The sequence below is a fragment of the Procambarus clarkii genome, chromosome 24 (assembly GCF_040958095.1).
Source record: "Procambarus clarkii isolate CNS0578487 chromosome 24, FALCON_Pclarkii_2.0, whole genome shotgun sequence".
In the NCBI taxonomy this organism is placed as follows: Eukaryota; Metazoa; Arthropoda; class Malacostraca; order Decapoda; family Cambaridae; genus Procambarus; species Procambarus clarkii.
In genome coordinates, this window is record NC_091173.1 from 30,750,154 (window position 1) to 30,822,242 (window position 72,089).

Genomic DNA, 72,089 nt, shown 5'->3' on the forward strand with positions numbered 1-72,089 from the left:
TGTCATTACTCTCTAGGTGTTCAACCCATTTGGCTTTTAACTATTTTTTCTAGGGTTTTGACTACCATGCTTGTTAGAAATGCGGGTCTATTATTTAGAGGTTCCTCTCGACTACCACTTTTACAAATTCGTACTATGGCTTTTTCCATATATTTGTTAAGATTCCTGTGCACAAGGATGTGTGGAATATTAATTGGAGTGGTATGCTGAGCTCAGTTGCACATTCTCGCAGCACCAAAGGTGAAACTCCATCAGGTCCAACTGCTTTATTTCTTCCTAGCCCCCTAGAGTAAGTTTTCCACTTCGTCTTGAGATACTTCTGTGTGTTCTATGGTTTGCTCTAGAATTGGTATTGGGTTCGGTTCTCTGAAATTCTTATTTTATACAAACACACTTTGGAACTGTTCATTTAACACATTTCTTTTTCATTCTCAGTAGTCTTGTACCCCTTTCTCAATTTCTGGATTTTATCCTTTACATTCAGCTTGCTTTTAATGAATTTATAGAATAGACCTGGATCTGTTTTACATTTGTCCGCTATACCTTTCTCAAAGTTCCTTTCAGACCCTCTCCTCATCACTGTGTAACTGTTGCTGGCTTGTAGTGCGGGCCAATTACAATTATCAGATTAACAAATCCACAAGGGCCGTGACGAGGATTCGAACCTGCGTCCGGGAGCATCCCAGACACTGCCTTAATCGACTGAGCTACGACAGGGTACTATTGACATAGCTCGGGTGCAGGGGGGAGTTGTGTAAAACCCTGGTTTGTGTCTCGAAGAGGCTGCGGGATCCAGTAAGTTCAGTAGAACTTCGGTTTCAACTCTCTTAACCCTGTCGTAGCTCAGTCGATTAAGGCAGTGTCTGGGATGCTCCCGGACGCATGTTCGAATCCTCGTCACGACCCTTGTGGATTTGTTCATTTGATGCATCACGTTAGTGTGATCTCTGTGTGTGTACAATTATCAGATTATCATCCTGATTCCAGACCTACAATGCCATAGTATATATAACTCAACCAATCGATGGTTTTCGATTATTAACTCTTACCTTCAGGTGTTCTTTCACCAGCACAGACACTCCTTTTTACCCTTTCTAGTTTTCCTGTCACTTCTCCAAACTGAGTAGCCATTAGGAATATGACCTCATATAAAATATTTTCAAGTATCATCTGTTAGTGCAACTATATCTGGGACCTTAAGCTGAATTATATCTTTTAGTTCCAGTATTTCTTTTTATCTCACTCCATCTATGTTGGTATATACAATTTTCAGGAACCTGTTCCTGTGTAATTATCCACATAGGAAAACGAAATGAAATTAAATTAATCAGTACTTTTGCGATTAATGCTTATTCAAGACTGTGTTAATCACGAAAGCGCTCAAATTAATCTAGTTTCCATTTTCCTATGCAAAAAGATACATACACATAACTTAAACCAATTCACATTTTCATGACTATTCTTGCATACATGTATATATAATACAAGTATATATATAATGTACTGTATTTGCAGAAAAACTACATTTGAAGAATTAGAGAATGCTGAACGCATTTTCGGCTCAATGCAAGATAGAGATTTGACTATCTTGCTCTGATGAAGGCAAATTTAGCCGAAAACGTGTTTATCATTCTCCAATTCTTCAAATGTGCCTTTTCCACATACTTGGGATCAGTGTTTTGGTGATCATTGTAGAATGTATATAATACATACATTATACATAAATACAATTATTAATGCATATAAAGTGATCCAGTTAGTTATCAGAGCTTCAACAATTCACGACGTAATTCATTAGCAACTACAATACTTGGAGTACAACACAAAACAAAAAACAATTACCGTCTACAAACAAGGAAAACTGACTCCTAACACCACTATAAATTATCAAGGAGAATTAAGACTCATCAGTACAATGATATTTACTTAAGAAAACCACGGCCCATTGCTACAATGTGACCCACTTACTGTATGCAAAATACTCAGTGGAAATGTCTGTTGCAAAAGGTTGAGAAACTTAACGCTGCTGCTGTTATTGGCATCATTCACAACAATCCCCATTGTTTTTTAAATATATATATATATCATTTATACTATATATATATATATAGTAGTCTGAAGTGGTAGTCTATGTGTAATATATATATATATTACACACACACACACTATACATTATATATATAAATGATTTTTAAGTGTAAAAAATAAGGTAATATTAATAAAATTATAGTAAAATCTATTTTACTAAAGCATGTACACACACGCCCCTGTCAGTCAGTCGTGGACCCTTCAGGATATTCAGGAGTATTATTGTGTCTTGAATGAATCTACACGTGGACTTTTCAGCTCCACTTTCTGAATTACAAAGCCATAAATATGTACACAATTTGTATTTGATGCAATCTCATCATTGCAAATGCGAGTCTACCTAAACGCTCGGCAGTTTTTTTTTTTATTATTTTCCTTTGCAAATAACATTCAAGACACAAAGTATTCATCAATAATCCCTAATATTCAAAATTTCTCAAATAGGATCTTTACCATTTAAAAAATATATTGTTTTCCTCAAAATAATCTTTAATAGCAACTATTGTAAAAGCATAATTTACACAATTTTTTTTGTCTTTTTTCTTCTTTTTTTTTTTTTGCAGAGGTTTAACAAACACATTCACAGAAAATTTATAAAATAAGTTTTCCAAAATGTTAAATACATCCAGAAAAAAAATCCCTTGGCTTACAGTGCAAGAAATCCCTATAGAACAAAACCATTTAAAAGATGTAAGAATTCAAGTATACAAATAAGGGAATTTTCTGGTTGATTGTTACATTCACGTGAACTTCTGTGAAAAGCAAAGATTGCTCCGCAAGTTCCAGAAGTATGGAAATAGTTCAAAACAAATTACCGTTGTGTTGGTAAAACTTTTACAAATTAAAGATATTCTGCAAATGGCTCTCATAACTGCAGCCCCGACACACGCACGCACGTACACACACACACACGGCACGCAACTGGTAAACTCTTCTAATAAAGAGCTCTTCAGAGCGTTCTCTCATGCCTCGAGGAAGTCCAAGCAGGTAGGTTGACTGGGGAAAAAAAAAATCGTATCTTTTTAGCCCAAATTTGCAATGTTGCTCTTTAGATTCCCAATAAAAACGGAGCCATCAGCATCATCTCGACTCCTCGTTAAAATAATATATAAAATGAAGTAAAAAAAAATACCATCATGCTTGTACTTACTCCACTAGCAGTCAGCATAGTCTATGTCCTTATTAAGTTTGCACTAGAAGGGGTGTACACGGAAACTTTACAAATACCCTAAAGTCCTCAAGATTTGTATAAAAGTGACTGAACATGTTATAAAAGCAACACTCTAAATAGTACTGTTGCTATTTTTTTTTTTAAATAGTGTATCAAAGAACAAAAAATGTTGTTTCCATTTACATCTACTGTTGGCAATGCTTACATACCAATGGAAAACACAAATGAGCTCGTACATGTTGCAGTTCATCAGTGATTGTGGCCCAGCACACTTTTTAAACTATTCAGGTCAAATATGTTACATTGCTCATTATATATATATTTTTTTTAACTTTTGTTTCTTTTAACTAAGATCAACATACCTCCCACATTACCCCCCCCCCGTCCACTGGCAAGCACCGGTCAAGTCACATTACGAGGACTGATTGCCGTCCTTGTCCTTGTACACACCCAACCAATGCCTAAAAACCAGGCTTATAAGATAAAATAGGGCTTGGTTTTCCCCACAACACAGCACTCACTCTCAGCACATCCCCCTCCAAAGCCCAGATATGCTTCACAGAACTATATTCTTAAACACAACTTGAATGTAAGCAGGATTTGTAATGCTATTGATCTATCACCTCACGATCAAAGATTTAGTTGCACAAACAGAAAATGCACCTCACTGGACCGTAAAAATTATCTTCACAATGATAACATGTGAACACGACGGTGAACGTGACGGCATGCGTCACGTTCACCTATTGGGGGAATAGCAGGATGGACTTCTTAATGTTACAGTCATCACTCAAGTGGTAGTCTAAGAATGATAGCCCAAAATAGTCTGTAACATAAAACAGCATTGGTAAGTCACACACCTACAATCAAGACATTACATCAATGTTACAGGTCATTTATTACTTATGTACAGCCTACATGGCCTCACCCTCTACACCACTTGAGTATGCAATTAGATAATGCTCGCAAGACGAGTCCGTGAGCGTCGTCTTGATCCTTCACGTCTTCCTCATTTCGAGTAGAGGGCCGAGGCATAACTATGCTACTGTTCGGTATGTGTCCTTAAACCAATTTCTCAATACTGTAGTGCATGAAGTAATTGTGCATTAACAGTAGCAAAATATTGCATTTCCACTTCAAAGAAAGTTAGTTTTTTTTCAATTTAAACAAAGAATAATAATAGAATAATTGCAAAACCAATCAGTTTATATATTCAGTAAGAAAATATACAAACTCAAACTCCGTAAATCATCTAATTGACAAAAAAATCATGAAGTGCTTCTTGCTGGTACAGCTGCATAAACCTTATGATACATATGCCTCACTTAAAAAAAAAAGAAAACTTCCGTCTGCTTCATACTTCACGTCTAACAAACTACCTAATGCTTCACTCACAATGGATGGAGGCGGTCAGAACATTCAATTTACGTTGAGCAGTTTATTTTAGTCTCTGCAAACACGTCAATAAGGACCAAAGGCTCCCCTAGATTGGAGGTTTGCCTCGATGCAAGGCCGTCCGCAACTCTCGGCATCTCAAACCCGAGGACTTCCTCAGGAGACTTCCTCAAACTCACAACTTCTTCAGGAGACAAGACAAAAAGTGGGCGGGAGAGGGGGGGGGGGGTGAGGGGAAGGGAATGGGGGAGAGGGGGGGGGTGAGGGGAAGGGAATGGGGGAGAGGGGGGGGGGGCTAGGACTGGCACTCTTGTAATGATAATAAAATGCCATTCTTGTAATGATATAAAAAGTTTGAGTTGTACATTGAGAACTATTATACATATACAATAGATTAAACATTAATATGTACTCTGAACATAACCTATCCTCTAGTTAATTTAAACTGGTTACAATTACCCTCATAGTTTTGTACACTCACATTTGCACAATTATCCAAGAGCCTCACACATACAATCTCAGGAGACTCGTGCATACAATCTCGTTAAAACTGGCACAGGCACAATCACACAAGAAACGATTCATCATGCATCCAATATTGAACAACCTTCCTTATAAAAAAAAAAAAAAAAAAAAAAAGTGGGGTGGAGGAGGGGAGAGAATAGAGGACAGAGGACGAGGGGCCAGGGAACGAGACTATGTTTACAAACAATAACAATTACACAATGATGCTAAGGGTAGGAGGTGGGGAGGGGAGGGTGAAAGGGGGGGGGAGGAGGAGGGCAAGGTTAGACGGCTCATATACAAAATGCCTTTTTCTGCCTCCATTATCAGTATATGCACTAAGGCTTGCCCGCTACAGCTTTGTGAATTCTGTCAATTCAAAAAAAGCCCGATTACTTCCTTAATTCAATAATTGGACGAGTACCTATTTTGCTAACAGCATTAGCCTTATGCATGTGGTCAGGTCATTTGGTGCACTCATTCCCCGTGGTTTCGGATGTTTATCGACAACGCCCTGGGTCTCCCCATCGTTGTCCTCGGGCTATTTGCGTGTTGTCCGTCGTCCCAATTTTGGGGTGGTTTTTGGAGGAACAACAGCCTTGGGTGTGGCCTTTGGGATGCTCTTCGGTGAAGTTTTCGCCACTAAAGTCTTGCCTGCGGCTTTGGGTGTGCTTTTGGGTGTTCCTTTCGGTGTGCCTTTGGGTGCTGCACCTTTGCGTGCCGACTTCGGAGTAGAAACGCGAGAACTCTTCACCTTGGCTACGGCTGCTAAGAAAAAAAAAACGAAAGAAAAGAAAAAAGAAAAAATTGACAAGTAAGAACATGTTCTGGATATCATTCATGGATTTTTACTCTCTTAATAATAGTGATAATAATAAATGATAAAATGCCAGCAATAAAATTTATATAAAATAGTAAAGAGCCTACTTTACTATTTATACATTATATAAAACACGTACAGCACATAACGAAAACAAGACTAATATCATAAAATACAATACTTTCAGTCTTCAATGCATGAGAAATACAACAACAAATATTAATACACAACACTACAAAGTATAAGCACAACATAACAATATTCTCTTATTTATGAAATCTGCTCGGGACTTAACACGCTTAAGTTCATATACAAGACTAATAATTAAAGTACGACAGTGAGTGAGCGAGTGAGTATGGAGACTATAAGAAGAAAGTGCCAATCCATTACAACTCTATAGCACCTCGAAGGGATCAGCCCAACCACTTGGGCTGGACGGTAGAGCGACGGTCTCGCTTCATGCAGGTCAGCGTTCAATCCCCGACCGTCCAAGTGGTTGGGGCACCATTCCTTTCCACCCGTCCCATTCCAAATCCTTATCCTGACCCCTTCCCAGTGCTATACAGTCGTAAGGGCTTGGCGCTTTCCCCCCTGATAATTCCCTCGCTCGAAGGGATCAGCATAAGGATTTGGGACGGGACACAGACAATGCAATGAAAGTGCACTGCCCATTTTTAGTCTGTCCTGGACCCTTAGCAAGTACCAATCATAACTCTGCATTAAATGGCAAATGTTGCCACACAACACGATACCAAATGAACTACATCAGAGTCCATCACTAGTGCTTTAACCAAAAGACAGCCTACACGGAACTGTCGGCGACACCTATCCTAAGAACTTGTGAAGCATTCCGAAAGCGACGAGTTTTTTTACGTATAGCGCATGTTGGACTCACAATACTGAGTTATGGTGTATGCAAGAAGATAATTAGCATTATTAAGACAATGAGGAAGCCACGGACACCGATATTAATGATGCTTCAGCAAAGCCATCTGGTGCACGGCATTCAAGATTATGTACTAAACTGAACTATTGATGAAATTGTTTTCGCTTCGATACAAAAATAGCTTAACAAAGGTAACTGTTTGCTTTTACAGCCGTGTTTAAGTGAGCATCATTTGTAGTGAAGATTTGTCTTGAGTGAATATCATGTGTAGTGAAGATTGTTTAGTTACCATGTAAATTGATTAGTGAACATCATGTGTAGTGAAGATTGTTTAGTTACCATGTAAATTGATTAGTGAACATCATGTGTAGTGAAGATTGTTTAGTTACCATGTAAATTGATTAGTGAACATCATGTGTAGTGAAGATTGTTTAGTTACCATGTAAATTGATTAGTGAATATCATGTGTTGTGAAGATTGTTTAGTTACCGTGTAATTATTATTAGTTACCGTGTAATTACTATTAGTTACCGTGTAATTACTATTAGTTACCGTGTAATTATTATTAGTTACCGTGTAATTACTATTAGTTACCGTGTAATTACTATTAGTTACCGTGTAATTACTATTAGTTACCGTGTAATTACTATTAGTTACCGTGTAATTACTATTAGTTACCGTGTAATTACTATTAGTTACCGTGTAATTACTATTAGTTACCGTGTAATTACTATTAGTTACCGTGTAATTACTATTAGTTACCGTGTAATTACTATTAGTTACCGTGTAATTACTATTAGTTACCGTGTAATTACTATTAGTTACCGTGTAATTACTATTAGTTACCGTGTAATTATTATTAGTTACCGTGTAATTACTATTAGTTACCGTGTAATTATTATTAGTTACCGTGTAATTACTATTAGTTACCGTGTAATTACTATTAGTTACCGTGTAATTACTATTAGTTACCGTGTAATTACTATTAGTTACCGTGTAATTTACTATTAGTTACCGTGTAATTACTATTAGTTACCGTGTAATTACTATTAGTTACCGTGTAATTATTATTAGTTACCGTGTAATTACTATTAGTTACCGTGTAATTATTATTAGTTACCGTGTAATTACTATTAGTTACCGTGTAATTACTATTAGTTACCGTGTAATTATTATTAGTTACCGTGTAATTACTATTAGTTACCGTGTAATTACTATTAGTTACCGTGTAATTTACTATTAGTTACCGTGTAATTACTATTAGTTACCGTGTAATTACTATTAGTTACCGTGTAATTACTATTAGTTACCGTGTAATTACTATTAGTTACCGTGTAATTTACTATTAGTTACCGTGTAATTACTATTAGTTACCGTGTAATTACTATTAGTTACCGTTTAATTACTATTAGTTACCGTGTAATTACTATTAGTTACCGTTTAATTACTATTAGTTACCGTGTAATTACTAAGTGCAGTTACAGGATGAGAACTGTGTTTGGTGTTCCGTCTTCAGAGCACTTTTCGTCATGTGGCACTTTGTCTACCACTGTTTGCAAAAAAGAGAACTTTCAATTTTTTTTCTTTGCTGCTTCCTTATTCTTGAGTACGACCTCTTGTTTCTGAAGTTTTAATTTTAAAAAATTCCTGTTACTATTTTGTATGTAGTGATCAAATCTCTTCCCTTCTCTTTTTTCTGCATTTTTGCAAATTTAACACTTCTAGCCTCTCCTAATAGCGCTTATTTTTCGATTCACCTAGGCTCTTTGGGTCTCCAACTGTAGGCCCTACTGGTGTGAGGTCGTGAGGCCATTTTTCATCTCTGGAAGCCATTTAGTACCATGTCTTTCCACCTTTACCAGTTTATTGATGTCCTCCTTGAGATATGGACACCATACAACCTCTGCATATTCCAGTTTGGTCTCTCAAAATCATGAACACTTTCTTTTATCATTTCACTCTCCATATATATAAATGCAATTCTGAAATTGGCAAGGGCAGGTCTCTTTCTTTGTCCGAGTTCTGTAATGCCTTTCCATATACTGTACTGTAATTTGGAGGTTGTGGGTGGCCAATTTTCTCCTATTCCACATAATTCTTTACGGTGAAATCCATCTGCCAAGCGTTACTCCACACACTTATTTTATCCAGATCATATTGAAGGGCATAACACTCATCTGAAGTTTATCATCTTCCGGTCGGCCGAGCGGACAGCACGCTGGACTTGTGATCCTGTGGTCCCGGGTTCGATCCCGGGCGCAGGCGAGAAACAATGGGCAGAGTTTCTTTCACCCTATGCCCCTGTTACCTAGCAGTAAAATAGGTACTTGGGTGTTAGTCAGCTGTCACGGGCTGCTTCCTGGGGGTGGAGGCCTGGTCGAGGACCGGGCCGCGGGGACACTAAAGCCCCGAAATCACCTCAAGATAGCCACACTTCTCCGTGCAACCCCCCCCCCACCCCCCACCCATTCCCAAACATGCTGTACTACTGGAATGAATGCCAAGACAAACAGATGTAATCACAACATAAAACACTATAACTGGCCCACTTGACCTTGATTACCTACTGTGCAAAATCATCAAAACATCACTCACAGAACGTAAACAATTCCTCTACTCATCAAAACATCACTCACAGAACGTAAACAATTCCTCTACTCATCAAAACATTACTCACAGAACGTAAACAATTCCTCTACTCATCAAAACATCACTCACAGAACGTAAACAATTCCTCTACTCATCAAAACATCACTCACAGAATGTAAACAATTCCTCTACTTATCAAAACCAGACCAACTTTTCATAACCGAATAGTAATCAACTCCCCAAAATAGTCCCATTTTCACAAACATTCACATGCTGAGACAGGGCAGAACTAACCTCACGGGCAGAGGCATTTTTCCTTTTAACAAAGGAAAATGCCAGAGCCAGACATAGATGAACTTCGCATCCACTACCATGTTCCAGAGAGAATGGAACATACCTCCTTCTATCTTTCAGACTTCATAGTGCTAGAAGTAATCTTAAACAAGTATTTATCACTCTTGAAGTGCCTTTTAAAATTGAGCACATATTATGGGGAGGAGATCTGTCACTACAGAACAAGTAAAATATCGCCAAAGCACTGGCTAAATTATCTCCAGTCAACCAAAAAATTTGGTGACATCTGACCTGTTCATACAACTCAAATCACCAGGACAATCAACCATACATAGAAAACGTAGCCCTAGCTACATAGAACAGCAACGGTCCATTGACATCAACACAACATCCAGCCCTTACCTCCATGCATGAAATCAAACTTCTAAAACGGCCTAATCCATCATCACCCTTGCATCAATAACATTACTCAATCATCAACACACTAAGGGGACACAGGTGGAAACTTAGTACCCAGATGAGCCACAGAAACGTTAGAAAGAATTTTTTCAGTGTCAGAGTAGTTAATAAATGGAATGCACTAGGAAGTGATGTGGTGGAGGCTGACTCCATACACAGTTTCAAATGTAGATATGATAGAGCCCAGTAGGCTCAGGAATCTGTACACCAGTTGACTGACAGTTGAGAGGCGGGACCAAAGAGCCAGAGCTCAACCCCCGCAAGCACAATTAGGTGAGTATAGACATGCCACTGTGATGGGTCTCCCAACATAACCACGCGTGCATTCACTATCTTGAGGTTATCTTGAGATGATTTCGGGGCTTTTTAGTGTCCCCGCGGCCCGGTCCTCGACCAGGCCTCCACCCCCAGGAAGCAGCCCGTGACAGCTGACTAACTCCCAGGTACCTATTTACTGCCACTAGGAGGAAACCTTCACACAAACTGCACATACCATAAAGCAGAAGAGGTTACAACTCTCGTAACATTTACCTCTTTAGTGCTAGGTGAGCAGAGGCATTAGGTGAAAGGAATCATACCCAACCATTTCTGTCCCACTCGGGAATCGAACCCGGGATGCCCAATTGTGAGACGAGAGCAAAGCCAACTTTGTTTCCTTAGCCTGAAACAACGAGCTCTTGTTCTTGAAGTTGCAGGTTTAAAGATTTCTTCTTTGTCAACTATGTTGATTCCTGTTACTATTTTGTATGTAATGATCATATCACTTCTTTTACTTCTATCTCCTAGCCTCGGCATGTTTAATGCCTTAAGCTTTTCCACATACAGTAGCTCATGTGCTTAGGTTCTGGAAGACATTTCGTAGAATATATTTGCCCCCTTTTTTAATTTGTTCACGGGCTTCTTGTGATATGGGCAGCAAACCCCTGCTGCATATACACATTTCCATCTCATAAACTGCGTGAAAAGTTTCTTGAATAGTTCTTGGTCCACATATTTAAATACAGTTTTCAAATTTGCTAGGGTAACGTAGGCTCCTCTCATAATGCCATTCATGGGTTCCTCTGATGATTGCTTACTATCCAACCTCCTGTGTATGGCCTGTGCTCTCCAATGGTGCATTCCATAACATGACATTTATTTATGTTGAATTCCATCTGCCACGTGTTGCGTCACTCATTTACTTGGTGTAGGTTATTTTGGAGGACAATACAGACATCTAAGTCCCTGACTGTAAACAATCATGTAACACTGTATTTCCTCTGGCAGATCATTTATATATACCTTTAAATGTTTGAAATGTTGCCATTTTGTGTATTTTTGGTTCCCCCCCCTTCCACCGCCTCATTTCATTTTGCGATACAATGCCGAAACTTGAGCCGGAGGTTCATCTTATAATGCGATTTTGGGCCCCTCAAGCTCCTACGCTCCACCGTGACACGCCTACCCATTTTCTATGGGTACGCAAAATGCTATGCTATGGCAAAATTTCAAATGGCACCCTTCCATGCATGTCCCCTCATACTTTCACCCCCTCATACAAGTCACTATGTAACTTACGAATCAGTACTTAAGCTCGCTTCACAAGTTGGCCCAGCACACTTGTAGCGTATCTACACAAGACACAAATCCTTTTGGTGGCGGCCACTTCGACGTTTTAATAATTGCCGATACACTAAAATATGAAAACTACCAAGAGTCTAAACAGCTTTAACATTTAAATATCTGGAGAAAATATTGAAGCCGAACGGGTTCGATACCGTCGTACGGCTTCAATAGTTTCTCGGATATATTACGCTCCTGCGACCTCATTGTGCACTTAAGTTTCTAAACAACATGGAATATAAATACTGCACAGCAAATGGTGTGTGTGGCTGAAGATGATTCACGTGACCACTGGCGGGCCTCTCCTTACCTTGTTATATTCGTCTTGCCCGGGAAGTTACCGCGCTGATCAGCAGGAAATGACACAAAAGAATTACCTCTTTTATTACCCCGTTATTGGTTTGGTGATGTGAACCAACCTCATTACTCTTGGTTCTCAATCAACTTAATACCTATCTCAGTGCCACTAGCTAATTCCTGCAGCAACATCAACAACGTAGTCGTCGTTGATGTGTGTATCAACAACGACTACCATAGTGTATAACCAGAGGGGGGCCAGAGTAAAGTTTATTTTGCACCCTACACTTTCACAAATTAAAAAATAAATAAATAAATAAAATAAATTTGCCAATTTCAATTGCCAAAAACAGTTTTGTAAAAAAAAAAAAAATTAAAATTAAGACCCCCCAGAGGTCAATACTATGTATTGACATAGGTAATCCCTTTGACGTCTGCGCCCTGGTTGGCCTAATGGTAGCACCGGCCCTATGTACAACCTACCTCTTCCAACCACAGTAAACCACCGCATGTTGGCAAATCAAAAAATTGGCAGATTGGCTGCCTCTTAACATCTCTGGAAATATTAGGCATTAAAAAGTCAATAAGGAGAAGCAGGCGAGGAGTCACAATAACGTGGCTAAAGTATGTTGACCAGACCACACACTAGAAGGTGAAGGGACGACGACGTTTCGGTCCGTCCTGGACCATTCTCAAGTCGATTGTGACTTGTGACAATCGACTTGAGAATGGTCCAGGACGGACCAAAACGTTGTCATCCCTTCACCTTCTAGTGTGTGTGGTCTGGTCATCAATAAGAACAAATTAACAAATAATTACAGCTCTTGTCAACCAGTTATAGACGAGAGGGCCATTATCCCACGTCAGAAATTATATTGTTTATACTGTACTAAATCAATTTAATGTTTTAATATTGTTATAACTTACCCAAACGATTTTAATCAACACTGGGGTTTCTTGTTTTTTGTTTTATTTTATTTAGCTCTATGACTAACTCAGATAATTTAAGATAATTACTTTTATTTCTAGAGGTGTCCAAGACTAACACCTAGATTACTGTGCTGGATTGCCCGACACACGAATAATAGTGCGCAACGAAATCACAACAACGTGATGGTGCACGTGCCTGAGGGGTTGAGAAACGTGGGCTCGATCCCATCGTACGACTTCAATATTTTCTTGTGAGCAACATTTAAAGTTAATATACATACTATCGTTATAACTTTTGCACATTTCAGGTGTAACAATACACATTCTTGGCCAACTAATTCATTTTTACTCTATTGTAAATGCAAGTTTTTTTTGTTGTATTTCTACACTCTCAATGAATTATAATTGCAACATTCAACAGTGATATTACCGTGCAATATTGACACTGTACCACCCAGGAGGCCTGGTCAGAGACCGGGCCCCAGGGATGCTGATACTTGGAAGCACCACAAGTTAAAATAAGGTACACAATTATTGGAATAAAAGACTCCAGCCAGAGCAGCCTCTACACAACCCCAAAAGATGTTGTCCCAAACATCCTAAACTCATAACTGTTTAGCAACTATGATCATGACTGACCGCCCGCTCTCTCGACGAATAGCAAGACAAGTAAGACAAGAATAGTAAGTAATAGTAAGACAAGTAAGACAAGAATAGTAAGAATAGTAAGACATTAAACACAAAGCGCACTTGAATACACGGCTTGTGAAAATTCCAATACGAGACTACAAGAGTGGTATAAAATCCACATATCTTGAAGAACAAAAGGTACGTTAAAAAGTGCCCTAACAATAAGGGCAAAGCAACAAAGACAGGTAACCGAAACTCCATCCAACAACTCTAGGACGAGTGGATATGGGCACCATGTAAGTACAAAATACTGAGGGGCGAGAATAGAGACAGATACAGCCTGTTTTCCCGAGAGAAAATATAAAAGTTGGAAAAAACAAATGAGCCAGAGGGATGCAAGTCAATACTCCTGCTCAGGGTGAATGTGGTCAATATGTATACAAGAAAGGGAAAGAATTTGGTGTCAATATTTAAGATGCACCAAGTACAAACCCAATAGAAACTAAATGGTAAGTATCACTAGCCAAAAAAACACAGCATCCCATACGACATGTACCCAGTATATTCAAGCACTCCTATACTGGGTTCCACGATGCTCACCAAGTATTTAAACCCTCATCATACACATCTTATCACCAACATAAATATTCTCAAACGTCTCACAAGGTCTGTAAAGGAAACGACCACCAACATGCAAGGGGTTTACTGTGTTATACATTCGATTATATTTTGATCATGTTTCTGGCTTCTAATGTCTGAAGGATGCTTAAAACTCCATTTGGTTCTTGTGTTGCCAACATACTGTACCCACGAAGTAACACCCTGGACTCGAGGTTGGACGGAAAGTTTGACGACTCGTTCTAACTACTATTTCTATGGAGGTCAAAGAAGGAAATTTCCTATGTAAACAAGTAAAGCAATTCATGCATATTTTGTCCCTAGTCAACACAGAAGGTTAAATGAGACTTACTTTTGCCTTTTGCTGGAGCAGGGCTGGAAACTTTGCCTTTCGCGGCAGCTGGAGTAGAAATTTTTGCTTTTGCTGGAGCTGGTGTGGAAGTTTTGCCTTTGGCTGGAGTCTTGCTGCCGGCTCTAGGGTTACGTCTGGCGGGAGTTCGTGCAATTTTCTTGGGGCTCTCTTCACCTGAGGATAAAGAGACTGCTTAAGTTGTACAGCATTACTCGCAAGGAACCATTATTTATGGAACCAAGTAAATTTATGCTATCTTTTACAGGTTGTTCTCAAGGTAAAGTGGTTCTAATGACCGGCCAGCTGCCCTAAACACCTGGATATTTATCTAGATATCCATGATAGCCTGTAAGCATATTACGGTTCCATTAACAGTCTACAGTGACACCTTGGTTTTTTAACCTTAACTTAAGTCTAACCATAGATAGGGAGTATATAATATCACTTAATTACATTAGTGCTTTAGAAGCGATTACCTCCAGGGTACCTCCTCCTCCGAGGACAGGTTGATCCTTCAGTAATAATACTCTTATAATGTAACTTCTATTAACCATTTGCAGAGTTTATTTTCAAAACTTGGTCCTGACCAAAACTCTCTCAACACTGCAAAAGTGTTGTACAAAGTATAATACAAACAGTTGTATAATACAATGAGATATTGTTGAGATGAAGAGATACAAACCCAAAGACGCTCGATGAGAACCAAAAACCAGTGTTCAGAGCCATAACAGAAATCAAGAGGGTCTTTCCATCCTTTTGCTTCGTTCCAATGAAGCCATTAGAAAGGAGCCACTACAAAGAGCCATTAGAATGTAGACCGAGCCAAGCTCAACAGGAAGATATAAGATTAACACTACACTACGCTACACACGGAACTCACAATAGCGTGATGCATCCAATGAACAAATCCACAAGGGCCGTGACAAGGATTCGAACCTGCGTCCGAGATCATCCCAGACGCTGCCTTTATCGACTGTGCTACGACATGGTCAAAAGAGTTGAAACCTCGTCACGGCCCTTGTGAATTTGTTCATATAAGATTAAGCCCAAAGTCATTGTTTCCTGAAGTTGAAGGTAACCTCAAGAAGATTGCAGGTTGGAGATCAAGCACCAGCCACCCACACAACATTGGATAGAAGCTTCAGGCAGTAGCCCAAAGGCCTCCTATGAACTGACACCTGAAAGCCTCCTACTATGGAGTATCTAGTCAACCATTTCTCCATTTACACAATTTCCGTCTCTCTCCACCACCACAACTTTTGTCCACATTCACTTTCAATTCTTCACATGTAAGTACTATACACAAATTACGTAGTTTTAAACTAAACTCGAAAGGCACACCCCCTCCCCCCTTGAATATTCTTGCTATATTCTCTCATATGAGGTTCCCAAGCACTACTGGACCGACAGCATGTTCTCTTGATTTGTTACCCTGTAAAAAATGAAAATGTTTTGCCTAACCAAAAACATATGAAACCAAGCAACCTGCCAAACCTACCCTTCAAACCTATGCCAAAAACATATTAGCAAAGAAGGCAGTAAGAAAGCCTGGTCACGGTAGTAGGCACCAAGGAAATGGACACGACACGAAGAACAACAGCTTGACAACTACCTTGACGGGGAGCCAGTCGGCCGAGCGGACAGCACGCTGGACTTGTGATCCTGTGGTTCTGGGTTCGATCCCAGGAGCCGGCAAGAAACATTGGGCAGAGTTTTTTTCACCCTATACCCCCTGTTACCTAGCAGTAAAATAGGTACCTGGGTGTTAGTCAGCTGTCACGGGCTGCTTCCTGGGGGTGGAGGCCTGGTCCTCGACTAGGCCTCCACCCCCAGGAAGCAGCCCGTGACAGCTGACTAACACCCAGGTACCTATTTTACTGCTAGGTAACAGGGGCACAGGATGAAAGAAACTTTGCCCATTGTTTCTTGCCGGCGCCTGGGATCGAACCCGGGACCACAGGATCACAAGCCCAGTGTGTTGTCCGCTCGGCCAACCGGCTCCCAGAGGCCTGGCCCGTTAAAGTAAGGCTCGTTGGCACCAGAAAAGAACTCGGGGGGGAACTACCGAGGAATCCCTCCCAGAAATTTAGCCAATAACCTCAAGACAATTTCAACAACCTACAAATTGTTTACACAGTCCAAAACAATCCCAATAAATATATTGGACAAAATGAATTCAAGTTTGCCATTTACCTTCACTATTATCAGATTCTTCTTCAGATTCCACACCGCTCTCTCCCGAGGACTCTTCTTTCTTCTTCCTCTTTCCTGATGAGTTTCTCTTCCTCCTCTTTTTAAGCTGATCTTCATTTGTGTACAGTGAAAGATCCACTAAAAAGTTAAAAAAATATACATATATATAAATATTATATATATACTGTATATACATATAAACTGAATATAAATACATACACACACACATACATACATACATATGTATGAGTACCCAAATGAGCCACAGGGACGTTAGAAAGAACTTTTTCAGTGTGGGAGTAGTTAACAGATGGAATGCATTAGGCAGTGATGTGGTGGAGGCTGACTCCATACACAGTTTCAAGTGTAGATATGACAGAGCCCGATAGGCTCAGGAACCCGTACACCAGTTGATTGACAGTTGAGAGGCGGGACCAAAGAGCCAGAGCTTAACACCCGCAAGCACAACGAGGTGAATACATACATAATATACATGATACATAGATACACACACTACCACCATCATCGTGACACAGTTTAAGAACTCTAGGATCTTTGCGTCATATCAGAATGATAGTGCTGGGGAGGCTATGCAAATGGTGTTCCCGATACCATCAATATACCAAGATCATCAATAAAAGGTGGACAGTGGCGAGTGTTGCGAAAAATATATATAAATCTGGAAAAAATATTTATCCCAGGGTCTCTGAACCAGATAACCGACGAAACCAAAATAAAGACAGCGGATGGGGCAGGCCTGGATGGGTCAAGATCGCCAGTAGAGACAGCAAAAAGAGATAGACTTCAAAGGTTTTACTCAGAAACAAATACAGGACGGTGGTTTTCTAGGTAGGTTAGAGATAACTGAGGATATGCTAAGCAGAAAAAAGTACTTAAATTAGAAGAAAATGGAACTCTCAGGAGTGAGTTTCACACTTTAAAAGGAAGTTTTCTATAGCAAGGTAAGAAAATTACTGCATTAACAGACCAGATCAAGATTCAGGAGGAACAAATCAAGGAACTAGTGAAAGATAATGAAGTATGGAAAATGAAGAGTGATGAATTTGAAGAAATAAACAAGAAAATACTCGTATGGATAGGAAAATAGGATAAAGACAAGATAGGATAGGAAAATACGATAAAGACAAGAACCGGCCCATAACCACTGTGCTGCGCCAACTCCAAGAAACTCTAAGGGCTAACATGGAGTTAGGCAAGAATATACAAACAGAAACTTCATTGACAACTCACATAAAGGAGGTTAATAAAGAACTAGAAAAGTATAAAGAAAAAATAAAGAGAGACGTCTGCGCAAGTTGTAAAAGAGAAAGAGATGATCAAGGAAGTGTTTGGAAGTCAAAACCAGAAATGACAAACAAGAAGCAGAAATCAGGCAAGCAATTAGGAAAGAACTGGTAACCAACAGTACACTAGTACAAAACACTGCAGATAGAAGTACTCTAAGTCCATAATAATCTTCGGGTATTTAAAAGAGGAAAGTTCATCTCGGGTAGACAGAGCAGCAGAAGAGATGAAAATCATAGAAAAATAGTAGGTTTAGGAGAAGGCCTAAATTCAAAAGGACAATGTCAGTGATTTTAGGAGGATAGGAAAATACGATAAAGACAAGAACCGGCCCATAACCACTGTGCTGCGCCAACCGAGAAAACTCGGTCGGTGGGAAATTTCGTCAACTGAAAAAACACCTTTCGAATATTTCTACCCATTCAAAAAGCCTGCGAGGTAGGTTGAGAATGGCATGTATGGTGCCCAAATTTCAAGAAGCACATAATGAAACTGGAAAAGGTACAGTAGCATGCTGCAAAATGGCTTCAGGAACTGAAAAACAAGAGCTATGAGGAGAGACTACAGACATTATTAAACATACCAAAACTAGAAGATACTGTAGAAGGAAAGGAGGTGATATGATCAATACATATAAAATTCTAACAGAAATCAACTAAATTAACAAGGAAGAATTCGTGAAACCAGCAACATCACGAACAAGAGGACACAGATTCTAAGGAAACAAAGGTGTCAGAAAAACATTATAAAGTTTCCTTTTGCGAACAGTGGTAGATGATTGGAATAAACTAAGTGAGAAGGTGATAGAGGCCAAAACCGTCGGTGGTTTCAAAGTGTTATACGACAAAGAGTACTGGGAAGATGGGACACCACAAGTGTAGCTCTCGTCCTGTAACTACACTTAGGTAATTACACACCAGTACATATACCGTACTATAAACTACACACAAATTGATCACAGCCAATCAAAGAGATACCAGTACCCCATAAGCCGGTACACCTTAGGATACAAACCACAGAATATTCAGTACAGGAGTATTCAGGACAACATTCACAAAGCAACCTTTCTGTCCTAGACATTTGCCTTTGGGCTATTAGGTTGTAGTTACATTACTGTGACTTTAGTTCTCGGCAACCTATACAAATTTTGAAGTAATTTAGAGACTGCAGGCGATGAGTCACAATAACGTGGCTAAAGTTTGTTGACCAGACCACACACTAGAAAGTGAAGGGACGACGACGTTTCGGTCCGTGCTAGACCATTCTCAAGTCGATAGACATTGACTCAATCGACTTGAGAATGGCCCCAGGACGGACCGAAACGTCGTCGTCCCTTCACTTTCTAGTGTGCGGTCTGGTCATCATCAATTTAGAGACTACCTTGAGGCTACCTTGAGGTGCTTCCGGGGCTCAGTGTCCCCGCGGCCCGGTCGTCGACCAGGCCTCCTGGTTGCTGGACTGGTTGCTGGACTATGGGCCAAATGCAGAGACTTTTTCCATTTACAGCAATTATGAATGATGTGCAACTTGAAACCTATTGGGGGGTTACACACGAACATTTTCACCTCTCTGGTATGATTCTATGATAAAACATATTTCAAGTACTGTATAAAATCAAGAGCTTTAACCCCATTAAAAACAAAAATGCACCTATTGTATTTCTGTGCCCGCGCACAGAAATACAGTAGGCATAAACTTTTTCATTTTTGAGCTTAAACTGTTTAAATTGTCTCAAAATAATACAGTAACTTCCATTCTTGCCCCACAATAACAAACCCTGAAAGTTTCAAAGTGATCAATGAGAATGTTATCCAGATACCTTATGATCACCATTCAAGGGAAATCAACAAAGGCATCAGAAGGAATATTACAAGTCCCGAGTGTGTTATGAGTATAAACTGGTGTAATGAGCTAAATCAATGTCAAGTGTATTACGGAGGTAGAAGGGCATCGTTCTACCAACCAGTCAAGTATACAGCTCTCGGATGAAAACCACATTAACACAACCACTACCTAATGAATATAAACAACTAGTAACTTTATATATATATATATATATATATATATATATATATATATATATATATATATATATATATATATATATATATATATATATATATATATATATATATATATATATATATATATATATATATATATATATATATATATATATATATATATATATATATATATATATATATATATATATATATATATATATATATATATATATATATATATATATATATATATATATATATATATATATATATATATATATATATATATATATATATATATATATATATATATATATATATATATATATATATATATATATATATATATATATATATATATATATATATATATATATATATATATATATATATATATATATATATATATATATATATATATATATATATATATATATATATATATATATATATATATATATATATATATATATATATATAATAATGAGTGTCAGACCACGGAGGAAAATTTAAACAGGAATTTCCTTAAGTACTTTCGTATATTAATACATCTTCAGAAGGAGTATTAATATACGAAAGTACTTAAGGAAATTTCTGTTTCAATTTTCCTCCGTGGTCTGACACTGTCACATTTTTAATCACGTGTTTATTTTCGTGATATACACACGTATAAAATTATCATATTACTTATATATACAAGTTACCATATCGGTCTGGAGAGGCCACTCCAGATCCAACAACCAGAGCACAACTCCATAGTCTCCTGAGACTAGTGGATAATGCCTACTACTACTACTACTACTACTACTACCACCACCACCACTAGCAACTTACATCCATCAGGGTGATTGGCATCAACATCTGGCTTATCAATTAGCACCCCCTTCTCAAGGTCCATTGCACGACTTAAAATGTTGTTAATTCGAGTCTCTTCTTCGGGTTTCAACTGCAGCGTTTTGCGGTCTATCCGTTCCAAATTGACCGTCGTTAAAATACAATCAAAATCTGAAAAAAAAAAGAACAAGTAGTTTTGGTCTGTTGCCAAAACAATTTGAAAGGATAGAAATTTTATACCAAATTCTTGTAGCAGAATTTTAATGTGCATAATAGTAACTCACAATTTTTCTAATTGGGACTAGACCTACAAATGTGCAATAAACAAACTATTAACAATGCCAGTTGGCAATGAACCGCATTTTGCACATTTATTAATCGGTCTTTTTTCAAAGCTCAAACTCAAGATGTGCTTCATTCACTGTACGCTCTCTCAAAATTAGTGTAATCAAAACATTGAATTAACCTTTTCTAGGCCTGACCATTCACAGACCCCCAATGCATAATAAAATAATGTTAAAGAGATAATATTACAGCACGGATAGAATTAAACCATTAAACCATAAATTAAACCATTAAACCATAAATTAAACCATTAAACCATAAATTAAACCATTAAACTACAATGAAAAAGTTTCAACCTGTCAGTTGATAGTAAGATTAATAGTCAAATACTTACCTATCAAAAGGTGGCGATAGTCAATATATGTACTATTGCCTACCTTGAGATGATTTCGGAGCTTAGCGTCCCTGCGGCCCGGTCGTCGACCAGGACTCCAGGTGGAGGATGGATTTCTTTTATCCAAGGTTGTGAGGTTTGAGTTCACTTAATTAGTAACTACTCATAGCTGAGGCCTCTCAATTCTGTAACTAATCTAGTTGCACACTTCTGATCTTTCTCAATTTTTTGTCATGCTGGAGCTGCATACTCAAGTAATGGTCTTAAATAGACATTATGTATGGACTTGAAAGCCTCCTTATTTAAATTCTTAAATAATCTTCTCGTGTGTACTGACTTCCCATACGCTGGAGATGCTATCTTGCCTACTCACTGGTCTTCATTTGATGCATCACGTTATTGTGATTTCTGTGTGTAATGATGCAAGGGCGAAGAGGGAGAACGGCCTATTGACATAGCTCGAGTGCATGGGGGAGTTGTGTAAAACCCTGGTTTGTGTCTCGGAGAGGCTGCAGGATCCAGTAAGTTCAGTAGAACTTCGGTTTTAACTCTTTTAACCATGTCGTAGCTCAGTCGATTAAGGCAGCGTCTGGGATGCTCCCGGACGCAGGTTCGAATCCTCGTCACGGCCCTTGTGGATTTGTTCATTTGGTCTTTTCCTTTTAATGGTTCTTGTAATTGTCTTCCCCCTTATGGTGTACTTAAATACAGGTCTCCAGTCTCCCTTTACCCATTGACATTATTCTGCACTTATTTGGAATGAACTCCAGCAGACATTTATCTGCCCACTCCTGAAGTTTGTGATGTTTGCAGCACCCTACTTGTGTTGACCAGGGTTCAGCACTCGTACGTACTGGTCCCAGGGATATCTTGAGGTTATCTTGAGACGATTTCGGAGCGTAGCGTCCCCGCGGCCAGGTCCTTGACAAGGCCTCCTTGCAGGCCTTGAACAACCGTGGACTTCTGATGTTTATATAGTGTTCTCTGGTAGAATATGCATCAAAATGTGATGCTCTTGACCAGACCACACACTAGAAGGTAAACGGACGACGACGTTTCGATCCGTCTCGGACCATTCTCAAGTCGATTGTGACTTGAGGCAATTCTGAAGACAAGCAACTTGCGAATGGTCCAGGACGGACCGAAACATCGTCGTCCCTTCACCTTCTAGTGTGTGGTCTGGTCAGCATACTTTAGCCACGTTATTGTGACTCATCGCCTGCATGTGATGCTCTATTAGCAGGACTGGTTGAATCAACACCTCCAAATTCCCTAAGACATCATTCAGAAGCCGAATGTGGAGTAACATCAACACATAACGAACAAGCGCCCTGAAAAAATTGTTATTACTGTATTGTATCTTCAGATTTAACATGGATAATATGGAAGAATGAGAGGGGGTCAGTCACACCCGTATTCAAACTTAATCCACCGTTCGGTTTCTTTTGATCCTGAAGTGGTTGAACTACGGCATGTTCAACGGCATGATTACCTGGAGAGTACCTTACAACCCAATTGGTTCAGCACCTCCTGCAGGAACTTGTTTAATAGTAAAATAATACAAGCAACAGAGTAGAGAAATCAGAGCTTAACTACCTGTAACATCATAATAATCAGGCTTGTACGTGTTGCAGTTCTTGTTGTCGGAATCCTCGGGAGAAAGCCATCGGATCTTAATCTTGCGTGTATTTTTAAAAACATTCTGGGCAACTTGGCACAAGTAGAACGTTCCTTCCGAATTTCTCACGGCCACATGTTCATTTCTGGAAAGAAAATGGTTCTTATTAGACGACAGGCTACAAGACAAACTTGATGGTTATCTTGAGGTTATCTTGAGATGATTTCGGGGCTTTAGTGTCCCCGGGGCCCGGTCCTCGACCAGGCCTCCACCCCCAGGAAGCAGCCCGTGACAGCTGACTTACACCCAGGTACCTATTTTACTGCTAGGTAACAGGGGTATAGGGTGAAAAAAATTCTGCCCATTGTTTCTCGCCGGCGCCAGGGATCGAACCCGAGACCACAGGATCACAAGTCCAGTGTGATGTCCGCTCGGCCGACCAGCTCCCCCCCCCATGATGCAAGACGCCAAGCAATTATTTGACAATGAAACAAATAATACTGGCAAAGCTTGTTGCACCTCGTCCTGTAAAGAATTCCATATTAAACGTACTTAAAAGCTGGCTTTTGAATTAAGATACTTTTTTTTTTAAGAATATGCATTAGAACATACGAGGGTTGATTGGCCCCATACGAAGCAGCTCCTATTTATATCCACCCACACATAATAAATACTAAAAACTTTCCACAGTTGAGATCGAGTTAATCCTTTGGCCATGATGTGCACGTCGTAATAAAAATGTCTACATCCTACATCACAATAGGTACTACCTAAACAGGAGGATGGGTTGGAAAATACTAACCAATCAGGGAAGAGTGATTAACACTTTAGTGCGCGCGGCACTCCTTGGAAAAAAAAGCGGGTTGTGCGCGTGGCGTTCTGGGCGCTCAAGCGTGAACACAAAACAGTTTATCATCTTTTCACGCTCCTAACATCAATTCTCGAGCTATGTTTTTCATTTTGGTATCAATGCGTTGGCAATAAAATTCTCTACAGGATAATATGCATAAAATGTCACCCAAGCATTTGCTATCCCACCACGAAGTAAATAAACACGAAGATGACTCGCCGTGACACCCAAACAGGAAGTAAATGTTCATACTCTTTCGTTTGTTGCCAGCCTCACAGTCATCCTACAGCGCTTATTTTGATATCACTGAACTCGCAATAAAATTCCCCACCCAGACATATGCCTATCAATGTCTAATTATGTTCCGCACGAGTGTGGGAACTGGGCGAAGCGTTAGCCGTGATTTCAGCAGCGACGACACTGTTGTGATGCAGCGCTTTGAAAGTTTATACTTATTTCACTGTCATGACATTATTTCTCGAGCTACGTATTTCATTTTTATAGCAATGTGTTCGCAATAGAAAGTTCTATAAGAACGTGGGTAGAATTGGCCAACAGATCGTCAAATAAATTTGCGGCGAATAAAATCTTACGCGAATCTTACGCGTGTTTGTACCCGTGAGCGTAAAAAGTTTTTACTTTGCTCATGTTTTTTCAAGTTTATACTTGATTCACTCCGTTTTTTTTTTTGTATAGTGTTCGGAATAAAATTCTCTACACAGACATATAAATGTAGAATCATGATCGCGGCCAACACAAGAGTGTGTGGAGTGCGCGATTACCCTCGTTGTGACACCAATTCAATAGTCTCTCCTCTAAGTTACAATACATTGCCGTTTTCTCAAATAGGCACAGTGCCTATTAGAGAAAACAAAAATTTAATGGCAAACATATTCATACAAACCCCAAGTCGATCGAGTAGTAAATACCCAATATAAAACACGGTCCATAAATTTACGTCGTGATCCAACAAGCGTTTAGGGAAACCGCCCGTAAGTGCAAGTCGAAAATCCAGGAAAGTGTTAAGTTTCTGTGGCTTCCCTCCCATGTTGGAGGGTGCTGAAGGAGACCATACTGAATACCTCATACCCAAAACACTTCTAAAAGGTAAGAGGTATCATCAGGGAACAACTGGGACAAGGTAACTTGTATTCTAATTAACGGGGAGCCGGTCGGCCGAGCGGACAGCACACTGGACTTGTGATCCTGTGGTCCCGGGTTCGATCCCAGGCGCCGGCGAGAAACAATGGGCAGAGTTTCTTTCACCCTATGCCCCTGTTACCTAGCAGTAAAATAGGTACCTGGGTGTAAGTCAGCTGTCACGGGCTGCTTCCTGGGGGTGGAGGCCTGGTCGAGGACCGGGCCGCAGGGACACTAAAGCCCCGAAATCATCTCAAGATAACCTCAAGATAACTGAGGAAAGAAAGCCTGAAGAACAAGTCAGTGAATCTGTACGCCGGTACAATGTGGATGCAGCTGGCTATCCCACTCACTATGGATGGGAGGGAGGTTGCTGAATGAGAGAATCGGCAATAGTGAAAACTCATCTTGGATACAAATACACAGAGATTCAGGAGGGAAACAATAGCCGAGCAACTGAGCTGCAGAATCTGTGGTGAGTGATGGGCATTGCCTTGACCACAACCGAGAGATCCAGCCAAACACGACGTTGGTACAACATTCGAACAAGTTTTAACACCACCTAACCAGTTATAACAACCAATATAGCAAGTTGTAACAACGTTCTAATACGTCATAAGCCAAGATGTAACAACTTTATTACAAGTTGTAACAAGCGGAGCCGGGAGGGAGCCGGTCGGCCGAGCGGACAGCACGCTGGACTTGTGATCCTGTGGTCCTGGGTTCGATCCCAGGCGCCGGCGAGAAACAATGGGCAGAGTTTCTTTCACCCTATGCCCCTGTTACCTAACAGTAAAATAGGTACCTGGGTGTTAGCCAGCTGTCACGGGCTGCTTCCTGGGGGTGGAGGCCTGGTCTAGGACCGGGCCGCGGGGACACTAAAAAGCCCCGAAATCATCTCAAGATAACCTCAAGATAAGCGGAAAATAGAGACAGTTACAGTTTGTGTTTCCAGGGATGTGGCCACCTAAGACACATTATAAATATGAACAGAGTAATACCCCCCATATTGTTCGAGTTAGGAAAACACTGCCAAATACATATACTCTTCTTAAAAGATTTCCCCAACTTTGCACAAGATACAGTAACACAAATTTAAGGATTGGTAAATGTCAATCTTCTTGTCTGATAAACAAGACAGTTTTTGAGACAGTTAAGACCCAGCTTCGTCTAAGTACAAGTGATAGGTCGAACAACCTAGTGGGTTTTCTTCCAATTGGGGGAGGGGAGGAGTGTTGTACATGCTGCCATGGAGATGTCTTCACTCACAGGAGTGAAACTGCCCAATAAACTTGCCCTTCGGGGCAAAATTGTGCATGTCTAATGAATAAATCTGTCTGTGTGTAATGATGTAAGGGCGAAGAGGGAGAACGGCCTACTGACATAGCTCGGGTGCAGGGAAGGGGTTGTGTAAAATCCTGGTTTGTGCCTCGGAGAGGCTACGGGATCCAGTAAGTTCAGTAGAACTTCAGTTTCAACTCTTTTTAACCCTGTCGTAGCTCAGTCGATTAAGGCAGTGTCTGGGATGTTCCGAGATGTAGGTTCGAATCCTCGTCACTGCCCTTGTGGATTTGTTCATTTGATGCATCACGTTAGTGTGATCTGTGTGTGTAATTGTGTATGTCTAAATATGCAGAAACTTGTATAATTTGCTACATGAAAAATCCCCAAAATTTTATGATAAATACATTAGCTAAAATAGGGGTACTATTTACAAATCAAGAACTTACAGAAATCTTATGTCTTTAAATGATAATATCCAGATTTCTGGCCTATAGAACAGTACTTTATTTAACAAACCACTGTTTTGTGTTGACAAATTGTACTTTACCTGAAGAAAACAATGAGTTTATCCTGAGGAGTCTTGGGAGTGGAAGAGTCTGTTTTTCGGATTCTGTTCAAGGAATTCAAACCAGGAGACTGATACAGGTTTGCAGGATTACGAGGCCGCTTACTACGCCGTTCATCACCAGGCGTCTCTGGGGCCAATATTTCACGCTTTTGCTGCAATCAAATATTTTGTTACAAGACTAGCGTGTGTCAACTCTCTGAGGCGCACACACACCAATACTCTATAAATAAATTTAATATAAATATTTATCCACATTAAAATGGCCAGTGAAATGTGTCATTGGATCACATATGATTAAGAAATCAATTAGGACAAATTGCAGACAAAACGCCATAAGCAACCTACTCTGGATGTTCGTGTTTTCTTCGGCGTCTCGAGTAAATCCTCAGTCTTTGGGTCGGCATGGTTAACAGTCTTCGCATCTGTTGTTGAATTTTCAATAGGCACCTTCGCGCTTGGACTCAGTTTAACAATTTCTTTTTTGGGCTGAGAAAGTGGTATGTCTACTTTAGGCTTGCTAACGGGAGTGGCTGGCTTTGGCAGTGACACGGTAGGAGGCAAAGATGGCTTAGTTTCAGTGGATGGAGCTTCAGCAGGCTTTGATGGCAGCAGCGGAGTAACAGGCTTTACAGGCGACTTAGAAACTGGTACTCCATTGACACTTGGAATAGTTTGAGTCTTTACAGTTGCATCTACAGATGGCTTTGTGGTTTCCACGGCTTTGTGTGGAGGAATTTCTATAGGGGCCGTCTTCTGTTGAAATATTTCCGAGAGCGTTGGTTTAGTTTGAGGCGAGGGTGTTACAGCTGGTGTGTTGGTGGGCGGTGGTTTGGTGGGAGAGGTGACTGCTACGGGTGCACTCGATGCGGGTGGTGGCTGTTTAGCCGGCTGAGTAGGCTGGGGAGGCTTTTGTACAGGTACTGGCATTGGATTAGTGGGTCTTGGTGGTAAGCTCTGACTGGCTACGGGTGCAGGCGTGATCGAAGCAAAGGATTTCGGACTTTGTGGTGGACCTGTGGGTGGACCAGACGCCTGGCCAAGTTTAGTAGTAACGGGAGTCACCGTAGCAGGGATAGGCACAGCTGCTGGTACTGGTTTGGTAGGCGATGTAGACTGGGCTTGGAAAGGCTTAGGTTGGTTGCCAGATGGTACTGCAGCTGGAGAGGGTTGAGAGGGCTTAGGGAGGCTAGGCGTTATTGAGACGGATGGCATGAGTGACTTTGGTGGGATTGCCGAGTTTTGAGGCGCAGCAGGCTTTAGAGGCTGTGGGTGCTGTTGGTGTTGTACTGGCACAGCAAGCTTTGGTGGCTGTTGATGCTGTGGCTGTTGAAGAGGTACAGCTGGCTTAGGTGGCTGTTGATGCTGCTGCTGCTGTTGTGCTTGCTGTTGTTGCTGTGGCAGCTGATGCTGGGGTTGCTGCTGCTGTTGGGGCTGCTGCTGCTGCTGTGGCTGGACAAGTACAGCTGGTTTAGGTGGTTGTGCTTGCTGCTGTTGCTGCACCTGCTGCAGCTGCACCTGTTGCTGCTGCTGATGCTGAGGCTGTTGTTGCTGGTGTTGTTGCTGCTGTTGCTGCTGCTGCTGCTGTTGGTGTTGTTGCTGCAGCTGTGGGTGTTGCTGCTGCTGCATTAATGGTGGTGTAGGCTTAAGAATGGCAGGTATGGATGTAGCTGGAACAAGAGCAGGAGTAGGCTTTGGCATCGGTGCCATATTTGCCGTTGTGCTGACTGGTAAATTTGGCTTAAGTTGGGCTACAGAAAGTACTGGAGTCTGCAATTTTGGCTGGACCTGTTGGACATTCGTGGTAGTGGGAACTATGGGCTTCGGGTTTATAGTTCCTGGTTGATTCTGTGCCTTGGGCGTCATGTGGCCCGGAGTGCCAGGAGGAGGTTTTGACGCCATTGACCCCGGGGCTCCTGTGTGGGCCGGTCTAGGCTGCATGGGGTAACCTGTTTGCATTTGTCGTGGAGGCATGGTCTGTCCCATGGCCGGGGGGTGCTGAGCAGCTGGATGTTGTGGGGGACCTGGCATGTTGTGTGCAGGTGGCGGTTGTTGATTCATGCCGCCTCCCGTCTTGTGCGGATCCATATACCAGGTGTTAGCAGAGTTGTGTTGGTTATGACTGTTCCACCTGAAAAAAAGTACAGAACATGTAAATAAGAATAATACATTTATATACACATTTTATGCACGAGAAATTAAAAAAAAAACTCAACGTGTTCAATACCTAAACAAAATTTTATAATCACTGTACAGGTACATGAAAACATGTCTAGTTTGTACAGGGTTTAATCACACGAGGAATAAAGAAAGGCATCAAGGCCTACACATCTCGGTAGGCGCTGTGTAAGGAAATTTATCAGGGAAATTGCTAAGCCAGTACAACTATGTACCACTTGGAAGGAATATGAGGACAAGGATAGGAGGGAGGCAAGGAATGGTTCCTAACCAATTGAAACAAGGTACCGTATATCCTGGTCCACCCTGGATATACCCTACCTTGGATTTATATTATTTATTTGTAAATAATTAGTATATGCCTTATGGCCTCTCTCTTGTTATTAAAATCAGTTCCCCCAACACATTCACTGTTTTTAAAGCGTTATACGACTAAGAGTACTGGGAAGACGGGACACCACGAGCGTAGCTCTATACTTACGTAATTACTTATTGCCCCATACATGCACCAGGCAAGTTCTGATAGTGTCTGATAGTGTCTGTCTTTAAGTCTGATAGTGTCTGTCTGTCTGCCTCTCAGCAGGATTACCAATTTAGCTCTTTTTTGAGCTAAATTTAGTTGTTGTTTTTTTAATTTGCTCCAGTTGTTTCACACCGTGCTCCTAATTTATGATCAAATTATATGCACAGTTAACGAAGCCAACACGAAAACTGACGAGTGGATGATGGTTCGTTTGTTCAGAGTTGGACTAAATTTCAACTTTTATATTAATTTTTTTTTAGCTCCTGTTGCTAACAACGCAGTTACGCAAGTACTTACGAACATGTATATCTTTCCTCAATCTTTGACACCTTTGGTTACATTTATTAAACAGTTTACAAGCATGAAAACTCCCCAATCAACTGTTGTTATTGTTATAAACAGCCTCTTGGTGCTTCGGAGCTCATTTTTAACTGTTTAATAATTGTAAACAAAGCCGCCAAAGATTGAGAAAAGATGTACAGGTTCGTAAGTGCTTTCGTGAATCTGGCCCCTGAAGCTTAGCCACTACCTGGAACTCAAAACATTTCCTGCTTTCATGCCAGGAACAAGCAATGACTTAATAACGAGGAGATTTTCTACAGAAACGACCAGTCATGCGGAGTATCCCACATGAAACATTATCTTTGGAAGAAATAAAGTGCTGTGACTTGCATCTCTAATGATGACTGGTGGTTAGTGTGTGTCAGGAATGTGAATAAAATATCACTGGAAGATTTTGATCAGTTTCCTACATCCCCATCCCCTCGGCCGACCGGGAGCCGGTCAGCCGAGCGGACAGCACGCTGGACTTGTGATACTGTGGTCCCGGGGTCGATCCCAGGCGCCGGCGAGAAACAATGGGCAGGGTTTCTTTCACCCTATGCCCCTGTTACCTAGCAGTAAAATAGGTACCTGGGTGTTAGTCAGCCATCACGGGCTGCTTCCTGGGGGTGGAGGCCTGGTCGAGGACCGGGCCGCAGGGACACTAAAGCCCCGAAATCATCTCAAGATAACCCTATGGCCCATCCCCCATCATGTGTGTATCCTCACATTAACCACACATAATCAACATTCTGAGTGCACAAGTTCTCACTCAAGATGATCCACATACTGCAACTGGGCAAACCGACACGTTAACTGCTGTGGACACTACAAGCTCAGAAAGACGCACTGCACGCGAGAAGGCACCAATTTTGTTATAATTGTATGTTTTCCTCAAAGCTGTATACGACATATTTCATTCTCCAATATGCTAAATTCCATAAACAAGTACCGAGGTACCTGCTTGATACCTGGTTGATGGGGTTCTGGGAGTTCTACTCCCCAAGCCAAGCCAAGCTCCCCAAGATTTGTGAGAGCTTCGCAAGATATTTTCCTGCATGTGACGCATGTTATTTTTATGAATTTTTACTCCTGTTTCTAAAGCCATCCCATAATAAAACTTATACAGAGAAAATGCATTTAACTGAACCCAAAAATTAGATAATTTTTTTTTTATAAATTCAAGGTCAAAGGTAACATCATGTGATCTTGAAATTAAAAATGTAATATTTATTGTAAAACTATTTTTAATGAAAACAATGTTTCCTTTGCTTCCAAACAAGCCCAGCATAATGGTTATACCTTAGTTAGAAGCAAAGAATTAGTTTTTTGTTGGGCTTTTAAGTAAAAATGTTGTTTATGTTTTCACATTGGCAACCTTACTGTCTGAATATTGTGCATCAGCGAGTGCTAAAATGTTGCATATTCAAGTTACTTTATAACTTTTTACTTTTCTCCACTAGTCCACCAAGTTTCATGAACATCCAAGATAGTTGGGTGGAAAAAATCCACTTTTTGTCATGATTTAGCATGAATGACCCCCTATGGGGTAGTGTTAAAGGCTTTCTGGCAATCCCAAAAATATGCAGTGTGCCCCACCCTTCTCTCTCTCGTATAATTTGTGTCACCTGGTTTAAAATTCTACTAAACCTGTGAGACGAGATTTCCCATCCCTGAACTCACGCTGCTGGTGTATTAAGAAAGTTCTTTCTCTCCAGATGTTCTACTAGTTTTCTCACAATATCCTTAGGAAAGAACTTTCTTTCTTTCCTCACGTGGTATGCAAGTTGGGGATAGTGGCCTGTTGTTCAGTGCCGTCTGTCTCTCTCTCCCTTCTTGTATATCAGGACTACATTAGCCGTTTTCCCCCATTTTGGTAGTTCTCCTGTTACCAATGACCTATTATGCACCATGGAGTATAATAGGTCACCATGGGGCAAAAGCCTAGTGACCATGGAGTATAATAGTTCACCATGGATATTAAGTCTAGTGTTTTTGCTCCCTCTTTTAGCACCCGTGATGAGATCTGAACCCGCAGCCTTTGTCATGTCTATTTCCAGCAAATGCTTCTTTACCTCACCACTGGCAATCTCAAATTCCTACAGCAGTGCCTCGTTTAATGCCCACTCTATTAGTTCAGTAACAAATTGCTTTATTGCGACAACCTGGAATCTCTTGTAAGAGTTCCTCACACATCTCCTTGTCATTCTCGGCGAGCCTGTCCTCCCCCTTTCCTGGTTTCATTACCCTGTTCCTTCACTGTTGTTTTCATCACGTGGCTGAGCCCTTGCTTTATTTACTGTCATTTTCATATTGTGTCTCTGAATCTTTCACTGAGGTACTCATTCCTGGCCCTCTTGTATCTATATATATATTTTTTTTTTGAGATACTGTATATGGAATTGTCGTTGTATTCTTGTACAGTGACTAGTACGCGTAGCGTTTCGGGCAGGTCCCTGGAATACGATCCCCGCCGCGAAGAATCGTTGTTACAACCAAGTACACATTTTACTGTTGAGTTAAACAGAGGCTACAGTTAAGGAATTGCGCCCAGTAAATCCTCCCCGGCCAGGATACGAACCCATGACATAGCGCTCGCGGAACGCCAGGCGAGTGTCTTACCACTACACCACGGAGACATCTGCTTTCTGGAGTTCTGTTATTCCTGCAGTTGTGCTTTGCAAGCGTTTTGACCTGGATTCATATCCTGGCCAAGGAGGATTGACTGGGTGCCAATCCTTAACTTTGGTATCTGTTCACTCAATAGTTAATGGGCCAATCCTTTACTTTGGTATCTGTTCACTAAATAGTTAATGGGTACCTGGTTGTTAAAGGATTTGGCGGGTCGTATTCTGGGGAAATTAAGATTAAGGACCTGCCCGAAATGTTATGCGTGCTAGTGGCTGTACAAGAATGTAAGAACTCTTGCATATAGAAAAAAAATAATAAAAAATAAAATAGTTTCTCCATGCCCTTGTATTTAGATGCTTTGCCTTCTTACATCCCAGATTAAATCATATGGTTGGGCAATCATTAATTATGATACTCCAGGTCTAATGTACAAACTCCAACAGATGCCAGGCAACCATTCAGAAATCAGAATAAACCACACAGGACAGACGTATAACTTGTGACACACACACGCTCATCCAAACATCGCCAGTACCCCAGCTAACAACACCTGGGCCTCATTTCTTCCCTCCTCGTATCCCAGATCCTAGGCCTCGTATTCCAGCTCCTTGGCCTCGTGTCCCAGCTCCTTGCCCGCGTGTCCTAGCTCCTTGCCCTCGTATCCCAGCTCCCTGTCCTCATATTCCAGCTCCTTGGCCTCGTATCCCAGCTCCCTGTCCTCGTATCCCAGCTCCTTGGCCTCGTACCCCAGCTCCTTGGCCTCGTACCCCAGCTCCTTGGCCTCGTACCCCAGCTCCTTGGCCTCGTACCCCAGTTCCTTGGCCTCGTACCCCAGTTCCTTGGCCTCGTACCCCAGTTCCTTGGCCTCATACCCCAGCTCCTTGGCCTCGTACCCCAGCTCCTTGGCCTCGTACCCCAGCTCCTTGGCCTCGTACCCCAGCTCCTTGGCCTCGTACCCCAGCTCCTTGGCCTCGTACCCCAGCTCCTTGGCCTCGTACCCCAGCTCCTTGGCCTCGTATCCCTTACAAATGCCATATAGACATACCGGCTCGGCACTGTCTGCTTATAGCAGCCCTACCCACAGGAGCCCAATCCCTTGACCTTGTCAACAGAATGAAAAATGAGTTTATTACAGGAACGAGTAACGGTCAACCATCGTCAATCCTCCCTAATGGTCCAAGTGCTACACAATAATGGCTTAGTACTTTTCTCTGAAAAATTCACGTGTATACAGTAAAGCCAAACCCTAGTCCACCAGTCTTAACTTGCAATCACCGAACCTGTCAAAATTACCCCTCCCCCCTCCCTGCAGATGAGATACACAATACGAAGGGAATTATCAGGGGAAAACGCCAAGCGGTTACGGCTATATAGCACTGGGAAGGTGTCAGGATAAGGATTTAGGATGTGACGGGGGGAAGGAATGGTACCCAAGTACTTGTATGGACGGTCGGGGATTGAACGCCGACCTGCATGACGCGAGACCGTTGCTCTACCGTCCACCCCAAGTGATTGAGATACACAAAGATTAACGCGTTTCTAAAAAAAAATTAACAATGTGTTTCTAAAGGTCACCAAAGGTGTTTATTCATACTAAACTGATAGATTAAAGGTCCTCGAGTACTGACGCAGCTGTGGCTTTACGACTGCCAGGGGAGACTAGTGCCTGGCACCCCCCCACACAGTGCCACAGCCTGGCACCCCCTCACAGTGCCACAGCCTGGCACCCCCACAAACAGTGCCATAGCCTGGCACCCCACAGTGCCACAGTTTGGCCCCCCACAGACAGTGCCACAGCCTGGCACCCCCACAAACAGTGCCACAGCCTGGCACCCCCCAGACAGTGCTACAGCCTGGCACCCCCCAGACAGTGCCACAGCCTGGCCCCCCCCAGACAGTGCCACAGCCTGGCCCCCCACAGACAGTGCCACAGCCTGGGCCCCCAGACAGTGCCCCAGCCTGGCCCCCCACAGACAGTGCCACAGCCTGGCCCCCCACAGACAGTGCCACAGCCTGGCACCCCCAGTGCCACAGCCTGGCACCCCCACAGTGCCACAGCCTTGTGCACCCCTAGACAGTGCCACAGCCTGGCCCCCCAGACAGTGCCACAGCCTGGCACCCCCAGACAGTGCCACAGCCTGGCACCCCCAGACAGTGCCACAGCCTGGCACCCCCACAGACAGTACCACAACCTGGCACCCCCCACAGTGCCCCAGCCTGGCACCCCCAGACAGTGCCACAGCCTGGCACCCCCAGACAGTGCCACAGCCTGGCACCCCACACAAGTGCCACAGCCTGGCACCCCCACACCCAGTGCCACAGCCTGGCACACCCCCAGACAGTGCCACAGCCTGGTCCCCCCACACACAGTGCCAAAGCCTGGCCCCTCCACAGACAGTGCCACAGCCTGGCCCCCCCAGACAGTGCCACAGCCTAACACCCCCACAGACAGTGCCACAGCCTAACACCCCCACAGACAGTGCCACAGCCTGGCCCCCCACAGACAGTGCCACAGCCTGGCCCCCCACAGACAGTGCCACAGCCTGGGCCCCCCCACAGACAGTGCCACAGCCTGGCCCCCCACAGACAGTGCCACAGCCTGGCCCCACACAGACAGTGCCACAGCCTGGCCCCCCACAGACAGTGCCACAGCCTGGCCCCCCACAGACAGTGCCACAGCCTGGCCCCCCACAGACAGTGCCACAGCCTGGCCCCCCCACAGACAGTGCCACAGCCTGGCCTCCCACAGACAGTGCCACAGCCTGGCCCCCCACAGACAGTGCCACAGCCTGGCCCGTCCACAGACAGTGCCACAGCCTGGCCCCCCACAGACAGTGCCACAGCCTGGCCCCCCACAGACAGTGCCACAGCCTGGCCCCCCACAGACAGTGCCACAGCCTAACACCCCCACAGACAGTGCCACAGCCTAACACCCCCACAGACAGTGCCACAGCCTGGCACCCCCCACAGATAATGCCACAGCCTAACACCCCCCACAGACAGTGCCACAGCCTAACACCCCCACAGACAGTGCCACAGCCTAACACCCCACAGACAGTGCCACAGCCTAACACCCCCACAGATAGTGCCACAGCCTAACACCCCCACAGACAGTGCCACAGCCTAACACCCCCACAGACAGTGCCACAGCCTGGCCCCCACAGACAGTGTCACAGCCTAACCCCCCACAGACAGTGCCACAGCCTGGCCCCCCACAGACAGTGCCACAGCCTAACACCCCCACAGACAGTGCCACAGCCTGGCACCCCCACACATCCTGGCCCCCCACAGATAGTGCCACAGCCTAACACCCCCACAGACAGTGCCACAGCCTAACCCCCCCACAGACAGTGCCACAGCCTAACACCCTCCCACAGACAGTGCCACAGCTTAACACCCCCCCACAGACAGTGCCACTAGCAGCCCCCCCACAGACAGTGCCACTGGCAGCCCCACAGACCCGCAGGGAACTAGCCCAAGCTTGGGGGTAGGGGGGGGGGGAAGAGCCACAGGGGGGGGGGGCGAGGACCCCCTTGGGAACACACACAGCCATCAATACCCCCTCCAGCCGGCCCCTGGGGGTGCATGGGCGTGCCTGGGGTCACGGGCGTGGGCGTGGGCGTGCCGTGGGCGGCCAGGGGCCCCCAACCCACGCCCATGAGCCCTCTGACACCAGCCCTCAGCACTCCATGGTGTGTGTAAATAAAGCCCCTCGGCCCCCCATCTCACGCCCGCCACGCCGCCCACGCCGCCCATTACGCCCCACAGACCTTACCCAGAGCCAGGCTGACACTCGTCCTCGTCGCGGTGGGGCGATTTACGGCCAATAACGCAAGCACAGGTGTCAAGAATCGCGGGAATCTAATCGCCCTTTCACAGATCAATTCCAAACATCGGCCATAATGGCATCATAGTTTGCCCAGTCGCCGCCAGAGGTCACCACTGTACGTATACAAACATCCCCTATTACGCCCTATTTTGGTGGCTACGGGGGTGAAAAAGCTTGCAAAAATGGCATAGATCGCAATGCGGGCCTCGGGAGGGCGGCAGGAGGGAGGAAAAGTGGGTAGTTTTTTGTGGATATATGTGAATGTGGCGAGGCTGGCAGCCGCGGCTCCCGGCATGCTCTGGCGGGACGCGCGGCGCTCTCGCATCCCCGCTTAGACATCTTGCGAGACATCTTCCTTTCTCTCTCTCTCTCTCTCTCTCCTCAAGCCTCTCTCTCCTCTCTCTCTCTCTCTCTCTCTCCCTCACTCTCACTCCTTCCACCTCTAACAAACATGTCAATTCCCTAAAGCCTAAACTACAAGAGAGGTGTCTCTCCCTCCCCTAATGTACTCGCCTCCCATTAGCTGCGCCTCAATTGGGAGCAAGATGTCTACCGAAAGGAAAATATATCCCTCAAAAAACCGTTCACACTAACAATAAAACACTAATGCGAACGAAACTACAATATAGGAAGGGAGAAAAAAATATTGAAGTAGGTGTCAAAATTATTCCAAAATGGTCAAAAACGATTATCAAACACAAGTGTCACTGAAATCATGTCTATGACTCTCAGCTATCACAATAGCATATATTAAAAAAATATAATTAGTTTTATTAAAAAAAAATTAAGTTAAAAAAATTGATATTTTTTTTTTATCAGACGATTTGCATGAAACTTATACACCTGACTGCACGTAAGCCTATCTGTAAGGGTGGTTAATTTTGGAGAAAATTGGTTGATGTCAACCTCAGCCACAGAAGCAGCACCTCAGACTTTATTATTTTCTTATTTATTTTCAAGTAACATAAAAGTTCTTTTAAGTCTTACATTTTTTTACTCAATTTACATGAAACCTACACCTTAAATGTAAAGTTTATGTCTCTAAAATCTGAAGGAAGCCTTTTTTCCTAAGTTCATTTATTGATTTTATAATAGCAATAAACATGACATATTTGCATAATTTAGGGGGGAACTTTGACTATTTGTATTAGGAAAACTAAAGATGTTTTGGAAACTCCCAAACTTCAGATCCTTTATTATATGCTAATGTGTCAGAAAAGTGTCATAGAATGATTATATCTGAAAAGGTGAAAGGTTTGAAGTCACTTGAAAATGTGTAATTTTTGTTGAAAAAAACAATTATATCTCCTTTTCTATTTAGGCTGCAGTACTGAAACTTGGAACAATTGCAGCCCTTTTCATATACAACTAGTCAAAAAATATTGGTTGACATTGAACAACTTTTCCAAAACCATTCAAATGCCCCCTAATTCTTAATGACATGAATACACTTATCATGTCATCTGACCTCCAGATGTATAAGTTTGACTGCATAATTGCAGGTCTGACCTGGCAACCTCCCCAGCCTCTCATTGTTTAACCCCTGATTCACAATTCATGCTCACTAAATCCTGAATAGGAATAATTTTTCAAATTCTTTTCTAAAAGAACATGTGGTCCCATTGCATGATGTATAGAGGCAAAAACCATGGCGGTGTGCTGTTTCTGTCTGTCATAGTTTGGGAACGTTGTCACCATACTCCGGGTTACTGATATCTGAACCTGGTATATGATCTTTTTCACTGTCTGGATCTTGTGTATCAGTATCATCGACAAATAATTGCAGAAATGTTTTAATTTAGTCATTATTAACTCAAACTCCTCAACACTTCATATGACGTGTTGAGTAACAGATGCGAAGTGCGCACCCCTTTCATATGACGTTTTGGAGTACCGCGCAAGATTTTAATGGCCTGCGGCTACACGGAGTACACACCAGCTTCCTCAGGGCTCTTGCAAAGAGACCATTAAAAAAAAATAGTGGGCATCATTCCTGGGTGTAAAAGCCTCAGTACTGAGTGAGCCACCAAGGCTAATGCACGCAGCATGAGCTCACAGCACTGCTGTGCAGCTTGTGACCACAGCATCACCTAAAAATATAACAAATATATGCAACTGGTATTATTTAGCGATGATAGTATTACAGAAGACCCCTGACTGTGTTAAAAATGACCAGGCTCCTGATAATAGCAGGATTGTTGTGATAATTTGCGCTGTGCTGTGGGAGGAGTAATGTTTAGGGTAGAAGGGTTGTAGCGTCGTCTGCCGAATTTGTGTGGCCACCTGTTGCTGTCTGCACTTAAAAACCAGCTTAGTGGTTTGCTATGTGAACAAAACATGCAGATCATTATATATAATGTCTGTATATAGTAAATAAAAGCAAAAACAATATGGTGGGAGGAGAATGTTGGCGAGTGAGGTGAGGGAGTGGCGGCCAGTGGTTAGCTGGCTGGCTGGTGTGGTGGCCACTCTTTGCTGCTTTTTGACTCAGCATACCAACTTAGTGGTTCATTATGGTGAACACAAATATAGATACTTGTATATAATGTGTATATATAGAGTAATAACACCTCAAACAGTATACTTGGAGGAGGAATGTTAGTGCATCTGGCCTTGAACCAGTGAGGAATGGAGGGAGGGAGCATCAGTTGTGTGTGGCCACCTGTTACTGTCTGCCATCACCATACAAGCTTAGTGGTTCGCTATGGTGAACCAAATGTAGATACTTATATATAAAACGGTATATAGTGTAATAACAGCAAAAGGAGTGTTGGGAGAAGCCATTTTGGAGAGGGAGGTTGTGTCATCTGCATGACTTGCCATGCTGTGTAAGGGTGGCCACTATGATTTTTGGGCACTATACCAACTTAGTTGAACAGTTATGGCAAACAAAACATGTAGATACTTATATATAATGTGTATATATAGTGTAATAACAGCAAAACTATTTGTTTATTGTTTTATAAATATTATAATTGAATCACTAATATGATCACAATACTTTTGAGAATAGCGATGATTCACACATTTTATTATATAAATATATCACACTACTATATAACACTGTTGAATAATATTACTGCAAAAAAAACTTAAAACAAATCAATCAGAGACCCTTGAAATAATTAGGTAATAATATCTTTGTGGCAACTCCCGCCTGACAGCCGTGGCGGAGCTGACCGTATCTGACGCTTGCTCTGTCAACGCCTCTCTTTTTTTTCCAACTTCTCCGCCCTATTGTGGCCAAAATATGCCATCTACGATTTTGTTATTTTTTCTGTGATCAGGGAGCACAAATGAACACTTATAAGACAAAATAGTTGCTTGATTTTGTTTTTGTCTGTGGGTGTTGAAGGCCAAATAGCCCAGAACAGTTTAGGGGTTAAGGGATTTTGTGTTGTAAAAACAGCATGGCAGTGCTGTAAGTTGTAGTAAAATGCACTACCAATGGCTTACCCATGGTTGATCCATAGCTGCTGTGTTAGTACCGGAGCTCTCACACCCAGGACGTGATTTTTTTCGAAGAAGGTATCTGATTTCTGAAGACCTGAAGAACAGGATGTGAGCTGCTTGGACCCATGGGAGTTTTAAATCTTATGCTAGGCCTAAAAACAACCCTGATTGTTGTTCTCACCACCAATATAACAACTATGATTGTTATGCACAGTTAAAGGGATGAGATGAGAAACCTACATAGTTCAGTGGCTTGTCACCGATTGTGGTATGATGCAACATGCATCCGTTTGCCTGGCCAAATCCTGTTTTAGGATCATCCATAATGTTTGATGATCATCTCTCTTGTTGTACAATATTATTTGACTAAAAATATCTTGCAATCAGTTTTTAAATGCCAAGCATTGAACATAATTAAATGCTTTGTCTGGTGGGCTTACAAAGCTGAGTGCTGGTATAGTAATGCCTTAAAAAGATTCACCACATCAGTGAGACCCATCATTACCTACAAGGAGCCAGGCCCAGAATCTGACTCTCACTACGAGGCAAGAGGAGCTTGGAGACACAAACCAGCAATTTCTGGAAAAAAAATTAATTATGCAGAGGAAGCGAGGCTAGTGATCATTTGCACACGTCTGTTTGGAAATTAAATATTCAGTGCATTAATATTTAGTAGAGATTTCAGATAGGGATATAGTGAAAAACTTGATTTCAATAACCTAAGGGTACAATATGGGTAACCTAAGGTCTTTAACCATTCAACTGCTCGGCTTCCAAATATGACACTCCCCCAGTGATAAGGAAATAAATTCTCTGGAAAAAATTATTTTTATTTTTGAAAGTGTCAAAAACCCTTCATTGAGTACGGGTATGGTAATGGAAAGTCAAAATTGTGCTTACTTTGGCTGCTATGGAGTCCGTAAGTTGGCGCGTGACATCATTCTCCATGCGCCGTGTTGTAAGCTCCCAGGGCCAGTAGGGCGTCAGGGACAGGATGTGCGCGCTGCCGCTAATATATTTTTGTTCATTTTTTGCGCACAGTTCCAAATACATTTTCTTTGCTTTTATGTGCCAATCCTTTGTATAATAAACATGTACACTATATTATGGCAGTAGAACATCCGTACTGTCTGTAGACACTGTGTTACGTGCATGACAAAAGTGTTCACTTATCATGCACATATTTCCAATGTATCATGGTAATATATTTATATTTACAGTCTATATACACACTATACAGTATCACACACCATAAAAACTCTCAGTACTCCACGAGTGTGTGATGTGCAGCGAAACAGCCAAAGGGGCAGAGTGGCACCCTGCACTCCACGCACAGGTGCTGATGCATCTTCGCTTTTGTTCTCTGCGGGTAGTGTTCCTGCATACTATACATGCACGTCTACCCTTCTCTCGTGATGCTGTGCCTGGCATATACTCGAGCATGTGTACTCCGAAGTTCTCGTTACCCCCCTCAGTCTGTCTGGAGCTGCATATGACATTGTTGCTTGCACCACGAGCAGTGCAACGGAGCCCTCCTTGCCATACTTTACAAGCAGCTGTGACACAACACCTGCACTGAATGTACGTATTGACAGTTTCCTGGCAGATTTTACCAGGTACATATTGAAGCAGTTGAGCACAGCAACATCTATTAGGTGGAAGAAGAACTTTTTCGTTCACTTCACAGACTTGCCCACGCACTCCACTCCACCAAACATCATGTCACATTTATCGACGAGGCACATGTTCACGTTATAGTCTATGACACAGTCCTGTTTATACATGCGGAAGTTTATACATCTGTACTGTTCCAAAACACTGTGTTACATGTATCACAAATGTGTCTACAAACATTATTCATATTTCCAATATTTCATGTTCAAATATGTACATTTATAACATATTTACTCACTGTACACTATCACATTATATACATCCCCTATCAACACACTTAGAACTCAGTGAAGCAGTTGACGGGGCATAGGGTAACTTTGCACTCAAAACACCAGATGCAGATGCATCTTCGCTTGCATTCCCTACATTGTGTGTTCTTGCAAACAATGCAGGCACGTTTGCCCTTGTCCCATGATCCTGTGCCTGGCATATAACTAAGCTTTTGTACAGTAAAGTGTTCTTTACTCCTGAGTCTGTCAGGAACTGCGTGTGGTATTGTTGCTGGCACCCCACATGTTGCAACACAGCCCTCCACCACATAATTCACGAGAAGTTGTGACACTAGAGCAACACTGAATGTACGTATTGGGGGTCTCTTGCCAGATTTCACAAGATACATATTGAAACAGTTTAGCACTGCAACGTCAATGAGGTGGGAAAATTATTTATTTGTCCACTTTACAGATTTTTGCATGCACTTGACTTCACCAACCATTATGTCACATCAACTAGCAGCATATTTACGTTGTAGTCAATGACACAATCAGGTTTATATATTGGAAACCGTGTTGCAAAGTTCACTTTCCCACTGTCCAACATGGCACTGGTGTAAATAGTTGTCAACATATTCACCTCGCGTCTGTCCCTCCATGCGCTGATAATATTTGTTCACACTTTCGCAGCTGGCAATCACCACTGCAATACCAATGCAAACCACTTGCATTTCCCCTCCTGTGGGCCTTGATAGTACCACATACGCTGGTGTTGTGGTCAAGGAGGAATCTGGTCAGCAAGGGGCTGGTATAGTAGTTGTATAGTATCTGTCAACAAGATATGCTCCTTGTTCAGCAACGGTTCTATGACGCTGCCTGAGAAACCGTGTGGATCTTGACCTGGTATGTCAACATCTATACCCGAATACAGTATCATGTCCTTGACAATACCAGTTTCGCAGTCACATAGCAGGAGTCCAAACTTGTGTCGCTTCGATGGAATGTACTGCTTGAATGCCAGTCGTCCCTTGAAGAGGACTAGTGATTTATCTATCACGACATTCTGTCCTGGTATAAAAAAGTTATCTCGAGATGATTTCGGGGCATAGCGTCCCCGAGGCCCGATCCTCGACCAGGCCTCCTTTTTGTTACACATCCCCCAGGAAGCAGCCAATAGCAGCTATCTAACTCCCAGGTACTGCTAGATAACAGGGGCATCAGGGTGAAAGAAACATTTTGCCCATTTTTCTCAAGCTCTACCGGGGATCGAACTCGGAACCTCAGGACTACACATCCAAAGCGCTGTCCACTCAGCTGTCAGGCGCTTTCACTGCGCAGTCACAGAACTTTCCTCTCTTATCACTAAATATTTTCCGCACCTTCCACAGTCTGTTATGTCTTCATTATTATTGATCTCAAAGTGCAGGCATCTGAGAAGCAGCAGGAACCTATCACGTGATATGTACCTGTTGAATACAGGGGATAAAACAAGGCTGTCTTTGCTCCAATAATCCTGGATCACATGTTTTTCTGAATGCCTCATCATAATGCACAATGCTAAAAACACGTACATTTCCTCACTTGTCATGTCTTTCCAATGTGTCATGCGAGAGGCAAGTAAAATACCAGAGTCAATGAGGCTGTGACCGTATCTGTTCGTCTCTGCAACGAGATGGTCCATGAATTCCTAATCAAAATATGTCATAAAATAGTCAATTTCAGCCATATCATCACCAGTATAGGGAAATAAGGGTGTCACACCAACATTGGTATCATCAAATATTGGAATTTGTGGGACAAAAGTCTCATAATCCTCCCACATATATACACCAGTGGTTTTGGTTTTTGCACCAACACCACAGCCACCACCAGTACGAGCATCAACAACACGGCTCCGTTGTCTTGTGCTAGAGCTGCGTATGGGGTATGCCAGGAGATGAGAGTGTTGTGCATAGTATAGGCCTACCACGAACACCTGTTGTTTAGGGAACACTGTCGCCTTTGTCCTCAGGCCCCGTAATACGCTGGTGCTTGCCTCTGTGTATTACTGGGGCAGCAAAACCCTGCCTAGTAATGCCATCACTGCTTTTACTTGGTTTGTCAACACTGCTTGTATTGGAGACTATGTCAGTGAAGCCCAAAAATTATTCATCTCATGTAGTATCACCAAATAAACTCGCATCAGGGGACGCACATGGTGATGGTAACTCGAGCGGTGTTGACCCTTGTGACGAGGTAGGGCGTCCAATGCACATGTACTGTACACACGGCTTCGTCCACCTCGGCGTCCCCATCACTCGAGTCCAGCCCCTGTATTAGATCTTCAGGACTGTAGTCCAAATCATCATCAATCGGTCCATCATCATACAATATGTCCTGTATTTCCTCCTCTAAGAGTTGTTTTGCTGGACCATGGCTGACCGTGGACCGGGAGCTCATAGACAATGCGTCAGGCTTGCTTGGTTGCTTCTTTAAAACTGTGTCTCCCCACGGTCCTGGGTATGCTGGTATTTTTTTTTAAGTGGATGACGATCACTGGAGGCCTTGGGTATCCATTTCGTACCCGTGTCACCGTGCGCCACGTTTGAATCGTACACTATACCTATGACAGCCCTGAGGCGCATTGAGCACAACCCATCGAGAGCCTCAAAGCATGTTGCACAGTGCAGTGATTAAAAAGAAATTGCAGGAAAGCTCTAAATTCCAGAGGTTGAAAATGTAGAACAGTTTCTTGGAGAATGAAAAGGAAATATGTGAAACACTAAACAAAACGTGTCAAAGTGCCTTTGTACAATATGAAGTTTTTGGATAATTGGACACTACAAGATATTAGAGAATAACATGGAGTATATAGAGGTTTTTCAAGGTGAAGTAGAAATAAATGCTGAAGGAGCTAACAAGAAACAAAGCAGTTAGTCCAGACAGTGTTTCACTTTGGGCTATGAGAGAATGTGCATCAGAGCTGAGCATTCCATTTCAATCGATTTTCAAGCATCTGTGTGTCTTAGCAGATATATGAGAAAGGAGAACATATTTCCAATGTACAAAAATGGTTGGAAGAAAACCAAATGGTGAGAATACCTGGAGAAAAATTATTTAACAGATAGTATGGTTTCAAACGGGAAGATCCTGTGTAACTAATTTACTTAGTTTCTATGATAGAACTTAGAGATTTTACAGGAAAGTGTTGGTTGGGTTGACTGCATATTTCTGGACATAACAAAGGCTTTCAAAAAGAGTTCCACAAAGGAGATTGTTTTGGAAACTGGAAAATACTGGAGGGGTGACAGGGAGACCTCTGACATAGATGAAAAATTTTCTGACAGAAAAATATGGGCAGTAATCAGAGAAAATGTATCGGATTGGAGAAATGTTGAGAGTGAAGTACCACAGGGTTAAGTTCCTGCACCGGTAATGTTCATTGTCTACATAAACGATCTACTAGATGGAATACAGAATTATATGAACACATTTGCTGATGAGGCCAAGATACTAGAGAAGATTAGAAACCTAGATGATTTTCATGCCCTTCAAGAAGACCCTGGACTCTTAACCCTTAGACCATGCAATACATATAGATGATGTGAGTAACATTACCGATACTGTGCAATACATTAATAGCTGTTTTAGTGTCTAGCATTTTAACTTAAATGCCCCCGCATGGGATAGGGGCAGCAATAGTGCAGCCACGACCGATAATTGACAGACGCCACCTAGGAAAAAATCGTGGCCAATATTCCTGGGTGTGAGAGCCTCAGTACGGAGCGAGCCACCAAGCTGGCGCACACAGCATGAGCTCAAAGCACCGTTGTTCAGCTTGTAACCACAGCATCTCCTAAAACGTAAAAATATACATGTGCATACAGGAATATCTCAGTTTAACCCTTTAACTGCGCAACGCGCCTGCAGGCCCAGGCTTCGGGTGCGAAACGTGCCTCCAGGTGTTTTTATTTTTCACGTTCCATTCAAAACTCCCGCGGATACATGGGGTTCACATCAGCTTCCTCAGGGCTCTTGTAAACAGACCGCCATCTTTAAAAAAAAATCATGGCCCACATTGCCGGGTGTCAGAGTCTTAGTAGTGAGTGAGCAACCAAGGCTGGCGCTCGCAGCATGAGCGCATAGCTCTGCTGTTCAGCGTGTGACCACAGCATCGCCTAATAATGTCAAAATATATATATAACCTGTATTATTTAGCCGTGATAGTATTATAGAAGAGCCTGAGTGGGATAATGACTGGGTACAATGTTCAAATATCAGTGATTCAATGCTGTTCACGATGTTCACAACGTTAGCCACAGCATTATTTCGTCCATCTAGGAATCTTCAAACGACTTCTTAAATTCCTTTTCAAAATAAACTTGTCAATTATTCATTTACAGAAATTAGTGACCAGGATTAGCCCATAGGAGGCAGCTGCTATTGGCCCATAGGAGGCAGCTGCTATTGGCCCATAGGAGGCAGCTGCTATTGGCCCATACGAGGCAGCTGCTATTGGCCCATACGAGGCAGCTGCTATTGGCCCGTACGAGGCAGCTGCTATTGGGCCATACGAGGCGCGCAGCTGCTATTGGCCATACGAGGCAGCTGCTATTGGCCCATACGAGGCAGCTGCTAGTGGCCCATACGAGGCAGCTGCTATTGGCCCATACGAGGCAGCTGCTATTGGCCCATACTACCTATTTTGGTGAGAAATGTGACGTCGTAATTGTAGCGTCGTCTGCTATGTGATTTCTCATGCAGTGTATGATGGCAACTGTTAGGGTTGGGCACAATACCGGCTTACTTGCATAGTTCTAGTAAATAAAACATGTAGATAAGTATATATAACATGTGTAAATAGTGTAATAAAAACAATGACAGTATGGTGGGTGGAGCAATGTTGGCGAGTAAGATGTTGGAGTGAGGGAGGGCCTGTGTGGGTGTGGCTGCTCACACTCGCGATGTTCTGAATGTGTTGATGGTAAATGTATATAGTGTGTGACAGTGTATAGTCTGTACATATGTTGTAAATATACATAAATGAACATGAAACATTGGTGTGAATAACTGTATGATGGGAGGGGCAATGTTGGCGAAGTGAGGGAGGGCTGGCTGGGTGTGGCTGCTCACACTCGCGGTGTTCTGAATGTGTTGATGGTGAATGTATATAGTGTGTGACAGTGTATAGTCTGTAAATAGATTGTATATATAATTAATTAGCATGATACATGGTAAATATGTGCAACATATGTGTACACAAGTGTCATGCACGTAACAGTGTCCTTGGACAATACGGATGTTTTACTACCATAATATAGTGTACGTGTTCATTATACATAAGATTAGCATGTAAAAACAAATAAAATGTATTTGGAACTGTGCGCTAAAAATGAACAAAAATATATTCGCGGCAACTCGCGCGCCCCACCGGCCCCAAGAGCATACTACTCTGGCGCACGGAGAATGATGACGTCACGCCCCACCTTTCGGACCCCATAGCAGCCAAAGTAAGTACAATTTCGAACTTATGTTGCTATACCCATATACAGGGAGGGGTTTTTGGCACTTTCAGAAGAAAACAAAAAAAATTCCCCAAGGTTTCATTTCCTGCGCACTGGGGGAATGTTATATTTATAGGCCGCGTAGGTAAAGGGTTAAGAGTTTAATCCGTTCCTGGAGACGGCTCGTATTCCGAAGCTAATTTCCCCATAAGAAATAATGGGAAATTAATTAATCCGTTCCTGACTACCCCTAAAACCCCATATCAAACTAAATTTCTATACCTAATTCATCTAAATAAACCTACAAAACTAACTTGCTGTTGAATGCTGTAGGCATATGGAAGATGGTGAGGAGGGGGGAGGAGGAGAGGAGTTACTGTTTGGAAGGGGAGTCCCCTTCCATTATCACATCAGGCAGTGAGGACTTCACTGGTGAGCACACACTCGCACATTTTGCCTGCATACCACTAGGACTTGTTTGTCTTACTAAGAATCGGTCTAAAGACACTTGTTTTTCCCTACATTTTAACACTCGTCTGTAGTAAGACATCACATTATCATTTAAAAAGTCAATGCAACGGCCTGCTACAGCTTTATCTGGGTGAGTTTTTTCAACAGAACTTTTCAGTTCTTCCCATACTTAACACATTTTCTTAATCAAGAAGGGACATCCTCTACTGCCTCTACTCACAGCTATTTTCTTAGGTTGAACCTTATCAATGGCTTTCTTGAGATGCATGGCGAGATATATAATAACAACTTTTCTAGGGGAGCCCCGTCGGCTCCCTGGAGCTTTACCGGCTGATATGCTAATGTCAGACTTTGGCATCAGTCATGTGTATGGAGTTCTAGGGGCCTACCGGGGACCACGGCCAGAACCTGGCCCACTCAGAGAGGCAAGGGGAGTTTTTAGTTAGTTTAGTTCATTTATTATGCACCCCATACCCATCTTGTGGGCGGTAGGGGAAAGGGTTACAGAGGCACATAATGGGCTCAGGGACTGAACCCCACAATTCATTTAGCTAAGCAAGTTACAATCTTGATGAGCTAGTTACAAAATTCAATATAAGTCATCACATCAACAATGGGTTCGAGATCGACCTCAAGTACAGGTTCTAAATTAAGCAACTGACATATGTGGAGAGCTAGTGTCAAAATTTATATGTTTGTCCTGCACACCGCCCCCCATCCAGTGGGCAGCGGTGGATAGGTTACAATTACTTAGTTACTACCTACAGTTAGCAAACTGGGGATATTTGGCTAAAATTTCTGGTTGCAGATAATTTTGAATGAAATATTGACACATCGCTGGAACATTGGTTATAGAATTGTCTCTAAATTCACGTATCTTTTCGCACTCCATCACATAGTGACGGAGGGTGTGCGAATAATTTTGTTGACACAGTTTACATTTGGTCAGGTCTACATCAGCAGATAATGAGAATTCCCAGAGATACTTGTAACCGAGTCTAAGCCGGCAAGGGGAGCAATGGCCTATAGAAACCCTAGTGTGGTAGGAAGCATTCTATGTCTGCCATCGACGGGGTCAAGCATCCAGAAAGGTAAGCATTCCAAAACAAACCCCTATTCTGGTGAAAATTGCTACCTAAAGCCGAACTAGTGGATAGAACTCTTCAACAGAAAACAAGGAAACTAGTATGACGTCATACGTCACCGCGCTGCTGTCTGCGCAGCTCCCCCCTCCCCAGGAAGGGGAAGGGGGAGCCCCAGACCTCCCACGCCGGCTATCCACCCATCAGTTCTTCGGCTGATGCTATAGGCACTGGTTATGTGCTCCGGCTCCAGTGGTTGTTTCAGCACTGTGCCTAGAGTGTGGTGTCTGTTTTCTAGGTGGTGCGTGAGCCGGGAGTGATTCTCCAGTACTCGGGCTACATGCGCCTAGGGTTCCCTTCCCTAGGTGCCCTGTAAGTACTGCCCTTGAGGCTTGGGGCCGCCTTCCACCAGTTCCTTGGGTCCTGCCCCTGCTTGGCCGTTTAATGCTTGGTTTTCGGCCGCTCTTTGTGTGCTCGGGTGTTCTGTCTGCCTTGTTCGCCTTAGAGCAAGGGGCAGTTTTGCACTGGTGGGGCGCAGGGTACTGTGCAGCTTGTCTTTACCAATCATAGCGGCCAGCTCTGTTCCGCTTGGGTACGCTGTCCTCTTGCGGGGTTTTCTTTTTTGTTTTTGTTTATCTACCTGGTGGGGGGGGGGGTCTGCCTTCGTTCTTGCCCTTTGTGTCCCTTGTGTTCTGAGTATTTACTGGTAGTACCCCCAGCTAGGTCCCCGTGAGTGTACACGTCCCGGGGGTTCAGCTCTTAGAAAGTTGTTTGGTAGCTTTGGGTGCCGGTTAGCAGTACCCTGCCTGGGATTACCTGAGTGCGAGTCCTCTTATAGTAAACGCTCGGGACCCTGGGAAACCCCTGGGGGCGCGTGGGTCCGATGGATGTGACCCCAGAGTCCCCCCCTCGTTTCTAGCGAGTTTGAGGGTTGCTCTCACCCTTTGTCTCTGGGTGACTCTCTGTTTTGCCTCCGTCTGCTGCCTGTGAGGTCGGTGACACCTTCGACCCGGAGTCCTGCGAGTTTGGTTGCTCGTTGTGGCTCGGTTACCCAGGTGTGCTGACAAAGCGGGTGCGGGCAGCAGGGGCATTGCACTTGAGCCTTGGTGGTGGCAACGTTCTCGTGGTTTCCTCCCCGGGAGCCCCAGGGCTGCCCCGTTGTAGTTCGTTTTGGGACTTCGGGGTGTTGGTTGCTTTGGTTCCATCCACGCCCCCTTGTCTTTCCCCTGGATCACCCTTCCTGCCTGCATCCGGTTCCTTACCGTCTGTAGGTTCGGGGTGGGGTTTTTGATGGAGTTGAGACTCGGGCAGTCTCGGGGAATTCCCCTTCCGGAGTTGTGACGGGGGCATTTGAGCCTGTTCCTCCAGCCGTGTGTATGAGTCTGCCGGTGGGCTCCCTTCCTTAGTGTTTTCACGGCTGCCCCGGTTTTCTGGTACGGCCGGGGCTTTGGGGGAATGGCTCGGCCCCAGGGCCTGTCGTGTAGGTTCCCGGGGCTGGGGAGGGGCTGACTTAGGGGGCCTTGGCCCCGTTGGACCCCGTGGGGTTTTTTATCCCCCTCTAGGCGGGGCTTGTGGTTACGCGGAGTGGGGTCTTTCCTCCCCACTCGCCGTACGTGCTGTTGGGCGTCGGCCCCTCCCCGGGCTCGGTTCCTTGGCTTTTGAGTCGGTTGGTTCCGTCCTGTGGGTTGATGTTTCCTCCCACCCTTTTTTAGGACGGGATGGGGTTCTACGTGACTTCTGATCTCGGGTGCGCCTGCGCCTTTGTATGCCTTTGGGACTAGTGTTGGCTTCTGTGTTCTCGAGGGTTCAGGAAGGTTTTTCACTACTTCCCGCATTATTGGAACATCTGTCGGCTCCTCGTCCTTGTCGCCGTTTTGGGCTACTTGTGAGCTGGTTGGGCTACTTGTGAGCCGGTTGGGCTACTTGTGAGCCGGTTGGGCTACTTGTGAGCCGGTTGGGCTACTTGTCGCCCTGTTGGGCTACTTGTCGCCCGGTTGGGTTCCTTTTGGGCTCTTTGCTTCTTTGGCCGGTTTTATTGTTCCTGCTTCCTCTTTTGGCTACTTTTCAAGTGCAGTAGTCTTGGTTGGCGCCTTCCCGCAGAGAGGGTTGTGCGGTTCGGCCAGATTGTCATGCGCATGCGCCGTGGAGTTTGTTTTGGTCTGGACGGTGTTTCAGTGCTGGTGTTTTGCGGCCTTTTTGCTACGGTGCTTCGCCTCTCGTTCTTCTCCCTGGCTGCGGTATGTGTCCCTTCGCTCCGGGGGTGTCCTGGTTCCCAGTTGTGGGGAGGACACCGCGGTTTTCCCTGTGTCATGGGTGTGGGCCGCCTCCTTCGCCTCTCCCTGCTCTCCTGCGGGTCCGGCAGGGTCTGGCTCTGGCGTCTTCACCTGGCAGTGCTCCCAGGTTCTTCTGGGCACAGTTGAGTCGTGTCAAGTTCGTGCCACCGTTCGCCAGGTGAGTTTCTGCGGTCTGGCGTCTTTTGGCCAGGCGCTAGATGCAGTGTTGTTTATATACCTGTCTTTTTTAAGGTATATTTTTGTACGACTGAGACCATTCACACACCAGTGACTGTCCCTTTTTCAACCCTTCCTGTCCCCCTCATGTGCATGTCCAACCCATGCTGGAGTCATTCAGGGGACATACCTTTTTTCATGTTGTGAGGTGTGGGGATTATAGGGTTGGTTCTGTACTCATCTGGTAAGGCTCCTTGCTGTGCTTGCAGGGTTTGAGCTCTGGCTCTTGGGTCCCACCTATCTGGTAGAACTTGCGGGATAGTACCAGTGGAGTGTAGTGGTGCTATTGGCACAATTGGGGAACACTGTATTACCATCAGAGGTCTGTGCTTGTTACACGACCTACTTGCGAGCATAAGCCTTCATGCTGGTTCGTCCGTGGACTTCCAGGGCACACTAGCCTGTTTTCATATAGCAGTTCCGGCCCATCCTGGTTGTGGGGGTATGTGGGCCGGCGGGCCACTCCTAGCAGCTGCCTGGTGGTCCACCCTCTGGCCGGTCTAGCCTGGCCTTGGGCCGGGCTTGGGGTGTAAAAGAGCTCCCAGTACCCCATCCAGCAGGTATCGAGCAGGGTTTTCTCCGCCGTCAGTCGCCTGGTGCAGGTTTCTGGGCCTGCTGGGTTTTGTCGTGTCTCCGTTGGCCCTGTCTGGAGTCTGCCTGCTCCGTTTCTCTGCCTTTGCAGAAGGGAGTTGCTATTTACATGTTGCATGTTGCGGTGGTGCCTGTTGCTGCTGCTGCACGTGTGTATTGGTACCGTGTTTCATTGTGGCGTGTCCTTGTTCCTGTGTCCGGTTGTGGTGTGGCACTTTGCTGCGGTTTTGTGCCTGGGGATTGCATGGGGGTCTTCTGTCCCTGCCTGATTGTCCACCCCTGGTTGTTTTCCTGGGGTTTTTGTGCTTCTGCTCTTTCTTCCTGCTTCCTCTGCAGCAGGGGTGTTCTGCGTGTGTTCTTGGGCGTTTTTCAGCCTGTGTCCTGTGATGTGCTTCTTTGTCTCGGTTTATTGCAGTTGTTCATACCCCTTGGTTCGGGTACTGTTCTGGCGGCGACCCTTCCGCCTTCTTTGGTTTCCTAGCTTGCCCTGCCGTTTTTTTTTTTGGGGGGGGGGCTTGCGATGTCTCGCGTCGGACCCATCATTTCTGAATTCCTGGCGGGCTTGCATGCTTTGGGGAGTTTTTCTGTTCAGCAGACGTTCCATCTCCTTGTGCCGCCTGGGTATCGGTGGTCGCGCCCGAGATCTTCCCGAGGCTCCGTTTTTTCCTGGGCTCGGAGGGGCCTTGTCAGGGCTGCTTATGTTCTGCCTCGCGGTCTCGCCTTCGGTTGGTGGTCGGGTGGCTTCGTGGTAGGTGTCCCATCTGAGTGCTTCTCTTGGCGGCAGTATGGGGTATTTTGGCGGTCCTTCCTTTTCCTGTCCCTTCTTAGGTGTTTACTCTTGTTAGCTTGGTTTACTCTCGGCTTGGTTTTCTGGTGGGGGTTGAGGTCCGTCGTCTTGCCACATACTGTCGCCTCTTTTCGTGCGGCGCTGGCGGAGCTGCTTCAGCTTGCTTTCGGTCTTGGTGTTGCTTCTGCAACGTTAGTAAGCTGTCTTGTGCGTCGTTTCACCTCCGGCCTGTTCGTGCGCCGCTTGCACCATCCTGGTCTCTGGTCAGCGTGCTTTGTCTTCTCCTCGGTTGGTAGTGCCCCTTCGGTTCCGGTGTGTTTTTTTGTCGGCTCTTTCCTTTTGGCCTTTGCCTCTGGGGGTCGAGTCGCTGAGTTTTCTTGCTCCTTCGGTTTTGGCATTTTGGTTGTTCGGTGGCAGCAGTCTCCATCTTTTCTGGTGCGGGGTGGGGCTGCTGCGTTCTGGAGGGGTCCAGGGTTTGTTGGTGCTTCGTTGGTCGGGCCGGGAATGTGTTGTGTTTTGTGTTCAGTGGCGGCCCTCCGCTGTTGTTTGCAGTGCCATGGCGTTTGGGTCCGGAGCGCGTTTTGCGTTGTTCAGGTTCTGTTCTTCCCGGTTCGCGGGTGATGGTGTCCCGGGTGGTCAGCCGTGTTCTTGCGGCTAAGCTGCCTGTGTTCTTCCCTCATGTCTGTGGCATTCCTAGCTTTGCTGCTCTCGCTACCGTCTGGGCGACGTGGCCTTGCGGTCCTTCGGGCATGGATTTTTGGTGTTCGTGCTGGGGGCCTTGCTGCTCGTTGTTCTCGTGTTGTTCCCGGGACTTTTCGGGGCTGTGGCGCCTTGGGTTGGCGTTTGCTGCCGGTTGTCTCGTTTCCGTGGGGGGTGCGTGGTGTCCGCCTCCCGGTTCTGTCCCTTTGACCTTCCTCTGTGGGTAGTTAGCTCCGAGGAGCCGATGGGGCTCCCCCCAGAAAACCAGCGTTGAATGTAATGAAACGCCATTTTCTGGGTGAGACCCGGAGGCTCCCCGGCAACCCTCCCTCCCTCCGTCCGGCGGTTTTTCGCGTGTTTTGACATCCAGCCTCAGAACTGATGGGTGGATAGCCGGCGTGGGAGGTCTGGGGCTCTCCCTTCCCCCTCCCGGGGAGGGGGGAGCTGCGCAAACAGCGGCGCGGTGACGTATGATGTCATACTAGTTTCCTTGTTTTCTGTCGAAGAGTTCTATCCACTAGTTCGGCTTTAGGTAGCAATTTTCACCAGAATAGGGGTTTGTTTTGGAATGCTTACCTTTCTGGAGGCTTGACCCGGTCGATGGCAGACATAGAATGCTTCCTACCACACAGAGGTTTCTATAGGCCATTGCTCCCCTTGCCTCTCTGAGGGGGCCAGGTTCTGGCCGTGGTCCCCGGTAGGCCCTGTAACTCCATACACATGACTGATGCCAAAATCTGACATTAGCATATCAGCTGGTAAAGCTCCAGGGAGCCTCCGGGTCTCACCCAGAAAATGGCGTTTCATTACATTCAACGCTGGTTTTATGCTCAAATGGCCAAAAAACCGACATAAAACTGTAAATCCTTGTGAAGAATTCAGGAGGGCTAGTCACTGGGCGGGAGACAATGGTAAACTGAGGGGCGGAGGGGCGACGATCGCCGTACCACCACGCGCTAGGTCGGCCTGAACGCGTATCAACAAACTCGCGTTCCGAGGAAACCCTCGCCTTCTGAGACACATTTTTCGAGGAAATCCGGCTCGTATTCCGAAAAACTCGCATACAGGGACACTCGTGTTCCGAGGTACCACTGTACTATTATTTAGTGATGATAGTATTACAGAATACCCTTGACTGATAAAATTAACCAGGTTTCTGATAATAGCAGGATTGTGGTGATATTTAGCGCTGTGCTCCATGGTGGGAGGAGTAATGCTGAGCGAGGGAGGGTGGTGATGTCGTCTTCTGACTGTGTGTGGCCACCTTTTATTGACTGGACTTACCATACCACCTTAATGGTTTGCTATGGTGAACACAAATGTAGATACTTATATATAACGTGTGTTTAAGAGTGTCGTAACAGCAATATGAGTGTGTTGGGAGCCGCCATTTTGGTAAGGGAGGTGCGTCATCTGCATGACATGTCATGTTGTTTACTGGTGGCCACTAGGGTCTTTGGGCACCATACCGGCTTATTTGTACAGGTATGGTGAATAAAACATGTAGATACTTATATATAATGTGTGTATATAGTGTAATAACACTACAAACAGTATTGTTGGAGGGGAAATATTACTGCGTCTGGCCTTGAACCAGTGAAGGCAGCAGCTACCAGCTGACTGCGTGTGTAGCTACATCTCTTATTGCTTGAACTCACCATACAAGCTTAGATGTACAGTTATGGTGAACAGAACATGTAGATACCTATATTTAACCCTTTAATTGCGCAATGCGCCTGCTGGCCCAGGCTTCGGGTGCGCAACGCGCCTCCGGGTGTTTATATTTTTCACGTTCCATTCAAAACAAATGCGGCTACATGGGGTTCACATCAGCCTCCTCAGGGCTCTTGTAAACAGACGCCATCTTTAAAAAAAATCATGGTCCACATTGCCGGGTGTCAGAGCCTCAGTAGTGAGTGAGTAACCAAGGCTGGCGCTCGCAGCATGAGCGCACAGCACTGCTGTTCAGCGTGTGACCACAGCATTGCCTAATATTGTCAATATATATATATATAATCTGTTTTATATAGCCATGATAGTATTATAGAAGAGCCCGAGTGTGATAATGACTGGGTACAATGTTCAAATATCAGTGATTCAATGCTGTTCACGACGTTCACAGCGCTAGCCACAGCACCACAGCATTATTTCATCCATCTAGGAATCTTCAAACGAATTTATAGGTTCCTTTTCAAAATAAACGTGTGGTCAATTATTCATTTACAGGTATTAGTGACCAGGATTGTGGTTATAATTAGCATTGTGCGTAGGAAGGAAGAATTTTGGTGAGGGAGGGAGAAAGGGAGAGAATTGAGGTAGCCTCACTGTGGCAGTAACTCTTGTTTTGCTCGCCATACTAGCTTAGTGGTTCCCTATGGGCAACACATATGTACATGTGTATATACAGTGTGTATATAGTGTAATAACAGCACCAGGAGTATGTTGTGAGAAGCTATTTTGGTGAGGGAGGTGACCGTATTCGTGGTGTCGTCTGCTGTCTGCTGTGTGATTTGTCATGCAGTGTATGATGGCCACTGTACTGTTTGGACACAATACCGGCTTACTTGCATAGTTCTGGTAAATAAAACATGTAGATAGGTATACATAACATGTGTAATTAGTGTTATAAGAACAATAACAGAATGGTGGGAGGAGAAATGTTGGCGAGTAAGTTGTTGGAGTGAGGGAGGGCTGGCTGGGTGTGGCTGCTCACACTCACGGTGTTCTGAGTGTGTTGATGGTGAATGTATATAGTGTGTGACAGTGTATAGTCTGTAAATAGATTGTGTATATACATAAATTAGCATGATACATGGTAAATATGTGCAACATATGTGTACACAAGTGTCATGCACGTAACACAGTGTCTTCAGACAGTACGGAAGTTTTACTGCCATAATGTGTACGTGTTCATTATACATAGGATTAGCATGTAAAAACAAATAAAATGTATTTGGAACTCTGCACAAAATATGAACAAAAATATGTTCGCGGCAACTCGCGCGCCCCACTGGCCCCGGGAGCATACTGCTCTGGCGCACAGGGAATGATGACGTCACGCCCCACCTTTCAGACCCCATAGCAGCCAAAGTAAGTACAATTTCGAACTTCCGTTGCTATACCCATATACAGGGAAGGGTTTTTGACACTTTCAGAAGAAAAAAGAATTTTTTCCTGAGGTTATATTTTCTTGCGCACTGGGGGATGTCATATTTATAGGCTACGCAGTTAAAGGGTTAACATCTGTATAAAGAGAATAAAAGCAAAAACAGTATAATTGGAGAAGTATGTTGGTGAGTGAAGGAGTGGTGGCGAGTGGCTGACTGGCTAGTGAGTGAAGGACACTCTTCGTTACTTTTTGACTCTCAATACCAACTTAGTGGTTCGTTATGATAAACAAAACATGCAGATACATGTATATAGCATGTATGTATAGTGTAATAACAGCAAAACTATTTGTTTATCGTTTTATGAACATAATAATTGAATCATTAATATGAACACAATAATTTTGAGTTCAGCGATGGTTCACACATTTTATTATATAAATATATCACAATACACACTATTGAATAATGTTACTGCAAAAAAAAAAATCAGAGACATTGAAATAATTAGGTAATAATATCTTTATGGCATGCCCCGCCTGACAGCTAGGGCAGAGCATGACCTCGTCTGCCACTTGCACTGTCAAAGCTTTCTTTTTTTGCCAGACTTCCCCACCCATTACAGCGAAAATATGCCACCTACAATTTTTTTTTCTATGATCAAGGAGCACAAATCAACACTTTTATAAGCCAAAAAAAAATTTGGGATTTTTTTGTTTGTTGCACCTGTGGATGTTGAAGGCAAAAAGGCCTTTAGCAGTTTAAGGGTTAAAATAAGTGTATAGAGCACGACCTGGCAAATGGAATTTAATGTGAATAAATTCAGTATTATGGAATGTGGAATAAGAGAAAATAGATCACACACAACCTACAAATTATGTGGGAAATCTTTAAAGAATTCTGATAAATAAAGAGATCTAGGGGTGGTTCTAGATAGAAAGCTGTCATCTGAGGACCACATAAAAAAAACATTGCGTGAGGAGTCTATGCTACACTTTACAATTTCAGATTGCTTTTAAATATATGGATGACGAAATACTAAAAAAATGGTTCACAACCTTTGTTAGACCAATGTTGGAATATGCATTGCTTGTCTATATCTTAAACGCGTCATTAATCTGGAAAAGGTGCAAAGACATGTGTGGCTAAATGGTTTCTGGAACTGAAAGACAAGTGCTATGAGAAGAGGTTAGAGGTACTAAATATGTCAACACTACAAAATAGAAGAAAAAGAGGTGGTATGATCACTACGTATAAATTAGTACTGTAGTGGAAATTGACAAAATTTAAAAGGAAGAATTCTTGAAACCTGGAACTTAAGAACAAGAGGTCATAGGTTCCAGCTATCTGACCAAGCTGCCAAAGAAAAACAGTATAAGAAAATTCACTTTTGCAAACTTCACTTTTTGCAAAAAAATTCATTTTCTGGCAGGAGCCCCTTCGGCTCCTCGGAGCTGTCCAGGCTGATATGTAAATCATTAGACTTTGGCATCAGTGCGAATGGAGTTCTAGGCCTACCGAGGACCACGAGCCAGAACCTGGCCCCCTCAGAGAGGCACGAGGAGTAATGGCCTATAGAAACGCACATGGAATTTGGAGCATTCTATGTCTGCCATCGACCAGGCCAGGCACCCAGAAAGGTAAGCGCCTAAAAAAAAATTATTCTGGTTAAAACGACAATAAAAGACTAACGAGTGGACAGAACTCCCCAAATGAAAACGAGCAAACAAGCATGACATCACACAAGCCGTGCCACATGTCTGAGCAGCTCTCCCTTCCCCGGGAGGGGGGAAGGGGGCGCCCCAGACCTACCGTGCCGGAGATCCACCCTCCAGTTCTCGGCTGATGTGATTGTGCAACCCGTTCTCGCAAATTCGTATAGTCAATAGTGACTTATTAACTATGTGCATAGGTGATATACTAACCATAATAGATACCCTTAAAAAGCTTCATAGAAAACACCGACCTTACCTAACCTTGTTAGTATGTTAAGATAAGCATCTTATAGCTTCGTAATTACAATTGTTACTTAACCTATACCTATAATAGGTTAAGTAACAATTGTAATTACGAAGCAATAAGATGCTTATCTTAACATACTAACAAGGTTAGGTAAGGTCGGTGTTTTCTATGAAGCTTTTTAAGGGTATCTATTATGGTTAGTATATCACCTATGCACGTAGTTAATAAGTCACTATTGACTATACGAATTTGCGAGAACGAGTTGGATTGTGACATGACTGTGTGGCTCCAGCTCCAGATTCTCTCTCTGATGGTCTGTTCCTGGTGTCCAGTAGTGCTCTTACGGTGGCGTGTGAGCTGGGGGTAATATTCACAGGTACTTGTGCTGCAAGTGCTTAGGGTTCCCTTTCCCTGAGTGCTCTGTAAGTACTGCCCTTGGGGTTATCTTCCACAAGTCACTTTGGGGTCTACCTCTTGGTCTTTTGCTGCTTAGTAAGTTACCGCCCCGAGTGTGTGTGTGGGGGGGGGGATTCCTCCCTTGTTTACCTTGGGGTAAGAGGTAGTTTTTGCACTGGTAGGGGCACGGGTGTTATGATCTCAGCCTAATGAATTTAATGGTGGCAAGCTGCATGTTTTCTTTTGCAGGTTTTACCTTTAGGTTTGTTTTAACTTTTGCTTTTTGCCTATAAGTTATTAGGTAAAGTCAGCTAGGTTAGGCTAGCTGCTGAGTCACAGGCCTCTGGCCCCTAGCTTTAAGTTTTCATAGGACTAGTATTTTCCATAAGTTTCCTTAACTTATTAATGAATTTAATGCAGTGTCAAGCTGCATGTTTCTTTTGCAGGTTTTACATTTAGGTTTGTTTAACTTTTGCTTATTGCCTTTAAGTTATTAGGTAAAGTCAGCTAGGTTAGGCTAGCTGCTGTGTCACAGGCCTCTGGCCCCTAGCTTTAAGTTTTCATGGACTTGTTTTTCCATAAGTTTCCTTAATTTACTAATGGATTTTATGCAGTGTCAAGCTGCATGTTTTCTTTTGCAGGTTTTACACTTAGATTTGTTTAACTTTTGCTTATTGCCTATAAGTTATTAGGTAAAGTCAGCTAGGTTATGCTAGCTGCTGTGTCACAGGCCTCCGGCCTCTAGCATTAAGTTTTATGGACTTGTTTTTCCATAAGTTTCCTTAATTTATTTTTGAATTTTATGCAGTGTCAAGCTGCGTGTTTCTTTGCTGGTTTTACATTTATGTTTGTTTAACCTCTGCTTTGCCTTTAAGTTATTATGTAAAGTCAGCTAGGATGTGATAGTTGTAGGGGTCGGGCCCTTGCCTCTTGCTTTAAGTTTATTCAGGCCCTGCATTTACGTTTAGTTTCCTCAGCAAATTTACCGCATTTTACATCGCCCTTGCTGCATGTTTTTACTTTACTGGTTTACAATTGTTTGTTTAACTTATGCTTCACCTTTAAGTTAAGTAAAGTCAGCTAGGATGTCCTAGACGCTGTCTTCGGGCCTCATGCCTCTCTCTTTAAGTTTATCTTGGACTCGTATTATGATTAGTTCCATCAGCAATTTATTACTAATTATGCATTGCCTAAGTGCATGTCATTTTACTTACTGTTTTACCTTTATACTTGTTTTCTTGACTTTGTCATAAAGTTATTAAGTACTGACAGCTAGACAGTACCAGTTTCGTTTACCAGTACCAGTAAACGTTTTCCAGTCATTTTGTCTGCCCGGTGTAGCCCAGAAGAATCTGCAGCCTCCCGGCTGCTGGCTTATCCAGACATGTGTGGCCTCCCAGGCCGCTGGTTATCCTACGTGTTGTCTGCTCGGTGTAGCCCGGAAGATACTGCTGCTTCCCAGGCCGCTGGTTTATTCAGACGTTTTGTCTGCCCAACGTAGCCAGGAAGGTTGACAGCCGCTGTCGTCTTAGCTGACTGCGTTCAGGGGCTGCTCTCCAGCTGACGTTCTTCCTGTGATGAGTTAAGCCGGCGATGTTATTCAGGTATTATATTTATATTGGTCATATAAATACACGGCCTTTCTGGCCGCGGGTTTATCCAGACGTGTTGTCTGCCGGTGTAGCCCGGAATATACTGCGGCCTCCCAGGCCGCTGGTTTCTCCAGACGTTTTGTCTGCCCAATGTAGCCACGAAGGTTGTCATAGCCGCTGCCGTCTTCGCTGCCTGCGTTCGGGGGTTCATGTCCAGCCGACGTTCTTCCTTTATTTTATTTTATTTATGCATATACAAGAATGTACATAAGGAATGTGAGGATACAAATATGGTAATTACAGTCTTGTAAAGCCACTAGCACGCGCAGCGTTTCGGGCAGGTCCTTAATCTAAGAAAATTTTCAGGAGGTAAATACTTGCAAAATTTATAGACAAAAAAATGTTAACAGATTACATGGAATGAAAAAAAAGAAGATGAGAGAAAATTATAGGTACAGTATATTAAAGCACATAGGTAGCTATGATTGATTGCAATGACAGCTTAAAATGGTAGTTGACAACAAATTGGTAGGCACAATACAGCAGAAACAATATAAGATTGATTAGCAATGACAGCTTGAATGGTAGTTGACAAAAATTGGTAGTCACAATACAGCATATGGCTAGCACATAAAAGAAGACAGCAATGAGCACAATGATAAGGTTGTTTGATATTACATAAAAATTAGGAGATTGGGTAACACTAGGTACAGAGCAAATTTAAAGCTCAGTGTAGGAAACTAAATAGATGAAGTTAGGTACTTTTTGGTTTTGCTTTTAAATAAGGCAAAAGTTTTACAGTTTTTCAATTCACTAGGGAGTAAGTTCCATAGACTAGGTCCCTTAATTTGCATAGAGTGTTTACACAGATTAAGTTTGACCCTGGGGATATCAAAGAGATATTTATTTCTGGTGTGGTGATAATGGGTCCTATTACATCTGTCCAGGGAGAGTTTCAGAGCATGGTTTGCATTTAAGAACAGGGTCTTGTAAATGTAGTTGACACAAGAGAATGTGTGGAGGGAGTTAATATTTAGCAAGTTTAGGGATTTAAACAAGGGAGCTGAGTGTTGTCTGAAAGCAGAGTTAGTTATTATTCTGATAGCAGATTTTTGCTGTGTGATGATGGGCTTAAGGTGGTTTGCAGTGGTAGACCCCCAATGCACAGATACCATAATTAAGATAGGGGTAGATTAGTGCATAATATAGTGAGAGGAGAGCAGAGTTAGGAACATAATATCTGATTTTGGAGAGTATACCAACTGTCTTAGAGACTTTCTTAGTTATGTGTTGAATGTGGGTGCTGAAGTTGAGTCTCTTGTCTAGGAATAGGCCAAGAAACTTGATGTGATGAGTTAAGCCGGCGATGTTATTCAGGTATCTTATTTACATTGGCCATATAAATATGCGGCCTTCCAGGCCGCTGGTTTATCCAGACGTGTTGTCTGCCCGGTGTAGCCCGGAAGTCACAGTGGCCCCCCCCAGGCCGCTGGTTTATCCAGACGTTTTGTCTGCCAGTGTAGCTCGGAACGTTTTCACAGCCACCGACGTCTTTGCTGCCTTCGTTCAGGGGTTGTCCGGCCGACGTTCTTCCCGCGACGTGTCACTGTGTTCTAGCGGCCGATGCTCGGTTGGGTCTGCTGCAGCTGGTCCAGCCGTCTGCCCTAGTGTCCGAGCCGCCACTCCCTTACTAAGTTGTTCCTCAATTTTGGTGTCCAGCTGCTGCAGCTGTTGGCGTTCCGGTTGCTGACATTCCCGGCAGTCGGTGTTCTAGCTGGTGTGGGTACAGCTGTTGCTGTCCCAGCTTGCTGCTGTCCAGGTGCAACATGGTCCAGCTGCCGGCGTATCAACGGTTGTAGGACCAGCCCCCATGCTATGGCTGAAGTTGTTCCTGATGTTCCAGTTGAAGTGGTCCCAACTAATAATGCCCATCCTACTGCGTTCTAGCTCCCATGGGTCCAGCTGCCGACGCGCCAGCCCCGAAGTTCCAGCAGAAGCGTTCCAGCCGACGTGGTGACTATTAGCACTCCTTTCAGCTTATTGTATTTGATTGTAATTTATTTCAGCTTCATGAATTAAACCCGTTTTCTCTAAAGAGTTATATTCCAGCATTATTTGAGCATGATCTGTTTTGCAGTCGCACTTCCCTTACCGCTCCAGTTTCCCCCTTGGCCCGTTGCCGCTAATCTTATATCTTCGGCAGCGGCCGAAGATACTCATCATTCCCTTGTTGGCTCCCAGGTCCTATATGGTCCCTAATTGTCTTGCAGTTGGATTTCTACTTATATCCGAAGTTTTCCCTGGTGGCCAGTTGCCACTATTTATTTATCTTTGGCAGATGTCGATGCACCAGTTGCCAATGTCCAGCCGCAGGTGTTCCAGCTGCTGATGTTCAGAGGCAGGATTTTACAGTTTACATTTGGCAACTGTTGTTTGTTAAGCCCTTATTTTGCCCTTGTTGACCACTAGTGTTAGTGTTGTGCATGCTACGTTATTGTTGGTTTGTTAAGGTTAGGGTTTCCCTGCTTACTTCCTCCTCCCCAGTGTGGGACATTTACTTATTTATCTATTTATACAGTTCCTACTGTATCATAATACTACTTATTTAAGTTCTTTATTATTAGGTCCGGGTTTTAGTCGCCTTACTCCTACCCTCCCTCTGCTTTAATTGTTATCGTTTTCTCTGGCATTTCTCGCCATGCCCTCGGTCGGCCCGTACTAAATAAAATAATAAATAAATATAAATATGTTTATTCAGGTAAGGTACATACATACAAGTGATGTTACATTAATGGATTGATATATAGATTAGAGCTAGTACATACAATGCCTAAAGCCACTATTACGCAATGCGTTTCGGGCAAGAAAAACATTAATATCTAGAACTTAATACAAATTGAGCCCAAAGAATAAAAAGTGTTGAGAACAAATACAAATAAAGATAAAAAAAAGGGGGAACATGACTGAAAAAGCAGCACAAATACAATAGGTTGACAAACAGTGTTGATTAACAAAAATAACAGACATGGGTTGACAATAGAGGAGTGAGGTAGGTTACAGGGAATTTATTAGGTAGTGTTTAGTTTTTATCTTAAACTGGTTGAGAGAGGTACAGTCTTTAACATGGTTGGGAAGGTCATTCCACATTCTGGGTCCCTTGATTTGTAGAGCATTTCTAGTTTGATTAAGTCGTACTCTAGGAATATCAAAACTGTATTTATTTCTGGTGTGGTGCTCATGGGTTCTGTTACAACCTTCAATGAAGCTTTTGAGGTCAGGATTGGCATTACAGTTCAGCGTTTTATATATGTATAATACACAAGAGAGAATGTGCAGTGACTTAATATCTAACATATTCAGAGATTTGAGTAAGGGTACCGAGTGATGTCTGGGGCCAGAGTTGGATATTGTCCTAATAGCAGCTTTGTGTTGGGTAATTAGAGGACGTAAATGACTTTGGGTAGTAGAACCCCAAGCACAAATACCATAGTTGAGGTATGGATAGATGAGGGAGTAATAGAGAGTAACCAGGGCAGGGCGGGGTACATAATATCTGATCTTAGAAAGAATGCCAACAGTTTTTGAAACTTTTTCTGGGGGGAGCCCCGTCGGCTCCCCGCAGCTATCCCAGGCTGATATGCTAATGTCAGACTTTGGCATCAGTCATGTGTATGGAGTTCTTAGGCCTACCGGGGACCACGGCCAGAACCGGGCCCCCTCAGAGAGGCAAGGGGAGCAATGGCCTATAGAAGCCCCCATGTAGTTGGAAGCATTCTATGTCTGCCATCGACCGGAACAGGCACCCAGAAAGGTAAGCGCCCCAAAACAAACCCCTATTCTGGTTAAAATTGCTACCAAAAACCGAACTAGTGGATAGAACTTCCCAACCGAAAACAAGCAAACTAGTGTGACGTCACACACTGCCGCGCCGCTGTCTGCGCAGCTCCCCCCTCCCCGGGAGGGGGAAGGGGGAGCCCAGACCCCCCCGCGCCAGCTACCCACACCTCAGTTCTTGAGGCTGATGCTATAGGCGATGGTCGTGTGCTCTGGCTCCGGTGTCGCTACTGCACTGTGCTTTGCGTGTGGTGTTAGTTTTGTGGGTGCGAGAGCCAGGAGTTATCTTCAGTACTCGGGCTGCCTTCCCTAGGTGCCCTGTAAGTACTGCCCTTGGGGCTTGGGGCCACCTTCCACAGGCTCCTCAGGGTCTGCCTCTGCTGGTCCGTTTTACCTTTCGGTTTTTCGGCCGCCTGTTGGGCTCTTGGGTGTTCTGTTCTTCCTTGTTACCGGCGGGTAAGAGGCAGTTTGCACTGGTAGGGGCGCAGGGTGCTGCTCAGCTTGTAATTCCCGACATCGCGGCCGGCTCTGTTCCTTGGGGTTCGCTGTCCTCTTGCGGGGTTTTGTTTTTCTTTTTCTTTTTGCCTGGTGGGGGGTTCTGTCGTTTTATTCAGTTTGTTTTTGCCCTTCCACTGTTCTCCTCGGTGGCGCCACCTGCTAGGTCCCCGTGAGTGTACACGTCCCTGGGGTTCAGCTTTAGAAGTTTGCTTGGTAGTTTTGGGCGCCGGTTTGCAGCACCCTGCCTGGGACTACCTGAGCGCGAGTCCTCTTAAAGTAAACGCTCAGGACCCTGGGAATCCCCTAGGGGGCGCGTGGGTCCGATGGATGTGACCCCGGAGTCCCCACTCGCAGTGTGCGAGTTTGAGGGTTGCTCGGTCCCCTTGTCTCAGGGTGACCCTCATTGTTTTTGCCTCTGCCACGCTGCCTGTTGGGTCGGTGATACTTTCGACCCTGAGTCCTGTGAGTGTTGCTGCATGCTTGTGACTCAATTTACCCAATCCTCTGATGATTCTATTCGGGTACAGGCGGCACGTGCGTTGCAGTCTAGGTTTCGTCTGTTGCAACGCGCTCGGTTGGTTGCTTCCCCGGATGCCCCGGGGCTGCCCCGCTTTGCTTTTCGAGACCCGGACTTGGGGGTGTGGGTTGCTTCGATCCTGGTTCAGTCCGCACCTCCTCGTCCTTCCCCTTCTGTTCGTTCTGGTCCCCCGCCCCTGCTTCCGGCCCCGAAGCGTCTGAGGGTTTCGGGGTCGGAGCAGGGGTTACTTGATCTCGAGACTCGGGCAGCTTCGGGGGTTGCCCCTTCCGGGGGGGCGGCAGAGGCATTCGAGTCTTGTCTCCCGGCCGAAGCTTCAGGGTCTGACCAGTGGGCCCCCCTTCCTCCAGCTTTTCCGGCTGCTCCGTCCTTGTCTTGTGGGGTCGGGGCTTGGGGAGAGGACTCGGCCTCGGGTCCTGTGGTGACGGACCTTGAGGCTGGGGAGGGGCTGACTTGGGGGCCTTGGGCCCCGCTAGACCCCGCCTGGGTTTTTCTTCCCACTGAGCGGGGCTTATTGTTACAAGGAGTGGGGTTTTCTTTTCCCCCCTCTGCATACGAGTTGGATTTGGTGTCGGCCCCTCCCCGGGTTCGGTTCCGTGTTCCCCCGGGTACGTCGGTTCCATCCTTCCGGAGGTTTTCGCCTTATCGCATCCAACCTGGTGTGGTGCGAGCGGCCTTTGCAGCTTACCTCCTGCGTGATCCGGATTATGCCTCGGAAATGGATCCGTCCACGTTCAGGTTTGGGACTTCGTTCCCTTTCTGGCTCCGTTACGAGGTTCCGGAGTCGTCCTGGCTAGCAGACTGCCCCTTGTTTGGTCTGGATTCCTGGCATTCCTTCTGTCGTTCCCGCACGCTGGAGTGGCGGGAAGCTTCCCCGGTGCTTCAGGTTTTCCTGGGGGGTGAACTTGAGTACCTGAATGAGTGCTTGTTTGCCCCTGCCCTTCCCCGCGATGTGGGCGTTATTCAGCTCCATGTGCAGGTTCCCTCCCTTTCGGCGGCGCTCGTGGCGGAGGACTTGCGCGCCCGGGGCCTTTTGTGTTCGGCCTTGCGGTTTTTTTCCCTCCTGGAGCTGTCTTCGGATTGGCTCGTGGAGGATGTGGGGACGCTTGGGTCCGTCCCGGGGTCAGGCACCTTGTCCTCGGCTGCGCGTTCGTCGGCTGCCTTGTTGAAGCTGTTCACGCCGATTTTGCGGGATGCGGTTTCTCTGTTCTATGCTTCCCGTCTCGCGTGTCAGCAGGCGGTGCTGGGTTCTTCCGTGGAATCTGCTTGGGCTCTGGCTCTTAGGTGTTCTTCACCTTTTTGTCCTCTCCTGTTTGGGGAGTCGGCCGTGGCGCAGTTTATACAGGCTGCGTCGGCGGCTTGTCGTCCGATGTCGGACTTGTTGGTTTTCCGGGGGTCCCGGGGTGGGTCTTCCCGGAAAGGTCGTGCCAGGGCTCGGGGTTCCTCTCGTCGTGGTAGGCCTCTGGTGTCAGGTTTAGGGGTTGGCTCCTCCTGCAGACCCTCCCTCGTCTGGTCGGCGCGGTGTTCGCGCTGTGCGGGGTTCTGGGTCTCGTAAGGGTCGCCGGCCCTTTCGCGGTTTGCCCCCTTGACGGGGCGATGGGGGGGCGGCTTGCGCTGTTCGCCTGCGCCTAGTCCCACGATTCGTGGGCCTTTCGGGTCGTGTCTCGCGGCCTGTGGTGGCGTTGGGTGGCCCCTCCGCCCTTTGGGGGGTCGGGGCTGGCAGGGCAGGTTTCTTCCCTTGCGCTCTGTCGAGTCGTCTTGGAGTGGGTACGCTTGGGCGTCGTCGAAACGACGTCGTCCCTCAGATGGGTTTCCCGTCTGTTTCCGGTTCCGAAACAGGACTGCGTGGACCTGCGGTTTATTCTGGACTTGTCCCGTCTGAACCCCTGGGTTCATTGCCCCTCCTTTCGGATGACTACGCTGTCTCAGGTTCGGCTCCTCTTGGAGCCGGGAGCTTGGATGGTGTCCCTGGACCTCCGGGACGCTTATTGGCATGTCCCAATTCATCCGGGGTTCAGGGACTGGCTCGGTTTTGTTGTGGGGCGTCTGAGTTACCGCTTTCGTTGTCTCCCGTTCGGGTTGAACCTGGCACCTCGCGTGTTCACGCGCCTTACACGGGTTGTGGTGGCTCGTTTGCGTCTCCTAGGTGTTCGGGTGTTGGCCTACATCGACGACTGGCTGGTTTGGGCTCCCAGCCAGTCAGCTTGCTTGCTAGCCAGGGATTTGGTTCTTTCCCAGCTCGCCGAGTTCGGGTTCTTGGTGAACTGGAGGAAGTCCCATCTGGTTCCCTCTCAGGTTCGGACTTGGCTGGGTCTCGTGTGGGCCTCTCGAACCGCTTCCTTGTCTCTCCCTCCGGAGTCTCTCCTGCGGCTGCAGTCCCGCCTTCGTCTGTTTCTGGAGGGCCCTCGGGTCACTCGGCGGTTGCTCGAGGGGCTGTGCGGGAGCCTGAACTTCGCGATGGTGGTCTACCCGCCGGGTCGGGTTTGGCTTCGACGGCTGTTCTGGTTCCTTCGGGGTTCCCCCTTCCGCCTCTCTCGCGATCGCAGAGTTCGACCCCCGGGGGCCTTGCGTCGGTTGCTGCGTCACCGGCTTCCTCTTCGGGTTTTTCGGGGTTCAGTGCCTTGGCGCCTCCCCGAGCCCTCGCTCGATGTGTACACGGATGCGTCGTCTCTCGGCTGGGGTTTTGTGACCAGTGCTCACCAGGCCGGCCAGGGGCGTTGGGATCCGTCCTTCCGTCGAGCTCACAGTACGGTGCGGGAGTTCGCGGCAGTGTGGTTTGCTCTGCGGAGGATTCGGGTGGCCCGCGGATCGACGATTCGGCTCCATTCGGACTGCTCTCCGGTGGTTCATTGCCTGAACCGCGGGGGTTCGATGCGGTCCTTGTCTCTTTGGGGTTGGTCGCTTCGGGTGACTCGTCTGCTGAGTTCTCGGGGTTTGGCTCTCCTGGCGGTTCACGTACGGGGCGTGTCCAACGTCTTGGCCGACGCCCTGTCTCGCTTCGTTCCCCTCTCCACGGAGTGGACGGTCGTCGACGAGTCCTTCCGTTGGCTTTGCCAGACGTTCGGGCGCCCCGAAGTGGACCTCTTCGCGTCGGCATGGTCGCGGCGTCTTCCCATTTATGCGGCGCCCTTCCCCGATTGCGAGGCCGTCGGGGTCGATGCCTTTCGGCTAGACTGGTCGAGGTGGGGGTTCCTGTACCTCTTTCCCCCGGTTCGGCTGTTGCTCCAGGTCCTGACTCGCTTAGAGACTTACCGGGGGAGAGTTGTCCTTCTGGCCCCTTGGTGGCCGGCCCAGCCTTGGTTTCAGGCGTTGGTTGCTTGGTGTCCGAACCCGAGGGTTTTCCCGCGGCTCCGCCTCTTTCAGCAGATCGGACCGGTACGTCACGTAGCTGGTTCGATCTTCTCCTCGAGTCTTCGCTTATGGTTTTTTTGACTCGAGTCTATCATCATCTCTATGGTGATCAGGTGGCCTTCCTTGTTGGTGTCCCACCTGCGGGCTTCTTCTCGGCGGCAGTATGAAGTTTCCTGGCGGTCCTTCCGTTTCTTTTTGCGTCTTCGTCGTGTTAGCTCCTTGTCTGTTCGGGTGGTCTTGTCCTTCCTCTCGTGGTTGTTTCAGGACCGTCATCTTATGCCTAACACTGTCGCTTCGTATCGTGCGGCGCTGGCGGAGCCGCTTCAGCTTACTTTCGGTATCGATGTTACGTCTGCGCCGTTTCGCAAGCTGTCTCGTGCATTGTTTCACCTCCGGCCTGCTCATGCGTCGCCTGAGCCGTCCTGGTCTTTGGACAGAGTGCTCGCTTTCCTTTCATCTCCTCGTTTCGTTGTGACCCCTTCGGTCCAGGATTGTTTTTCCAAGGCACTTTTCTTGTTGGCTTTGGCCTCTGGGGGTCGGGTAGGGGAGCTTCATGCTCTCCTCCGGCGCAGGGGTTTCTGCTCTTTTGGTCGTGGTAATAGTTTTGTTCGTTTGCAGCCGTCTCCTTCTTTTCTGGTGAAGAATGAGACTGCTGTGTTCCGGAGGGGTCCATGGGTGGTTGATGCTTGGTTGGTCAGGCCGGGGGTGCATCATGTTTTGTGTCCGGTTGCGGCGCTTCGCCGTTATTTGCGCGCCACAGCTTCTGTGTCCGGGGACGTGCTGTGGGTTGATCCGGTTTCCCTTCTTCCCTGTTCGCGGGTTCGGGTCTCTCAGGTCGTCCGCAGGGTTATTAGGTCCAGCCAGCCTGCAGTCTATCCCCGTGCCCATGACGTTCATAAGTTCGCGGCTCTTGCTGCCGTCTTTGGGAATATGTCTTGGTCTGAATATTCGGGCGCGGGGATTTTGTCGGTCGAACAGGGTCCTAGCTGCTCGTTACCTTGTGAATGTCCCTGGGCCTCGTCGGGCCTGTGTTGCTTTGGGTCGGCGGTTGCAGCCAGTTGTCTCGGCTTCGAGTTGAGGGGTGAGCGACGACCGCCTCCCGGGTAAGTCCCTCTTTTTCTGTCTGTGGGTAGTTAGCTCCGGGGAGCCGACGGGGCTCCCCCCAGAAAACCAGCATTGAATGTAATGAAACGCCATTTTCTGGGTGTGTCCCGGAGGCTCCCGAGCATCCCTCCCTCCCTCCGGTCGGCGGTTTTTCGCGTTTTTGACATCCAGCCTCAAGAACTGAGGTGTGGGTAGCCGGCGCGGGGGGTCTGGGGCTCCCCCTTCCCCCTCCCGGGGAGGGGGGAGCTGCGCAGAGAGCGGCGCGGCAGTGTGTGACGTCACACTAGTTTGCTTGTTTTCGGTTGGGAAGTTCTATCCACTAGTTCGGTTTTTGGTAGCAATTTTAACCAGAATAGGGGTTTGTTTTGGGGCGCTTACCTTTCTGGGTGCCTGTTCTGGTCGATGGCAGACATAGAATGCTTCCAACTACACGGGGGCTTGTATAGGCCATTGCTCCCCTTGCCTCTCTGAGGGGGCCCGGTTCTGGCCGTGGTCCCCGGTAGGCCTAAGAACTCCATACACATGACTGATGCCAAAGTCTGACATTAGCATATCAGCCTGGGATAGCTCCGGGGAGCCTCCGGGACTCACCCAGAAAATGGCGTTTCATTACATTCAACGCTGGTTTTTTTTATATATTTAGAATGTGTCCCTGGAAATTCAGCTTGTGGTCGATGAGAACGCCAAGGAATTTGCCATCTAATTTGTTACAAATTTGGGTATTGTTTATTTTGAGATTTATCTGATTAGAGGATTTATTGCCAAACAGAATATAAAACGTTTTGTCAATGTTAAGGGTGAGTTTGTTGGCAGTTAGCCAAAGATGGACTTTCTCTAGCTCAGTATTTACTGTGGCATTTAGAGCAAGGGGGTCAGGACTGGAGTAAATGAAGGTTGTGTCGTCAGCAAATAGAATTGGTTTGAGGTGTTGGGAGGCATTTGGAAGGTCATTAATGTAGATGAGAAAGAGGAGAGGGCCAAGTATGCTGCCCTGAAGAACACCAATGTTGATGGGTAGGGTGGGAGAAATTGTATTATTCACAGAAACATACTGGAGCCTGTCAGTAAGATAAGATTTGAGGTATTGCAGGGAGTGTCCTCTGACTCCATAATGATGTAATTTAAGAAGAAGGTTTTGGTGATTGACAGTTTCAAAAGCCTTATGCAGGTCCACAAATAACCCAACAGGAAACTCCTTTTTATCAAGAGCTGCGTGAATTAAGTTAATCATACTAATAAGTGCATCGTTAGTGCTTTTTTGGGGTCTGAAGCCATATTGACAAGAGCTAAGTATATTGTGTTTGGCTAGAAAAGAGTAAAGCTGCTTGTAGATTAGTTTTTCGAATATTTTTGACAAGTTAGGCAGGATTGATATAGGTCTGTAGTTGTTAACATCTGTGAGATCACCACATTTGTGGACAGGGGTTACTCTTGCTTTTTTTAGAATGTCTGGAAAGGTTTGGAGTTCAAGAGACTTGTTGAAGAGCAATGCAATAGCAGGGGCTAAAGATCTGGAGGCTTTTTTTGTAAATTAAAGTTGGTATCTCCTCGAGGGCACTAGACTTGGTTTTAAGGGAAAGGATTATCTCATTGACATCAGTGGAACTAGTAGGGTTTAGGTACAGAGACTGTGGATAGTTACCTGTAAGATAGTCCTTAACATCAGTACAGGAAGATGGAATATCATTTGCAAGGGATGACCCAATGGAAGAGAAGAACCTATTGAACTCAATAGTAGAATCAGAGGCTGAAAGCTGACCAACGTTATTGGAAAGGAGTGTTGGTTTGCTATTTAAAATCTTCTTTGATCCCAATATTTGTGAAATTGTGCTCCAAGTTTTTTTAATGTTGCTCTTTATTTGGGTAAATTTATCTTCATAGTACTGTATTTAGTTTTGGCTCGTCTAATTATTTTAGACAGCAATAACAAGTAATTCTTTGAGAATTCTTTGGAGACAGTTCCTAGCCTATACTTCTTGTCAAGGTCGTGTTTTTTGTTAATGGATTTAAGTATTCCCTTTGTAAGCCAAGGATTGTTAAGCCTTATGCTTGTGACTTGTTTTGTAAGCATAGGACAGTGGGTGTTATAAAGGCTAAGAGTTGTTTGTAGAAAAGCCCATTAGCTGGGCCAGCCGTTACGCCCTTAGCCGGGGCCCC

At 44.8% G+C, this 72,089-nt stretch overlaps 1 protein-coding gene across 6 annotated transcripts; it reads right to left on the bottom strand.

Annotated features, from left to right (window-relative positions):
- Window positions 1-1,910: 1,910 nt before the first annotated feature.
- LOC123770471 (uncharacterized) lies at window positions 1,911-36,760 on the bottom strand. 6 transcript variants are annotated; one of them, XM_069330769.1, is made up of 9 exons: window positions 36,538-36,760; window positions 27,458-29,240; window positions 27,092-27,264; window positions 23,249-23,415; window positions 20,974-21,144; window positions 16,829-16,966; window positions 14,636-14,824; window positions 12,119-12,153; window positions 5,789-5,926 (listed from the first exon to the last, which is right to left on the bottom strand). In XM_069330769.1, exons 2-8 carry the CDS (start codon window positions 29,195-29,197, stop codon window positions 12,146-12,148), a joined length of 2,586 nt encoding a protein of 861 aa, XP_069186870.1. In that variant the 5' UTR covers window positions 29,198-29,240; window positions 36,538-36,760; the 3' UTR covers window positions 5,789-5,926; window positions 12,119-12,145. The 6 variants fall into 6 exon arrangements, with proteins under 6 accessions (XP_069186867.1, XP_069186866.1, XP_069186869.1 ...); XM_069330770.1 differs by having other exon boundaries at window positions 5,791-5,923; XM_069330766.1 differs by lacking the exon at window positions 12,119-12,153 and having other exon boundaries at window positions 1,911-5,923; window positions 36,538-36,757.
- Window positions 36,761-72,089: the final 35,329 nt, after the last annotated feature.

What these genes read in the sequence shown, in the direction of transcription:
- LOC123770471 (XM_069330765.1), bottom strand. Translation starts at nt 29,197, where the DNA reads ATGGATCCGCACAAGACGGGAGGCGGCATGAATCAACAACCGCCACCT. An exon ending in TGATTATTATGATGTTACAG is followed by an intron (nt 21,145 to 23,248) that starts GTAGTTAAGCTC and finishes TTTTTTTTTCAG; the next exon opens with ATTTTGATTGTATTTTAACG. An exon ending in TGCCAATCACCCTGATGGAT is followed by an intron (nt 16,967 to 20,973) that starts GTAAGTTGCTAG and finishes TTAACTTTTTAG; the next exon opens with TGGATCTTTCACTGTACACA.